This window comes from Magnolia sinica, chromosome 2, assembly GCF_029962835.1.
Source record: "Magnolia sinica isolate HGM2019 chromosome 2, MsV1, whole genome shotgun sequence".
Taxonomy (NCBI): Eukaryota; Viridiplantae; Streptophyta; class Magnoliopsida; order Magnoliales; family Magnoliaceae; genus Magnolia; species Magnolia sinica.
In genome coordinates, this window is record NC_080574.1 from 133,891,776 (window position 1) to 133,949,619 (window position 57,844).

Genomic DNA, 57,844 nt, shown 5'->3' on the forward strand with positions numbered 1-57,844 from the left:
CTGAGTGCCGATTACCAGACGGTTGCGCTTTCCACTGTGTCGTGGTCGGTTGGAAGGGGGTGCGGCCTTACCCGCCCTAGAGTAGGAGGCAATGCTAGGCTGAGTCTGACCAGCTCGAGGAATGGGTCCGCTATTCACTGTGTCGTGGTCAATTGGAAGGGGGTGCGGCCTTACCCGCCCGAGAGTAGGGGGCAATGCTAGGCTGAGTCTGACCAGCTCGAGGAATGGGTCCGGTGATATTCCAGATTTGAGCCGTATTGACATGTGGACTTAGATGAGGATTTGTATGCTTGTGTTGCATTTCGCATTGCATGGCCTTGGTATGGCCGACATCATTCTTGCATCACATGGCCTTGGTACGGCCAATGGTATTTCTGGCATTCATCAGCATATTCCGCATTACTCTGATATTGCTACATTACCATCTTAAGCATACACTTTCACCACCCTCTAAGCTTTCTATAAGCTTATGCACGACCGTTGCGTGCAGGTGACGTTGGATCGCAGCAGCGCTGAGGCTTGGACGCGTGGCTGATCTTTAGGAGCTCTTTTCTTTTGTCTATCATCATTGTATTTTCCTTATGCTCATTGTACTTGTAAAGTTTTTTATTATAGTGGAAATGTGATGGAGTTTTTGGTTGTTGTTTGTGGGTTATGCCTTTGGTTATGCTTATTAACGAATCAAACTGATGTTGAAAATCCTCCTTGTAGCATCCCAGGATCGGAACCTGGCGAATGAGCGCTGGGAGCCGAGAATGGGGTTCTACGGAGGCTGTCGGCGCCAGATTCGGCGATCGGGAATTTTGTGAGCCCGGTTTCCGAGTTTGGGGCGTGACAATCAGTCTGTTTGAAAAAACAAACAAGCGTTTTGAGTAGATGTATAACTGGAATGGTAGACACTATAAGCGTATTAACTATTGATTTGACTACTGCAATATATTACCAAACGACCGGTCACACAGTTAGTGTGTATTACACTTTAAAAGTTTGAAAAAACAAGCGTGGGAAAGCAGAATCCCGGTACTGCTTCAATGATTAGAAATATATGTAAAGAAGTTATTATGATGTCCTTACAGCCAATTACAGTGTAATTCGGAAAACCAAATAGGCCCTAAATATAAGGCACATGAATCAAGTGGGCACCGTAGGCTTCCCTGAAGTTATGTTCTGGCCCACCATGATTTTTGTAAAAATCTCACTCTTTTATTCATTTTGACGACTCATTTAAAAATACATGACTAAAAATGAAGAGAATCCAAAGCTCTAATAAGCTACGCGAGAGGAGAAGGTACGGAAAAGATATACCTATAGTTGAAATCTTCCTAAGGTCCACTTCCGAGTTTATCTTCCATCAAATTGGTTTTTAAAACATCGAAAACTTAGCATGATAACAAACTCTTATGCCTTATGAATGTTTCAATGTTGATGATTTCATATCACTTTTTCCTCTCGTGTGACTAATTTGAGTTTTAGATCCTCTTCAAATTTAGTTGCCCATCTGAGATGAGCTTTCAAAATGGATGACCAGTGTAGATAATGTGGGCGCTACGTAGCTTAGAAGCACAGGAACTTTATGCGATAAACTGTCAAAGGAAATCCGTGTCCGGCCACGTTTCTATTATTCAGATCGTCCATTTGATGGGTCACGTCTTGGATGGACAACTGAGAAATGTCTCTATGACTGAGGGTAGTCTTAACCATTGTTCAGTATCGTGCAAACACGCTGCACAAAGATTAAAAGGCAACATGATGAGATCAACGGTCTTGATCACTCAAGCGTGGGCCCGCTTGGCTTTGAGGCTGAGGACACGACATGCATCATCTGGCGAAGGATCAGAGCAGGAACAGTGGGAGTGTTTGTCCTTGTCAGGACAAGAAAGTAAAGAACAGAAGATAAAAGATAAAATAAAAAAGCCCGTGAAAAAGCTAGTTGCCCAAGTAGGATTTGCAATCCTACTCGCAGCCCGACGTGCCAGCTTGGCTCATGGGTACTAAAACCACACGCTTTGCGTATTGTGCCTCTGCATTAGGTGGACTGTGGACCACTTTGATGCATTTGTTGTATATCCAAACCATCCATCCTTTTTTCAGTTCATTTAAGGGCATGAGCCTAGTGGACCACATCACATAAAACCGCGGTGATTCACCGTTAAAAACATCCCGTGAGAAATGAAAGTTTTGGATCAAGCTGATATTCTTTCCTTTTGTCCAGGTCTGTGTGACCTCGTTGACAGGTTGGATGGAAAATAAATAATATAGTGGTCATTAAAATGACCCCCAGGAAGTTTTAATGGTGGGCTTTCAGTCAACACATTTTCCCATGGTGTAGTTCACATAAGGATTGGAGTTGCTTCATTTTTTTATTCACTCTCTAATATGAGGCAGTAGGATGGATGGACAGCATGAATATAATACAAATATTAAGGTAAGTTCCATAATTAGAACCTCATCATATTCATTCGTGCATTAAATTAGTACAAGATTGGGAGGTCTCTTGTTCAAGACTTCTCATCGAAGATGATTAATGCGGGACATTTTCACATTAAGGTCGAGTGGGGTAACCTTTGAGATACAAGAATACACTTTAGATAGGCAGTCTACGAAACTCATGGATTTAGAGCCCACAAAGAAAATTCAACCAACTAAATAACTCATAAATTTGGAGACTGGGCTATAAAATAAATGAATTAATTCACTATGCTCTATCAATTCAAATTTTTAAATCAAGTAGTTAATTTTCATGCATCAATTCAGTGTTAGGTGACACCAATAGCAAACTTCTTCTACTCAATGCTTTGTGAAGGCCACTATAACATGTGTTTTATACCTATTATTCAATCATTTTCACATCATTCTAAGATACTAGAAAAAATTGATATAAATCCAAATCTCATGTGGTTCACATTGTAGGACATAGTAATGATCAAGCACCCAGCATTAAAATCTTTCTAAGGCTTGCTATAATATTTATTTTTCATCCCACCCATTGACTAGGTCGCACAGTATCAGCTTGACTCAAAATTTATGTAGCCCTGGGGAATTTATTAATGATGAGCATTAAATACTACTATTTGGCTCATCTTAGATTTGGATCTACCTCATTTTTTATTATAACCTAGAATGATGTGGAAAAATGGCTGGACAGTGTGGTTAAAACAGATACATCATGGTGGGGCCCACAGTGCAGGCCCACCATTTACATTCCATGGCCAAAATTTCAGGCCAGTTGCTTCATCAAGGGCATATGTATGAAAATAATAATAATAATAATAATCGGATGGCCAAAAGAGTTCCCCTTTTAGTGGCCTACTTGAATAGCTTGTCTGCTCTGGTTTTTGGCCAGGGCACATATCAAGTGGACGGTCCTGATGAACGGTATGCCCACAGCCCATTACTTGAGAACGGATTGGCTACTCCCCCTGACACCAGCCCGGTGGCTGGTGGTCGGTGCTCTGTGGGCCCCACCATGATGTTTGTGTATCATCCATTCCATTCATACATTTTTAAAAATCATTTTAGGTTTGATACCAAAAATTAGAGGGATATAAATCTCACGTGGACTACACCACAGGAAAACAAGAGTGATTGGATATCCACCATTAAAATCCTCCTAAGGCCCACTGTAGTGTTTATTTGACATCCAATCTTTTGATTAGGTCCTATAGTCCCAGATGAAGGGAAAAAGAAAAAAACAAATATCAGCTTGATCCAAAACTTTTATGGCCCCCAAAAAGTTTTTAATGGTTGACATTCACTCAAAACTTTTTCTTGTAATGTGGTCCACTTGAGATGGGGATATACTTCATTTTTGGTCTCATACCATAAAATGATCTATAAAAAATATATAGACGGCATGGATGAAACACATGCATCATTTCGGGGCCCACAGAGCACCTACCACTAGCCATTGTTTGGTGGCAAGGGGAGTAGCTAATCCGTTTCCCACTACTTAGCTCACTGCTCATACTTATATTTTAATCGTACTCGCGCCAGTAGACTTTTGCAAAGAGAAAAGATTCGATGGGCTAACGTGGAGAAAGGTTTGCTTTAGAACTAGGACCCAAGTCATGCGAGCCTCCTTTCTAGTCATTCTTTCACCATACTGTATCATGTAGTCCATGGACTATTATTTTAATTCTGCTTAATGAAATCACTTTCTATCTTATCTCCACCGTACACGTGGCTAGGGGGAACGGATCTCAACCCACGACTCGATGGATTCCACTATGAAAGAACCTCAGCCTAGAACTATAGGTTGGGATGATTTGTCAAATGGTCAGGATCATCTGACCGGTGCAATTTTGGGGCCGTGGCCTACACTAAGTGGGACCCATAAGATAAACGGTCTGAAAGCATATGACGGTGGAGATGGGATGAAGGATGGTTACTTCCACGCTAAGGCAAAAGTGCTAATTTTCCAATTCACCATATGTAATATTCCAGCTAACAGATGGACACGCGATTATAGCCATCCATTTTGTGGGCTCCACAAACATCAGAAAAGGTTCGAATAATGAGCCATACTTTGAGGCATGGCCCATCCATGATCTGGATTAACAAACGAGCAATCACATGGATGGAGGAGATGGCGCTGATGATAAGAAAATGTAGTTGGAGATTGCTAAGCCCACAGGCGCCACATGGGACAATACAGCTCATGGGTGGAAGATCCAAACCGTCCATCAGGTGAAACCCAACGTGTAGATGGCCCCACTTAAGAAAAAGAAAAGGTAAGGACTAGAAAAATGTAGGCTAATTTTCACAACTTGAAGACAGGAATGGCCTGATTTTTGGGCCAAAACATCCGCAAGGTGGGACTCACCTGAGGACGTGGATTGCGTCCTACCCCCTCCCGTCTCCGGGGGGAACGGGCAGCAGCTTTGACGGCCGCCGTATGTTCAGGTCTTATCCATACTGTCCATCCATTTTTCCGTATTATTTTAGTACATGGGACAAAAAATGAGGCAGATCCAAGGCTCAATTGGACTGCACGAGGGGGATTAAACTCTTGCCGTTGAAAACTTCTCGGGGCCACAGAAGTTTTAGATGGAGCTGATATTTGTGTTTTAACTTTATGGATTGGTTGGATGGAAAATAAAGATAACGGTGGGCCCTGGAAAAGTTTCAACGGTGAGAATCATTATCACCACTTCTTCCTGTGGTGTGGTCCACCTGAGCGTTGGATCTACCTTAGATTTTAAGTCATAATTAAAATGATACGAAAAAATGGATGGACGGTGTGGATAAGACCCACACATCACGGTGGCCACTCAAAGCTGCTGCCCGTTCCCGAGACGGGCGGCGTATAGGACGCAATCCGCGTCCCCGTTAGCTTCATCCTCGAGGCTACTTAGAACTGATCACTGACATGCAGCGGTACCACAACTTTTGGTACCTACCATCCTTCCCAGCAACACGCCACTTGCGTAGCAAATCAGTACTATGAAAACAGGTAGACTGTTCAATTAGATCAACCTACATAAAATCAATACCATCCCTTCATTAGGTGGACCACAACTATATGTTGAGTCAGACTGCCAGTTGTACATTTATAGTATAGGTGTGGCCCAGATGATAGGCAAAACAGGCTGATTTTTCTTTTTAGATAATGTTCTTGGTAGGTACTGCTGTTTTGATGGTACTGATTTCCTAAAACAGTGACACATTGGCAGAAACGATGGTACAGTACCATAAGTTGGTACTTTGCCTGAGTATGGAAGACAGGTTTTAAAGTTAGATTTTCATTCCGAGATATTATCAAAGACAGATATTTCTTTTCCCGCCAACATTGCATTTGTACAGAATATCTGATCCGTGCAAAAGGCGGGCCACTCCAATATGATCATCTAATAAGAAAATCATGCAGAGCCATTCATCAAACCGGCAACACCACCCCACTGATTAATACCGCTAGCCCTTCAATTGATTTTGACATTCTACGATTAGCCTGATTTTCATATCAGACGATCATCACGGTGGGACCCACCTTTTTTGCATGGAACTGGATATTCCACATGCGTGACGTGTTTGCGGATTCCAGATGGCCTGGATTGCAACTAAAGCAGACCAAATAAAAAATCAAAGAATAAGAAGAAAGGAATGCCTTTGGCGTCCAAACCTTTTTTTTGACAATATTTAAAAACGGAAACCGGACTGCGTACTGAGTTGTTACTCAGTACTGAGTAAACCCTGTTGGGCCCACCGTGAGTGTATGTGGTTTATCAACGCCGTTCATCCGTGTTTCTACCACATTTTAAAGGTTGAATCCAAAATTGAAGCATATCTAAATCTCAAGTGGACCATACCACAGGAAACAGTGGGAATGGTGATGTCCACCGTTGAAACCTTCCAAGAGCCCACATTGATGTTTATTTGTCATCCAACCTGTTCATAAGATAACAAGAACATCCAAAACTTATAACCCTAAGAATTTTTCAATGGTAAACATTTAATTCATAATATTTCCTATGGTATGGTCCACTTAAGCATTGGATATGCTTCGGCTTAAGCCCTAAAATTACCTGGTAAAATGGATGGACCAAGTGGATAAAATACATAAATCATGGTGGGCTCCACGGAGTTTACTAGCTTTTCTAACAACCCCCTTAGCCTGTAGGGAGGGAAAACACAAATATCAGTTTGATCCAAAACTTTTGTAACCCCAAATCTCAATAAGGCCACACCACTAGAAATTGTAGTCATTGAACGCCCACCATTAAAAACGTGCTAGGGTCCACCCTAATGTTTATTTGCCATCCAAACGGTTAATAAGGTCACATAGACTTGGATGAAGGAAAAACACAAATATCAATTTGATCCAAAACTTTTGTAGCCTCCAGTAACTTTTTAATGGTCAGTCACCAGTAGTCTGGTCCACCTGTGATTTTAGATCTGCTTAATTTTAGGCTCATGCCCTAAATTGATTTGGGAAAACTGATGGCAACGGGATCTACAACACATACACCAAGGTTCACCCCCGCAATACCTAATCTGCTAAAGTTTGAGAGTGGTTCGGTCCAACTCTTATACATGGGTTGACCAATGAAAGCCCTCCATGTCAGGGCCTCATCTAACCCGGTGTTTCTCAATTCTCAGCCTCAGCGAATCAGGTTCTTTATTTTTGTGGCACCCCACTCTCTTTGGTGGGGCAAGCCTTCTTGACTGGTTGGGATGTGTGTGCCAATAACAGTGGCCGCACAGGGCAGACTTGGAGAATGAGAAAGAGAACCTGTCCTCCTCAGACACGTGATTGGTGGTCCTTCGCACAGGGCCCACCTTTTAAAGAGCCTGGACTCGAAAGTCGAGCAGACTCGATACGGTGGTCATGTTTGGAAGACTGACGTTGTATTTTAAAAAATAATAATAATAAAATAAAATTATATATAGAGTCCCAGCCTACCGTGTGGAAATCCACTCCCACCACTAGATTCGTCGTCCCATTTAAAGCACAGGGCACAAAAATCAGGCTGACCAATGATTCATGTGGTTCACATCAAAGGAAATAATTGGATGAGAGACCTTCACCCTTGATTTTTTTCAGTGCCAGCATAATGAGTATCTGAAATCCACTCCAACTATTAGATGCCACACCAAAAGTTAGCCTTGGGGCCCAAAAATCAGGATGATTTGTTATTCAGGTGGTCCACAACAAGGGAAACAATTCAGAGGGTGAGGTGTCACCTTGTACAATTTTTCAACGTGTGATCCACCTAACTCATTCTTTCATATGATAAGGGAATTTTACTTGAAAAAGAAATATGTGAGTGACTAGTCAAAGAAACTAATCCAAGTCAAGTGGTTTACCCAGTTGCAGAAGGCCCCGCCCGCACACATACAATCGAGTCATACATGCCGGATCTTGACTCTTTACAAGTTCTAAGATCAAGAGATTCTCACAAAGTCATCTAAACGAACTTTCTATGATTTCTTGTATTAAAGGCTTTCCTATGCATGAATATTTTTTCAAGTTAGCTCATAAAGCTAGGATTCAGTTAGAAAGCTGGATTCTCTTGAGTAGGTTTTGAGGATGAAAGAGATTGCAATGAACATGAGGCCACGGGACCCATCATGCCATCCAACCCGTCTATCAGATGCACATGCCCATGTTGGGCCTAGAGCCTAAAATCAGCTTGATCAAAACTCATGTGGGCTATACCGCAGGAAACAATGGGTGGAATTGGGGAGGGGGACGCCCACCATAGAAACTCCCAGATCAAGTGTGGGGCCCAACGTGCTGTGCATATGACATCAAATCCAGTCATCAGATGCACCCCACCAAGATGAAGGGGCATCACAAAAAATAAGGCCATTCCATAACTCAGGTAGGCCACCGTGAATGAATTTAAAAGCCCCGGACATGATTTTACATTTTTCGTCTGGTGCATCTCACACAAGTTTTTGATCAGCCAGATTTTTGGGTTGTACAGTGAACATGAGGTGGTGTATTTGACACACGGTTTGGATTCCATATATACATCACAGTCAAGCTTCTATGGGACCCACCATGTCACCAACTGGAAAATAGAGTAAGGCAAAGAAACAAAACAAGCTCTTATATATAACAGATAACTTGCATCCTTTGGTCATCAGAACATAAATCCACAAAATAGAAACCCTCTCCTCCCTACTTTGGAGCAGCTTGGGCCCTACAACAGAATTGCAGCTATTGATACAACATGTTGAAAATCCACCATTAAAAAATGTCATCCCTTACCCTTGGCAGAAGAAGGCCAAAAGTGGCCAACCCATGTCGGAAGCATCGACCAGAAACATGGCATGTCGTGTGGAATTCACTCTGGGAGCTTCAAACGGTCGAACAACACAAGGAAGCTTTGTTCAGGGACAACATAAAGGAACCCAAGCTCGGCACCTTTGACATGCTGCCGTAGCCCCTGAAAGAAAAAACCACAAAAAATAATAATAATAATAAATAAATAAATAAATCAGGGGCTGTTATGATGCATGTACACAGTCATGTACAGCATATGCCGAGCACAAGTTATGCAAGTCATGAAACGCAAAACAACCTGTAATGTAACATGTTTGTCAAGCACTTGGGACATGGAGCACTGGAAAGTAGGGAGCTTAAGATAGTCAGTAACACATATGTCATTATCGGGCATGTGCATATTAATTGACATGTGGCACATGTGAGGCACTTGAAGATTGATTGTGGCACATCTACCACATGTGGGTGCTGAACATGGATGGTCACACATGTGATGCATGTGTAAGCATTACCATCCTGCTTGTCTCATACAAGACTTTTAGCATATATAGTCTATCCAACCCTTTGAGCAAGGATCACTATTCTCAAGTAACAGCTAGCTATATTACCTGTACATTTTGTCCTTATTTTCCTCTTTTTGCATGCAACAAGGTGCTTGACAAACCACATACATGTCGTCAATGCAGGATAGTATATGAAATAGCCCCTTAGTAGAAGGGCTAAGGTCACCACTAGTTGTACTGGACCGCCCAGCCATGAAGCCAAGATGTGGTAGACCGAACAAGTAGGGTCCCTGTCTTGAGTTCCAGGTATAGGTAAGCCTGTAGTGAACATTATGATTTTCTGAATTCTGCTAAGCCAAAATGCTTGGGATGGTTGGGTATTCACATGAGCGCATCTTGCACGCACGTGTGATCCAGGCCTGTCATCATATGGCCCCCACTGTAGATTTCCTGGTCAATAGTAGACCACACTACAAGAACATAGATGGCCACAAAATAGTTGGCTGACAGTCCAGCTCAAGGTGCACTACTGGCCCTCCTGAGTGGACTGACCTGATGGACGGCCTTGGTCTCACGTGGGTTCCAGCCCATCCACATGCTGCTGGGCCTAGAAAAACTCCAGTAGCATTTTATTTACCTTTCCATTGAGTTGGAGTAGCTCGCCATCAACCCATTGTGGATTCCGGAATCCAGGTTCCGCTATTCTTCCTTGACCCTTGTAACTTGCAACCTGCATGAACAGTTTACAAATTCGTTTCCACATTCCGATGTTAATCGAGAAAATCTGAGGCCCAAATGCAATTCAAGTGAAAGAAACTGAAGAAATTCAATCGACCCCAATGCCCCAATCTTGCAGATAGTTGGGTTTCGATATTTTCTTGGGAAACTAGGTTCAAAATTTCATGAAAATTCATGTGAGTTTCGGTGCTTGCTAAAGTGCTGCAAATTTTATTCGAAAAAACAAAAGCTGCCACATTGATCTTGTGAATCCACTCATATCCAACAAATAGGACATTCAATCCTCAATATGGCAACCCATCCATCTTGCATGTAGACCATTGCTTTCATTCCTCTAAAATGTCTATTTCTTCATGCATATGTGGCCACTTGAACAACAGATAGATTAAGAATATTCAAGTGGGAAATAAGGATTTTATCATTTTTTGGGTCAGGACAAGTCCATTCGGGTTGGGCCCAGGTTCAGACCTGCTGGGCTCAGGCCTCAGGTCTTGTGTCAGTCCGAGCCTGGGCCAAGCATTGCCTGGCCCATTGTGACCCCTAACTACAGCCCATCTGCAGCATTGACAACATGACCACCTTATCCTTTTGCCACACATACAGTGGGAATGCAGTTCATAGAACTTGCAGGATACTTTGGACATAAGATGAATTTGGATGGAGAAGTGTGAGAATCCTTACCACCCCGAGTTCCTCTGGATAGGCCCCCCGATTTGGGAGCCGACTCCCCTTGCCAATTTTCGCACGGAATGTTACCTACACGAAATATTAAGAGAGGAAGTTGAGATATGTAAGTTGTGAGAACCAAGGGTTAACAATAAGTTTTGGTTTACAATATCGGTCACCACCAGAACCAGCTGTATCGCCCAATATCGGGCTGTTTTGGGCCTGCATCAGTGTTGTAATAATACAGCTGTATAATTTATGGAAGAAACCGATTTGTATCGGGCAATAAGGACCAGTTTCTGACGATACTTTAAACCTTGATGAGAACTAATCACCTGTGACCACTCGCATAACCTACGAACCCATGTTTAAAGAGTATTTCACCCCAGACAATACCCAATATTTATAGAAAATAGATCAAACCCTGTGACCGATTTCTCTTTGCATGCAACACCAGAAAATTTCCAACAAAATCAAATAGCTCAAACCTCGCCAGCTGGGACATTCAGATCGCCTGTCAGCTTCACTGCTTCCACATATTCAAAAAACTCCACATCTGTTCCCTTGTCGGTGTCATCCGAACCATGCCAGTGACCAAACTTGCGCCTCAACTGTACCACCTCAGTGCCATAAGGACCAAAAGCACCCACATATAAGCCTGCCCTTCAAATAACATGTTCTATCATCAAAGAATTTCGTACCAAGATTCCTACTTTGTAGAGCCAATAATAAATGAGGACATTGCAGACCAAATCTGGACTGCTCACCCTGCAGGCCCCACCATGAGCAGGCCATGATGCAAAAATACGCTGATTAGGCAATCCCTTCACTCAATTTGAAGGGAGAATAACAACCGACCATTTTTTGGTGCTGATCTGATAGACTAGTTACGATCTTCCAATGTCAGTGATGTTCTATATGTTGCCCATTGATGGGCGGGCTGGCCAGATGAGTGTCCAGATCTTCTAAGCATCTGCCATATTGCACTGTGGAACTGTACATACTAGGAGTGTGTAATAAGCTGTGTGCAATTGGCATTCCTCTAATGAAGATAACCAAAACAAACATACCATCAAATGGATCTAAATCATCAGTGGGAGCGGTGATTCGATTAAAAATCGTAGTTGCAGATAGCCTGCTCCGCCTCTGCGCCTGACTAACAAGCTTGACGACCTCACGTAAATCTCTAGAAACCTAAAAAAGAGTTAGCAACTCCATCAATCTATTCTTATGAATTAGAAAGGCCTGCTTCAACCACAATCCACAATAACATTTGTTGCATAAATCGAAGCCTGCATGGGCAGGCATAATTGCATGATAGGATTAATTCATATAGGATACAAAAACACCCAGAATCTTTAATCCAATCAGTTTCTTTATTATTGGGTGTGTGACATTGACCCAAGGGCCTGCTTGGGATGTCCACCAAATGCAGACGTAAGTATGCATCCACCGCTCCAAATGGGAAATGGATTATAAAGGGGTCATAAGTGTGCATCCACCACATTCTAACATAACGGTGCATGGTGGAAAGGGAAGGAAGAGAGACCATCTTCTTCCTCTAAGATAATTCTTGCATTCGCAAGGTAAAACAAAATTTATTTAATTAAAAATTTAAAAAATTTAAAAAAATAAAAAATAAAAAAAAAAGCACTCCGAAAAAGAAAAAAAAGAAAAAGAAAAAGCAGAAGAACAAATTCTCTAATAATGGATGAACTCTATTGGCAATGCCCTTTATATGACTTGCATATAAGCCCCATGTTCCATCTGTAATGCCCTTTATATGACTTTACATATAAGCACCAAGTTCATAATTTCCCTGAAATGTATAATCCTACCCAAACTTTACTGGAAGACTCAAAACAAAGAATTTAAGTGATTATAGGACTCTTCAACTGTAAAACAACTAAAAATAGCAAAAACCATAACTTGTTAAACATAGTAAATTTTTACTTAAAACTCAAATTTGAACCCTAAAACAATTGAATTTTGAGAAACCGTTCAGGAGCCAATAACCTTTGTCATTATCCAAGATGTAAAGCTTGTCTTTGGCTTCCAATGACATTATACACGTGAAATAGATAACTGGTCACAGAGTCATGGCAGTTGGAGGCTATAGTGCACAAGATCCTAGATCAAACTTTCAGGCCTGATTTCTTTCAATCCTGGCTGTCCATGAGATAGCCCTTAACTTTGTGTTACATCACATTCTCAAATTTGGGGCAAATTCCACACATAGGAGCATGCCCAATCCAGTATCTGTATATCTTACCGAATGGCTTCTTTTCCACAAAATGCAAATGGAATGGCTGTATTTGATCCCATTCTCATTTTGTCCTACATTCAAATAGGCTATAGCCTGTAAGGCTTCAAAAGCAGCATACTATACATAAACCAACAACGGCTTCCTATAGGGGAAAAAACAATTGCAAAAAGACTTACCACCAGACTCCTAATTCGGATTTCTAATAGAAATAGAATGAAGATTCAATTCATCTTAGCCTTACCTTTGAAGGAGCCTTATCCACGCTCCAAAACGCCTTAGCAACATCAAGAGGCATAAGCTCCGAAACTGCCTGGGCTGCAATGGCTGCGACCTTGAGCTTAGCTGATTTACCTTCACCAACTTCTGGATCTCTCTCTCTCCCAGGAATATGTAGCACGAAAGAATTCTTCTCCATATCCTTTATCTCAGCTGGAACCCGTACATATGCCTTCGGTGAGACATCCTCCTTATTATGTAGCAACCCACCAATGAAAAGTTTCATGCCCGTATTCTTTTCTTCCTCCCTCGGATTAGCACTCCCTCCACTCATGGCAACCGTTTCACGTTGAATATCATCTGCATTATCAGCCTCATCTTCGGAATTTTCAGTAGAACTTAATTCCTCACCATCTTCCTGTATTAACTTTTCCAAAGAGCCACTCTCTCCTTCTGTTTCCTCTGATACATCGATGTTGACAACTTGAACATTAACTTTCAATCCCGGAATTCTGTCTTTAAGGAAGTTAATAACACTTTTTATTCCTTCATCACTGGCATCGTCAGTATGTGCATTTTTCTCCTTGCTTTCTTCTTCTCCATTTCCATTCATCGGGATGCCTTTCGCAGAAGAGTTCTCATTGTCAGATGTGGATGGACCATCTGTGGGTTTTGACAGTGGTGATGTGGAAAGTGTCGAACTGCTTTTGACTGGCTGCAAGAATACTACCTGTCCAAAGATAAGGTATCAGAACCCATTGGAAAAGACAGTTGCACCAACGAAACAACTACACGAAGGAATTACATGATCCGGAACCCAATTACCCAACGATATCAATAGTATCCTTGGAAACCTCAGTCTATAAAAGTGGGGCCCATGGTTATGTCATCCAGACCATTGATACAAGCTACACATGGATGAGTGGTGTCCCAAAAAAATCCCCTGACAAGACAATCCTAACCGTTCCAAATCAGTGGCCTGCAAAAAGATGGTTAAGAAAATTAAACGCAGCAACATCCCACATTCAACAGGAAAAGGGCTACTTCCAATCTGGAAGAGATTGGGGCACTCCCCATCCACAATGAGGCTCACCGGACTAACAGCCTGAATTACCAAATCATGGACCCATGCTTGAAACTGAAGGCCTAAGGACACTGTGCATATCATTGGGTTGAGGATATGGATTTAAGAGTTCAACTCGCCTGGGGACTAAAGCCAGTACAAATCACCCCCAACTTGGTCTGACTCAGTCCCATTCTGATGTGATGGCTCATTTTGTTTTGGGACTGAAAAACCGATATAACTCGGACAATACCAAGTCGTATCGGACCTTTTTTTTTTCAAACCACGGTTGAGGATCATATAATTCCTCATATTTTCCAACAGGTAGGTATGGTGATTGGTGAAAAAAGTTCTCACCAAAACCTAAACATCATATTACCTGAATTATGCATGTCTGGTCAGCATCCTTGACGAGAAAAATTTCAAACAATGGGGTGCCAGGAGATGCAGTAATCAGTTGTCTGAAAAAATGAGAAACACCCATCACGAACATTTTATGGTTGGTCCAGAAATTAGCCAGAACTGGTTAAACTTCCTACCTCGGACTGTAAGTCCTAGCCACAAATCTACCCACAGCCGGGGTTATTCGTACTACTCTGCCAATAGAATCGTTTGAATCCTTTGATAATCCCACCCACCAACCAACCTGCAAATCATAATATAAAAGCTTGATGGCCCCATCCAAGATATCCAACGAGAAAGAGAAACATACAATGTACATTCAGCATTTGTGGCCCATTAAACAGTAGAATTTAGATCCGCCAAAAATCTCCCCTGTGAGATTATTTTAACCAACTGATTAGACCCCTTCTATATTTGGATCGTTGGTTCTAGTTTGTGGACTTCTATCGAACTGCTAGGATAATCTGATAGGCACATTGAATTCCTGTATATGCATTGCTTTTATATTTAATTATTTTGAATATGAAATATGAAGGTATGATGGAGATATACCCAACACAAAGTTAACCCAAGGGATTTGAAAGACCTAGGTATCATAGTAGTTCAGAACACCAAATAGAAGACAAAGCAAAGAAAGTAGCATTAGAAACAATTCTCTAACGGACCGAAAATGGGGAAAGTGACACTAAAATATGGAAAAGCATAAATTTCACCACTTTGGACGAAAATAGATAAGGGCGACTTTGGGTAAAATGCATAAATCATTCATGTGGAAATGGTATCAGCCATACAAATGAATTCATGCCTCCTTCGAAATAATTCATGGGGAAAACAGGATTTTTGCCATTTCTACAGGAACTCATTGCAAGCTGGGATTTTTTCCACCTCCCTGAGTGATCCTAACATCCTCAGGTGTGTTACCGTGGCCATCCATGACCCCTAAATCAGGCAGCTCCAACTTCAAGTTGGCCACAATTGTACCTGAATTCTGAACTGTTGGTCATTTTCAGGGTGAAACAGAAAATGGTAAGCACCCATACACCTGACTCATCAGTTTACTTTATAAGCAATATGCCCATATCCAATGATTTGTGTTCGTCACGCAAACAGAAGATTTTGAGAAAGGTAGCATTCATCTTGAGAAATATTACCAGCCCACTTGCAGTAAGCCTACACAGTCTTGATGCATCATGGTAGCGTTCTTCATCTATTGCGGTCTGCCGGAAAACAGAATATAAAATTAGAATGCAAAGTTACTGCAATAACAAAGCAATGATTCAAGCAATGGTCCACCAACCTTCAATTGAGACATAACTTCAGCTATGCTGTCTTTTGAAGCTGCTTCGGCAATAGCGATTTTCAGTTTTGCAGCTTCCTGAAAATCCTCATTCTCAATAGCTTCTTCCAGTTGAAACTGTGAAAGGTCACAAGTTAGAACTAAATAGAATAAACAGACAAGGAAGACTAAGATTTCTCATATGAAAAGAAAGATTGCTAACCATAAAATTTCGAGAAAAAAATTTGTATTATATTCATACACCTGGAGGCATTATACAATACTCAGACTGAGAGTTTGTACAATTGGTTGTATGGGTGGGGCCCCATGGTTCAGCATCCAAACAATGAAATGACCGGAGCCACTTTGGATGCCTTCTCATATGGGAAAGTGCTAACCTGCAATACGTGTCCGGCAAATAGATGATCAAAGAAAACACAGCAAGGATCCACATTCCACCAGAAAAAGGCTAAAGGGTTTTTGGCTGGGACCTTCCAATCTGGGGGATTTTTGGTGTATGGACCATCCAAGGTGCAGCCCGTCATATCAACCGTTTGGATCAATGAGCCATGGGTGCTACTTGAATAAACTGAAAAACCGAGCACACTATAGAAATTCCAAGGTCGAGCATTGTGTAAGACCTCCTATACATATCCATCTTAAAGGAGTATTCTTGACTTTTCACTGCTATCTAAGGACAATCCCAGAAACTCCCTGATAAAGTGAAAAGGCCAAATCACCAATATATTTAGTAAAGATCAAGAATGTACAGAATTCCGCCAAGCAATCATGAGAAAAGCTGACCTGGATAGTTGAGACAAGGCTATGGTGATGGTGGTGGTGACGATGAAGAAGAGGAAGAATGGAAAGTTAAAAATAAAAAATAAAAAAATCAAGTCAGTCAAATGTTTGAGGCATATTCTATTTGGAGGGGGCTCAGGTATTTAAGACAACTGAAACCCAACCTTTGCTTAGCTCTCCTACACTTGTGCCCCCAAGTGAAATTAGTTGCTGCTCTCCAAACTTGGCAACCCTCACACCAACATCCTTCATCCTTAGAGGAACTTGGTCCAAACACCACTCTCCAAACTCGACAGACCTGGTCCTGTCAATGTTGAGGATGGCACTCGCTAGATCCAGCACCTCTTTATGTACCAACATGGCAATACCGTTTTTGAGGATACTTGCTTGATTACCCATGAAGGCTGAAGTCACTTTGATCTTGACCATTTCAGTAAAGGTAGTCCTAATAGGTCACTTCGTTTGTGCAAGGACACTCCCCATTCACCTTCCAGAAGCTTCAGCCATAAGAGAATTTTCTTCAGAGCCTCACCATGTGTACTGGCAGCCTGTCTGCTTGTTTGTTTACTGTGCTTCTTTACTTGTTTTTTTAATTTAATAAATCATCTTCTCGAGGGAACATATATATATATATATATATATATATATATATATATATATATATATATATATATATTAAAGGGAATCCTGTGTTATCCTATTAGCTTTCTGTTTTGGTCACCATTGATGGCAAGTTCCACCTTATCACGACTCTTGACATGGTAGCACCTCATTCACTCGATCTATATATATATATTAAAGGGAATCCTGTGTTATCCTATTAGCTTTCTGTTTTGGTCACCATTGATGGCAAGTTCCACCTTATCATGACTCTTGACATGGTAGCACCTCATTCACTCGATCCATATGGGCTTATGGGCCATGTGACTCGCATTGATTTGTTGAGCACTAACAGATCTCTCCCTCTTTCATCTACATAAGCAGGGGCACTCGTCTTCTTTAGGTAGATGATACATGATAGCTAGATCATCAACTACGGTCAACCTTTGCACCCCACCTGCTAGCCAATTAGAGTTGTGGTCCAAAATTCCATCCAATTGGGTGGTTGAGCCCACAAATCCAATCTTTTTTTTGTTCTTACGGTAACTGTAAAATTATTCAAAAAGCAAAAATAAATCAAGAAATGGGAACCATATTCCTGCAATAAGATTAGGAAGGAGTTATCCTCCTCTAGCAAGACTATCCAAAAACAACTCCACCTCTCTACCTGCAAAGACAAATGAAATGTTCATCCATGAGGGAAGGGAATGAATTTCATCAAATACAAGCATAGGCTTCCAAGGTTCCAGGAGGACACTGGAAGCAAGAAGTCTACTTAAAAGAGTTGCTTCCACAATAATCGGCCCCCCATGCTCCTTGGCAAGAAGTCTTAACCCTTTGTGCAGTGCTCATACATTTGATCTGATTAGACTGTGGGACCCATAGTACCAATTCGAAGTCTTAGAAAGACTTATATAAACCACACGGCTGTATATAGGGATCCATACGGTTGATTTTGGACTTCTAAATGAGTTTCCATATAAAGTTATCCTTTTTATCACAAATTAGGTATAGTTTAGGAAATTTCGGTTAACTGGACGATAGGAATTAAGTATTGGCATATTTGGTTTAAATGATGAATTTATTTTAATTAGGGTATTGTGTCATGGCTTATATAAAGTAAGAAGCCATAGGTATAGAACTTTTGAAGAAGGCTACCAAGGGGTCGTTTGGATGCCTATAGAGGATCATTGGATGCCTGTATGTTTTTAAATTGTGACTTTCACCTGAAAACATGTTGTCTACTTGGAAGTAGGTTGTAGGTCGCTCACAATCACAAGTAGCTTTTTTGTATTGGATAACCTATAAGTCACTTACAATTACAGGTAAGTAGTTGTGTATTCGTACCAAAACAGAGCTTGAAGTAGGGAATCGGTCCAAAATCTTCAAATCACATAAAAAAAATTTGGCATAAGATATGCCATTGGGTTAAGCCCATCTAGATGAATCTTTAGGGTCATTCTTAAACTAAGAGCCTATTTGTTTTCCCAATTATGTCATCATTCTGATTTTACCACTACCAAACCAAATACAGAAATTGTCGGTCAAATGAAGATGTATTCGGGAGGGCTAAAAGAATCTGTAATCATTGCACTTTTCGTGGCATAACCATGAATATCTCAAATCCAAACAGTGACATCGGTATATTTTAGTGATAATTTGACATTAATGTAAGATTGGCATTATTATTATTTTACTGTTGACAAACCAAACACGGGAATTGGTTATCAAATACAAATGTTATCAGGAGATAGGTATAGTCATTTGTAATCATTGCACATTTATTTTACATTACCTAACTTGTAATCATTGCACATTTCTTTTACATTACCTAACTTGTAATCATTGCACATTTCCTTTACATTACCGTGGTAATTGGTGAAACAAACAGGCCATAAACCAATCATCAAGTGGGCCCTCAAATTTAAAATACTTGTAATAGAGAGTAGCTACTTAACATAAGCAACAAGCAAGCCAATAATGATGATGATGATCATGACCATGATCATATTCAAGCATAAACTTTAATTAGCGCAATCAAATACCAACAAAAAATTTACATCAAAATGTTTATTGGGGAATAATCTTCTCTAGCCATGGGCCTACTTAGTTTTTTCTCTAAACAAACTTTCAGCACAAAATCCATTGAATGTGAGCTGTCACTTAGTTTTTCTCTAAGCACCTAGTTGTTGGCCCACACCTGCTAGATTTTTCGAATATGCGCCATCCACAGTAAAGACCACAACATTTATGGATTGGATAAAAGAACCACACCCGACTTGCATAAGTAAAACCTTGAACCTATGTTGTTGTTGTATATGACCTAAGTTGAGACCAAAGATAAAATATTTGAGGCTCATTTCCATTATGCTATAATTGCAATGCTCAACAATATGAATTAGTAGGGAAATAGGCATAATGTGATCTAAATATCAAGATCAGGACCTATCACAAACAAAACTATAATACCCATTTCATGTTTAGCACGGAACCATCAACATTCACTAGAAAATACAACATTTGAACTAATGCAAAAGAAGAAGAAGAAGAAGAAAAGACTACCTATTTTCACAAAACACTGCTAATGCAGAGGCATTTCACACCGGGCTCGAGTGGGGTAGCCCGTGGGATGCGGGGACACACTGGGGGTGGACGGCCCATGTGATTTAGGGCCCACGAGCCCACGAGAGGGGTTCGACCAAGGTTCTAACCCATGAGATGTGGGGCCTGGGCTATGAGATAAAGGAATTAATTCGCCATACTCTAACAGTTCGAGCTTTTAGAGCAACTGGTTAATTGTCCTGCATCAAATTGGTATCAGAGCAGGAGGTCTCGTGTTCGAGACTCCTCACCGGGGGTAATTAATGTGCATTTCACACCGAGCTCGTGTGGGGTAGCCTGTGGGATGCGGGGACACACTCGGGTTGGGCGGCCCGTGTGAAGCGGTACCCATGTGATTTGGGGCCCACGATGGGGGTTCGGCCGAGGTCCTAACCAATGAGATGTAGGGCCTGTGTATGAGATAAAGGGATTAATTCGCCATACTCTAACAGTTCGAGCTTTTAGAGCAAGTGGTTAATTGTCCTGCATCAAGTTGGTATCAGAGCGGAAGGTCTCGTGTTAGAGATTTCTCACCGGGGGTGATTAATGCAGGGGCATTTCACACCAGGCTCGAGTGGGGTAACCCGTGGGATGCGGGGACACACTCGGGGTGGGTGACCCATGTGATTTGGGGCCCACGGGGGAGGTCTCGTGTTCGAGCTTTTAGAGCAACTAGTTAATTGTCCTGCATCAACTTCAAAGTGCAAATTTCAACACTCCTACGCCATTGAAAGCAATCATAACTAAAAAATATTAGCGTACACAACTCAAAAACTCACTTCATGTTTAACAATAAATTATCAGTTTGAACTGTAAATTTTGTGATCAGAACTCGATTTGAATCAAAACTAAGACCACCCATTGTTCAGTTTGTACAAGTGGGGGCCATTTTTCAGTGATCCAAACCATTGATATTATGGGTTCCACTCATGATTTATGCAGCAAAAATCTCCCTTCCGTCCATCCGTTCTACCGGCTTATGTGAGATAATAAAAATTAGGCAAATACAAAGCTCAAATGGGTCACACAACAAGAAATAGAGGGAATTGAACGCCCACAGTTGAAACCTTCTTAAGGCCTACAATTACATGGGCTCAGGGGCTACATTCGTGTCCCTTTTTCAAAAAAAAAAAAAAACCCAAGAAAATCTCATACTCATCAAGCAAATCTCTCTCCCTCTCCACTAACGCTCACGGAGCACAGATTGCAGAGATCCATCTCTTTGAAAATCTACCTTCTTGTTGAGATTTCAGCTTCTCTTCTTCACAATTGAAAAATAAAAAATAAAAAATCATATCAAGTACATTGAGCAACTAGAAGGGGAGACTGTAGAGTTCACGGCAAGGGGTTGGAAGAAACAAAGATAGCCGGAAGCTCGTCAAAAGAAGTTTTTTTTTTGTGGGGGGGGGGGGGGGGGGGTTGAAATTCCATAAGTCACAGGGATGTGAAATCCCACCCTACCCCCATGTAAGTTACATCGGGGTTTTTCCTATAACTGACTTACAGGTTGTATATCAGTTAAGTCACTAGGATGTGAAATCCCACCAGGTTGTAAGTCAGTTAAGTCACTTACAAGGACATGAAATCTCACCCCACCCCCATGTAAGTTGCCTGGGAGTTTTGGTTATAAGTGATTTACAGATTATTAGTCAGTTACAAGTAAGTTTATAAGTTGCTTTCAAGTGAAAGTCACTTACATGTTATCTATTTGGATATTATCCATAAGTCACTCACAAGTAAAAAGTTTTTTGTATTTGGTTAACCTGTAAGGTTGTAAGTCAATTAAGTCGCTTACAGGGAAGTGAAATCCCACCCCACCCCATGTAAGTTGCCTAGGAGTTTTGGCTGTAAATGACTTACAGATTGTTAGTCAGTTACAAGTCCCCCATCCAAACACCCCCTAAGTTTATAAGTTGTTTTCAGGTGAAAGTCATTTACATGCTACCTATTTAGATACGATCTATAAGTCACTTATAGGTAAATAGTTTTTTGTATTTGGGTAACCTGTAAGTCACTTACAGGTAATTAGTTGTGTAATCAAACCAAACAGAGCTTGAAATAGAAAATCGCTCTAAAATCTTCTAATCACGTAAAAAATGGTGGGTCAATTCTTAGGCTAAACCAATCATCAGGTGAGCCGCAAAAAATGGGCCACATATTCAAAAACTCATGCCAATCTTCTCCACTCATCAAGTGGGTCTCACTTTTAACATGATTGTGATTCATTCAATAAATTCCCAACTAACATGGATCATTCAGCAGTAACTGTCCATCCATAAGCATCATTCAATGGTTAGAATCTTCTAATAAAGAACACCTTTGGCCATGGCCCATCTCGTAAAGGAGCCCATCACATTGAACAAATAATAATAATATCTTATTGCATTTGTTGAGTTTGGTCCCCTCACTTTTTAACCTCGAACAATTTGTTTGATAGCCACTAGATCAATGGTTAAACTTGCAAAAATGCATACCCCATTTCTATAATGAAAGATTTAGGCGGGCATCTATATACAAATGGCACATAGATTGTTGATAAGCCATTGAAATATGTTTTGTTTGGCAATAAGCCATTAAAATATGTGTTTTTTTAGCAACCCACTGTTACAACCAAAATGATATCCACCAAAACAATATGGATTATTGAACTGTGGGCCCCACTTCTATAATGGAAATCTGGGCCATTATTTTTTAGTGACACTTGGACCATTGATTAGATATCCAAAACAAGCTCCAACACAAAAAAGCCCAAAATACAAAGATCAAGCCCATTAACTCTTTCCTCAGGCCCACTTGACCCCACTCCTCTCTTTCTTCTCCTTCTCTAGCGTTAAGAAAGCATATCTCCAAAAACAAGCTGCCATTACTCAATCCTGAGGAAAGAGGAAGAGTGATGGTGGGGTTTATGGCACCAGCAGCTACATTGGGCAACAACGGCCATAGTTGTTGCTGGCAATAGGCCTCATTGTGTGTGTCTACCCCTCTAGCATTAAATTTAAAAAAAAAAAAAAAAATTTACATTGCCTATAACTCACATATAGTTAATTGAAATCCCACCTCTCCCCCATGTTTTCAAAACATAAGGGGTTGTTTGGATGCCTATAAGTTGGTTGGGATTGGGTAGTAACTTACCTATAACACATAAGTGGTGTTTGGGTGTGAAATTTCACATGTGAGTCATAACCTGTAAATCACTTACATGCAAATCTTACAGGCAACTTACGTGGGAGAGAGGTGAGATTTCACATACCTATGAGGTACACCCCAACAATCGGATTTTTTGAAATTGTAGTTGCAAGGGGAGACGTACAATGGTTGGATTCTCAAACCCGTCCACCAAAATCATCCATCCTTCCGAACGGCTTCTCATTTCTCCATCTTTCCTGGCCTTTCACAGCATAAGGTACGGTTTCTCCTTTCTCCTCTTTTTTTTTCTTTTTTCTTTTTTATTTTTGCATCAATAAAATGGGAAGCAAAGATCTTTACCTAGAATCTCAACCACGATTTCAAGGGATTGGATTTCTCCCCCTTTTACAATGGAATAGAGCGAGACGAAGACATTTGTGTTTCGACGAAAACAACTCAAGTTTGTGTTTAATACAATGCTCTATCCCAAAGGTTTGTGTATACTACCATTCGGGGTTTTCAGTTTTTGCTCAAATGGGGTCCACCGTTCAACGATCCAAAGCATTGAGTATATTGTCCTCATATGGATAGCTTGCTTACCAAAAATCCCCCGGATTTAATGATCATATTTGGATGGTGTTTGGCCTTTTTTCTTCGATGAGTGTGAACGGTTGCTGTAACCATCTATATTCGACCGCATGTTTAGGGTATGTGAGTCTTCCAACATATGAAGTTTTGGTTCATGGACCATCTTAAGCAGCACCCATAATGTTAAAGGTCTACATCATTGAACTATGGGTCCCACTTGTCTTGTACGGGACTCGGAACAAGAAGAGCACGAAGGAAACTTTTTGGCCCAAGCATTGTATAGTAAGTCTGAAATTCATCCACTCATCTTCTCATCCAACAAAACCATACCCTACACACATGGCAAGATGGCACACTTGGTGCGATCTGACCTTTCCTACAGTCGCATAGGCATGCCTTGGCCACTAAATCTAGCTTGTCCACTAATAGCCAGTATTTTAAATCCATTGGCCCACTTTTGTAGTCCATCGGATGATTGGTTGAGCCTAAGAACCGGCTCAAAGATTCGGCTAGATGGGCTTATCCCAATGGTATATCATGCCAAATTTTTTTATATGATTTGAAGATTTTGGAGTGATTTTCTACTCCAAACTCTATTTGATTTAAATACACAATAACTTACCTATATGTAACTTACAAGTTACCCAAACACAAAAAACTAATTACCTATAAGTGGCTTACAACTTACATCCAAACAAGTAGCATGTCAATGACTTACATCCAAACAAGCAGCATGTCAATGACTTTCACCTAAAAGTGACTTTTACCTTAAAGTGACTTTCAGCTGTAAGTCACTTACAGGAAAGTGACTTCTTACACCCAACCCCATAAAGCTTCCTGGCACTTCTCACCCCCAACCCTATAAAGTGACTTACATATGAATTTCCTCCCCCAAACACCACCTATACGTGACTTACCTATACGTCACTTCCCACTTATAGAACTTACAGCTTTACAAGCATCCAAATGACCCCTAAGATTTGCCTATGACTGAATTAAAGGTTGTAACTCACAGGTGAAATTTCACACCCAAACACCATCTAAAAGTCAGTTACAAGTAAATAACTTCCCACTAATGGAACTTATAGGCATCCAAATGACCCCTAAAGAATTCAGTTGAAAAAACCAAGTCGAATCAATGACTAAACCCATAACCCAAAACCAACAGAAACCCACCCAAAAAAACAAAGAGCGTAAATTATAAGCTCAGTATCCTAATTTAAGACCAAAGAAAGGGGAAAAAAATAAAACAAGTTAGAGCCCATAAACAGAAACATGCATTCAAATCTTAACTTGTAACGCCCGCATTTTTTAAATAAAATTTAAATTTAAAATTTTTAATTTTAATTTTGAGTGAGAGAGAGATCCGCCGATCTCATCTTATCCTTCCTCTTATCTCTCTTTATTCAAACTTTTCATCGTATTCCGTCGTCTCCCAATAAACCCACTCTCTTAAAAAGGGAGCGTGTGAGAGCGAGAATCCTACCAGAACTCAAAGAACCAAAGAAAGAATAGGAAAAAAAAAATGAAAGAGAAAGTGGGAATGAGGCTTTTGGAATTCATCTATTTAGGTTAGCGTAACGTTTTTTTTGCTTTGTTTTCTTTCTGCAGTAGTTAATTTGTCATTGATCTACACATTGGATGGATTGAATCAATCAAACATCTATTGTGTAGGTCTAATTTATCCATGTGGAAAGGTACACTGATGTGCATGGCTTTATGGCTTATGTGCAGAAGGTGGGAATTTTTTCATGATAGAGAGCGATCGATATGATCTGTATAGTTCATGGGTTTTTTTAAGACTCAATTATGTAAAATTTTAAGAATCAAACTAATTCGACACCTCAATGGACCGTACCGATCATAGATCTACCCAGATTCTTCCTTAATCTAATGAAATTGAATTAATACCGGAATAGTAATTCTCTGCGCAAGATACAACTTGGCACAAAGAATTATATGACATAATCTGAAATGTGTGATAAAATCATTGCCATTCATTAGATTCTTAAGAATAAAATAAATTAAAATCATAAATTCCAGCCTGATCAGACCATTGGATGGGCTGCATCGATTTGAAGAAATGGTAGACATTGAATCATATATGGAGGCATTATATGATTGATTCATTATGTGGAACCATTATATGGTTGAGATCTAACTCGATCTGGACTGACTATCAAAATCCGGATATCAGATGATAATGCAATCCAATTTGATGATCGATCTAACCATCTAATGGGCCGCATTGACCAATCAATGTAAGCATTAACAATTATAATTAATTAAGGTATGGATGGTCGGATCAAGATGATCATCGATTGTCCCTTAAAATTGATTAAGTGACAATCAATGATTGGCCTTGATTCATATATCAAAGGTAATTCGAACCTTAAATTATTAAAGTAAATAAATCCCCCAAAATTCATGTAAATTATCAGACTATATAAAAATTTGGAATTTCATGGTTAAAATTGAATTTTTCGCAAAGTCATTGGGTTCTGGCATAATATTTCAAAATATTACAGAATGCCGCCCAAACTTTCAAAAAAATCAACTTTCAAAACTGTTACTGAAAACTGCCCAAATCTACAGAAATTTTAGGGGGCTAATTCTAACAATGCCTTAATGTTTGAAATATTATTTTCTAATTTATGAATTCATTTTAAAAAGACATCTTAAATAGATTTAGATCAATCAAAGGTGGGCCCCACCATGTGAACTACTAAGATTTAAAAAAAAAAAAAAAACATTAATGTGATTTTAGGACATTCTAATCCATCAATTTATTGGTTTACAGAATTATCTCTACCGCATCAAGGTAAGTGATCCCGATGTGTTTCTCATCCATCAAGTTAAAATAGATTAATTGTTTAATATGTTGTATACTTACCCTGATATAGTTGTAATGTACTCTTATTTGATTTGGATGAACATGTGATTTCTATATTAATATAGTAATCATGATATATTTTAATAATCAATTATCTGAGTTACTGTATTGATGCAACCTATATGCTGAATTACTAATTAAACATGAATTGAATGATATACTGATATTACTGGATGGTATGGGACTGTTGATTCAAATATAAAAATCGAAATAATCTATACAATGCATGATTCACGATTACTTGACATGCTTGTGCATCTATCAATTGCATACACAACGCATACTGAATTCCTGGGGGACCTCCCTGAATGATATGCTTAGTAGAATCATTACCAAAAGCCCCCTATACTAGTGGAAACCTACTAGAGGAGTAGATGCGGGCATTGCCTATGCCTACCAAATTATAGAAGCCTGCCAAGGGGCAGATGCGGGTCATCGGGTTTCCAACTCAAGCAAGTGGACGGATTCCCACTTGATACATTGATGCATTCGTGCATTGCAGAATATTTGCATTTTCTTTCTGAAATTATATTTTGTATGATTATTGGTATTATATTCTAATTTGATGTGAAGAACCACGTCGGAACTTCTCACTAAGCCTAGCCAGCTTACCTTGTATTGACGTAAAACCGTACAAACGTGATTGAGAGTGAATCGGTGGCTCAAGAACATGAGTACATGGTCGAGCCGGAAAAGTACTTAAGGAGCACGTGGCCCTACTTGATAGAGGAATAAGTTGCTGCCCTATACCATCCATGATTATCACTTTAATTCTATTCGGTGTTTTTTTTATTAATTATTTCTTTCAAGTTGTTGGACAAAATTTATTTCAATGCATAAGACCCCGAATGGGAGGGTCCTTAACTATTTTAATAACCGACGATTGAAATGAATGGTCGATTTCTTATTCATGAGATGTGACTGTATATGAGTGGAACTTAGATCTATGGTATAACTACTAGCTAGGTAAATTTGTGTAAGCATATTTAATAGTTTAAGTACACTTAGTGTATAAGTTATGACATGGATCTCGGGTCCAGAGTACACGCAAAGTACCCGAAATCTGGGTCGTGAGACAACTGGCTGATGGTTGTAATCAAGTGCAGGAACCCAGAATCCAAACTCAACTAAAATTACGATGTGGGTATTGAAATTTAAGACTCCATAAATCCAATCGAATCCATAATTCAATGACTAAATCCCAGAAGCCGAAATCAACAGAAAACCATTTTTTTTAAAAAAAAAAAAAAAACAGCTTATAAATTACAACCTCAGTATCCTAATTTAAGACCGAATAGAGGAAGAAAAAATCAAACAAGTGAGAAGCCATGAACAGATACTTGCATCCAAATTGCAACTAGCTAATGCATGTAATCGAGTGATGAGAACCCAGAATCCAGAATTAACTAAAAATACAAGAAAACTAACTAAAATTACGATCTGGGTATTGAAAATTATGAGTCCAGAAATGGAAAAGAAAATCCAACGAGAAAAAACACGCATCCAAACATGACAAAACGGAATTCTCTTTGCGAAAGATGAAATGGGTAACCTTAAGAACCGAGGAGAAGCTCTCAGCCTGATCGATTTCCGAGAAATGCCGATTCCATTGATTCCAATCCCAAACAGATGAACTGCTGCTTGTGCTGCTGCTGCTGGTGCAACAGCAAGAGAGGGTCGAAGTCCTGCCGGTTTTTGAAATGGGTTTTTGGAGAATCGAACCCAATGCGTTGGGATTCGTTTCCTTCTTCATAGAGAAATCAAGAAACGAGCGGTTGATGAGAGGGAGTGAGGGTCCCCATGCGTTTGCTACCGCCATCTCTCTCTCTCTCTCTCTCTCTCTCTCACTGGTTTAGAGGATTTTATCCTCGGATTCGGATTTTGCAATGCAGATGACGGATTGACGTGTCCAGGTAAGCGACGATGGCAAAAATACCCCTGTGAATGATTTTGGCACGTGTGCATGAACACACGAACCGTGTATCAGGTGTGGCCTCTTTCCAGCGGACGTGGATTGGGCAGTACCCCTACCATGGACCCCTGTCCGTCTCTAGCCACGAACGGGCAGTTCTTTGGGTGGGCCCACAACGACTTATCTGTTTACCTACGCCGTCCATCCTTCTCTCATATTATTTCAATGTATGAGAAAAAAAGAGGCAGATCCACTGCTCAGGTGGACCACACCGCAGATAACTCTTGCATTTAATGCGACTAGCATTTCATACTTTGTGCATTTAATGCAACAAAGTTTATTATTTGGTGCGGCCCATTTCAGCGTTGGATTTGCCTAATTTTTGTAGACATGATATAAAATGATCTTAGAAAAGGACAGACAGCATAGATAAATAGGTAAATCACGATGGGTCCGCCTACAAAACTGCCCATTCGTGGCTAAGGATGGACTGATGGAGCACGCAATCGGTGCGCCCCACCGGTACCTATCTGAGTACCTAGCTAGAGACGGACGGTCCTGTCAAGGCTCGGTGGCTCACCATGATGTATGAGTTTTATCCATCCGGTATGTCCATTTTGACAAATCATTTCAGGAAAAGGTCACAAAAAATAAGAGGCAGGCAAAAGTCTTAAGTGGACCACATCGAAGCAATGGGGATTGAAAGTATATTGCTGAAAACTTCACCAGTACACAAAAGTTCTATGTGAAGCTGATATTAGGAGTTTAATCCCCACTACTTGTAATTTCGTCTGCTTAAAACCTTTCGTATGCCTAATAGGCTCATGTCCTAAAATGATATGTAAAAATGGATGGATAACATGGATAAAACGTATACATCACGGTGGTCCCAACAGGACCGTCGGTCTTTGGTCTTGCGGGAGTAATACCCAATCCGCGTCCCTTTCCAGCAGCTCGGGCCGGTGGAATATCCGTAATGCCGCGCATGGACGAAATAACGGAGAGTTCTTCATATACCGTCCATTGTTAGATGATGGGCCTGAGATGCACGCAGTGGGTCCCACACGATACACAGATAGCATATCACCCACTAGTATCGATATCGCAAGTGTGGAGGAGGCAGAATGGCGAGCAAACCTCAAGTGGATGATCTGATCTGATCTGATCTGGAAGAAACTTACGTATGAACGTGGACACAAGGACAGGTACAGTGTCCTGGGTCGTCGGTGCAAGTGGACCTCATGTTGGACGATCGAGAACATTGCCCAAGCGTAGATGACGGATCGGTCTCACAAATTCCTTCATGGGACGATACCATTCCTTTGAACGGTGACCTGCAAACGGTTCACACACGAAATAAAGGCAGAGGGGTTCACGTTATCTGGTAAAGGGTCAAACACCAGACAGCTGGGATCTTCCAATCTGAGACTTCTCTTAGAACGTGGTCCATCCCCTTGTTGTTATCGTCTATTCGTGCATGTTATGAAAGAAAACTAATTAAAAACGTGTATAGATAAATAACCTTAAAAAAATGAAAATTTATAGATTCTGATTTTCGTTGTCTTTGTTTGTTCAGGTCCTATTAGGCCATCACTATAGGTTACTTTCGCTAGCCAAGGGTGGCCATGTGGATCATCCATTTTGCCATTGCCCAAAAATTAGCCGGATCCAAGGCTCAAGTGGACCACACTACAAAAAGTAGCAGTGATAATGACACTCACTGTTGAAACCTTCCTAAGGCCCACCATGATGGTTAAGGTTAATTGCCATCTAGCCTGTTGATAAAGCCATGCAGACGAACAAGAAAGAAAAAGAAATAAAATAAAATAAATATCAGCTTGATCCAAAACGTATGTTGCTCTTAGAAAGATTTTAAGCTGTGGATGTTTAATCCCCACGGTGTACTCCACTTGATCTTTGGAACTGTTTCATTTTTAGGCTTACCTTAAAATGATATGGCAAGATGGATGAACGGTGTGCATGAAACCCATACATCAGGATCACCCCTCAAAGCCTTTGTCCGTTCCTTGCTAGAGACAGGTGGGGTAATACCCAATCTACGTCCTCTTATGGGGTAGCCCACCTGAGTGTTAAATCAACCTGATTTTTAGTATCATGGAACGTTGGTATATCCGATAAGGGTAGATTTCTTGCACGTTGAGTCTTTTTCCCACGTTAGATAATATCACTCCAGTAGGCACCTATATGAGGCCACTACACGCCAACGCAGCATGTTGGATCCTAGCCCCTCCTCGGTAGGGTGCTATATGAGGAAGCATGCTGAGTACCCTGCTGAGTAATCTATTGGGCTAACTATGGATGAATGTGTCTTGTCCACACTCTCTATACCTTTTTTTTCAGATCATTATAGGGCATGAGCTCAAAATTAAAGCATATCCAGAGCTCAAGTAGACTAATGTTTATTCATTATCCAACCTATTCACAAGGCCACATAGAAATGAAGGGAAAACACAGATATCAGTTTCTCTAAAACTTATGTGGTCCCCGAGGAGTTTTCAATGCCGTATCATGCTGTAAGATGGACAGGTAAAACACATACATACACCACAGTGGGCCCCACAGTTTACTCGGTCCAATGTAGCATACTAGGGCACAGATTGGGTACTACCCCCACCGGGACCTAGCTAGAGAGGGATTGATGTGTCAGGGGCTCTGTAGGGCTCACCATGATTTGCATTATCTCAAAAAGAAGGCAGATCGAAGGCTCAAGTGGACCGCACCACATGAAGTAGCTGGGATTTAAATCCTACCATTGAAAACTTTCTAGGGCCACAGCATTTTTGGATCAAGCTGATATTTGTCTTTTTCCTTCATAGAGGTCTAGGTGACCTTACGTACAGGTTGGATGGCAAATAAACATCATGGTGGACCCTAGGAAGCTTTCAACCGTGAGAGTTCAATCCATGTGGTGTGGTCCAGTTAAGCCTTTGGCGTACCTCCTTTTTGAGCTCATGCCCCAAAATGATTTGTTAAAATAGATGGACAGCATGGATAAAGCATATATATCACGGTAGACCCTACAAAGCCGATGACATAATGGTCCATCTCTACCTAGGTCCTGGTGGGGTTAGATCCAATCTGAGCCCAGCAAACTGAGTTAGTATATTTCCTTGTGAGGATAATACCCAATCTGCGCCCAGCATACTGAGTGAGTTAGTACGCAACAGGCTTCCACTATATGACAATGCCCTGCCCCACTGAGATTTGGGCTACTCGTTAGGGGTCAGGAGCCATGAACCAAAAACTGAGATTTGGACTGCTCTACTTATCAATTCGTAGCTGCCCACTTCTTTTTCTGTCTTGAATTTGGATTGTTGTACTTCTTAATTTCTAATCGCCCATTTTTCTTTATTTAAGTTTGGCCTGCCTAATTAAAGGATTAACACTACTTTTTTTATCCATGGCATGTTAACAGTTTACCCTACCTGGTGCCAAAAAATATCAGGTTGATCCAAAACTCAGGTGGGCCACGCCAAACAAGACAGCGTAGAATCATGTCTAAAAACATCCAAAATCACATAGGGGAGGCCCACCTGCAACATGGAGACAATCTCTAAAAAAACACATCATGGTGGTGCCCACATTACAACTGGAGTGTAATACATCCATTCAAGGGGGACCCATCCACAAACAAATAGCCTCTCCAATCCCTCAACTTACTGCTCAGACGGACTTGGTATTATAGCCTCCAAGCAATCCTGTACGATGTAAATTGGTAGCTGTAGCTAGGGGTGTACACGAACCGAGCTAGCTTGATTAGCTCGACTCGACTCGAAAAAGCTCGATTCAAAGCTGAGTTCAAGCCAAGTCGAGCTGATTTTTTGAGCTCGAAAATGAGTTCAAATCGAACTCGGATGGAACCAGTTTGGTGACTCGGTTACTTTGATATTGATGTTGCTCGGATGGAACCAGTTTGGTGACTCGGTTACTTTGATATTGATGTTGCTCACCAAGTGTTTGATGAAATGACTCAAAGAAGTGTGCCTGGTGGCAAGGAAGGTATGTATATGAAATCAACACCCTTTTTTTCTTGATTTTTATGTTGCTTAGAAGGTGTTTGATAAAATACCTGTAAAACCATTATGCTATCTCAAATATAGTGAGATTTTGAAGGTGCAGTCCAGGTGTTTGTAAAAATGCCTCAATGACGAACTCGGCGATCTTGGCTCAAACTCAGCCCGAGCTGCTGACCAAACTGAGCCGACCTGGCCAGTCAGGCTCGAGGACCGAGCCAAGCTGAGTTCGAGCTGAGGTCAGCCACTGGCCAAGCCGAGTCGAGCTGAGGCCAGCTCAACTCGGTTCGACTCGATGTACACCCATAGCTGTAGCATCCGTATAGGTTCATCTTCCAGCACAAAACCTATTGGATTAAAAGCACGGCCAATCGTATCAACGAGCTGGATTGCCAAACTGTGGGCCCTACTTGCACAGAATCCTGCACATCCGACAAACTCTGATGCCTCCAATGGGGAATCTATTGAGAAAAACACACCTCTTTTGCATAACAGAAAATAGAGGGACGGAGGGAGAAACATAGCCCTCTCAATGGCAAGAAAGATGACGGAATGATGAAACACCATGCAATCTCTCTTTGAGCGCATGCATTTAAAATGGAAAAAAGAAAAAAGAAAAAGAAACATCCATACAGAGTTACAGTTAAGAGCGTTAATGATGGGGTGGCAAAGACCGATCCATGGTCATGCCCGTCATCACCGGTGCCGTTGTGCTCGGCAGACCCTGAGATAAAACTGCCCGTCCATCTTCTGCTGCTTCCAGGCCAGCGTCATCATTGCCTCCACCAGCATTCTCCATTCGGATCGTGCGTAGCAGGCCCTGCAACCTCAACAGGTAGCTCTGGCCTGCCGGCTGCGTGTGCACGTAGCGTGTGGCCGTCAAAACACTAGCAGAGGGCCGCCCAGAGTCAGCGTGAAGGTTGGAGAGGGCGCTGAGGTCGAGGTTGGGGAAGACGGAGCAGCGGCAACGGGGGCACTTCACGTTCAGCCGGAGCCACTCGTCAATGCACTCCACATGGAAATTGTGGGCACAAGGGAGCCCCCGAACCTGCACATGCTCAAACAGGACCCATTCTCAATTTTCTAAAATAAACAAATCTCAAAGTTGTCAGGATTCATGATAAAAACATCAGCCCAAGTTTGATGCTGGCTGATTTTAAAATGATAGGAGGGATGTTCTTGTGTTTTGATTGTAGACAACTTTACTATCCAATCAGTGCATATGCATGCTGCTCCACATCATCCGATTGGTGGGTGACTTCTTCGGTGGGCCATGGCAGATGACACATTGTTCCTACAAGACATGCCTTACTGCCCAGCTAACAATAACCTGTGTGCTGACAGCACAGTGTGCCATAAAGGCCATCATGTAAAGGTAATGGTAGCAACCATTACACGTTATGGGGCTGTAATGGCCGTATCAGCCGTTATGGAAACAAAAATTACCCGTAACCGTCATTAATAGCCCATTACATTCCTTGTAAAGGCCATAACAGTCTCGTAATGGTCTATTACAGGGCAGATATAAGTTTTTTGAGTTTTTTTTTTTTTTCAACGTTACAGGGAAAATTCCTTGTAAAGGCCATAACAGTCTCGTAATGGTCTATTACGGGGCAGATATAAGTTTTTTGAGTTTTTTTTTTTTTTCAACGTTACAGGGAAAATACGGGTTTTATAATTATTTTTTTTCTCAATAAAAAAAGAGACCGTAATGGCCATTACGGGGGCCCTAACAGCCATTATAACCCGTATCGTAAAGGTAATGATGGTGGCCATTACAGCCACCATTACCGTTATAGAATACCTCAGCTGACAATGAACAGAAGTGATGGACATCAACCCAAATAAAAAGTCCGCTGAGTGGACGCTTAAGATTGGTCTAACCACTTTCAATATATTCCCGTTACTTTATAATTATAAAAAAAAAAAAAAGAAGATTGGTCTAACCACTGCAATTTTGGTATATCCATCCCAGGGGTGGCACGTCAATCAGGAGGTCTGGATCAATTGCAAGTGCACCAATCAGAACAGCAGAGACTGGTTTATACAGCAAGTTCATTGAATTGTTCATACGCTTGACTCAAAACTCAGCTGAGTCAACTCGACGAGATTCCAAGACGAGTCACCAAGAAACTCGCTGGCGAGCTTGACTCAGTTATGAATCAGCACAACTCAAGTCAATCGCTGAGCAATTGCTTGTTGGTGTAAAAGTAAGTTGCAGATGGTGAAATTTGAATCCACCACCTCAGCTTCACAAGCCGAGAGCTCTTGCCATCACATGCTTCTTTCATTTGCGAAGAAACATGCCTTCTTTTTTTCTTTTTTCTTTTATTGAAAGGAAGAAACATGCCAATTATTGTACTCGTAAACATCTAACATTACTCAAATCTACTTATAAATTTATTTATTAGATATCAAGTTGAGTCAAGTCTTTGAGTCAACCCAACCCAGCTTGACATCAAGTCAAGTCCTTTTTGAGTTTTCGAACTATGGTTCTTACGCAGGATCAATCCTATATGGTTTATGCACAGGATCAATCCTTGTGCATAGTCAAGACTCCTTTTTATCAATTCTGTTTGGCTAATGTTATTGTTTTTAAGGATCGGTTTGGCTAATGTTACGATCTCCTGACACCCAAAATGGGTCCAACATCTGTGACAAGTTTATGATTATCATGATCAGGGAAATGCATGCTCCACCAGTTACAACTATAAAACTGGTCCATGTATACCCATTGGCTGAAGCAATGTGGGCTCTCCAACTGAAAACTGTGGACCCAGAGTTCAGCACTCCATCTAAGGGAATCATTGGACTGAGTGACTAACCAAACCTCATAAAAGGCCAAACCCAGGCTGTATCTAGCTATCATTGAATAAAATCTAGTCCATCTAAATCGTACCTCGTTCCCAACGCGGAACTCTTCAAGACAGATGGGGCACTCGCTACAATCAGTCGGGACAGCCTTTAATCTGAACTTGGGTAGTTCTTGAATGAGTGCCTCCACAGCTTCTCTCTGCATGAACAGGATACCTCAAAACCATCAAGCAGCAAAAGAGCAAAGGGATGGGAAAGAAATAAGTAAAAGACACGCACATGCACACGCATTGCCTCCTATTTCAGTGAATCCCAGATGTTTCTGTGATTCTTTCCTTTTGTGAGAAAATGCTTATAATGATCAGTGCTTCATGCCAGGGAAGTTCCATGAATCGCAGCACCCACCATACACGACAAAAGTGTATGGTTATGCGGACCATTGACCCAGTCCTCGTGGGCTAGCACATGAACAGGCCATTGCCTAAATTTCAAGGCAAATGATCCTGGCCGTCCATTTTTTGCGGTTGTCCATTTTTCTGGTTGAACATAGACCATTGCTCTTCTTTTCTTTTTCTTTTTCCTCAACTTTGAGATAACATTGATTTTTAGATGTGATGAGTCATCCATGCAGTTGTATATATACTGTTACATAATCATCAACTCATGCCCACATATAATTCACAAAACATATCTAGATAAAACAGCATTTACATTATACCTTCCTTTTTTTAAAAGACGCACATCAATGCCATATAAAGAGTATGCAAAAAACAAGTAGACAACGAAAAGATATATTGCTGGTTCAGCCTTAGGGCTGTCATTCTGTCAATGGGCAGGGCCTAGGGTTGTCTTAGGCCTGGAACTGTTTGAGCCTGGCAGTCAGGCAGGGCCTATTCAAGATTCTGTATTTTCTAGGTCGACGCCCAGCCCATTGACAGCCCTAAACAGCCCTGTAGATGTGCCATTATTAAAAGACGTGGAGTCCCCTTGTAACCCAAATTGAAATAACAATAAAAGATAGCAACAGAACACCTTTTCTACCCAATAAGAATTACCTGTGTCGCAGTTAAGTAAAGCCCCGGATGGTATGCACCAGCATCTTGACCCATCCCTCTCAGCTCCTGACCAGCAGCTTCAAATGCCCAATCTGGTACTCGGACTATGTCAACCAGAACCTAGGTTGAGTAGGATCAGCATTTTAAAGAAAACCATTTTCAGTAATAAAATTTTAAGTAGATGCAAAGGGATTACATCCTAAGATCATTCAACACCAAAAAAACTTTAATATGATTCACACGTGGAGATTTGCAAAGAACAGATGACGGCAAAGTAGAGAAAACTGCTCACAAACTCAAACTTTGATGATAGCATGATTCATAATCTAGGACATAAAGAAACATTTTGAGAAGACAAGGTGAGAGCATAATTGGAAGGAATATAGGACTCGGTCTATCTCTTTCTGGTTGCTTTGATGGTTCACATCCCTTAGACAAGTTAGCAACCTCTAATAGTCAGTAATATGCACTCATGTACTATCAATTCAAAAGAAAGAACCAGCACTTCAGAAAACCAACCAGAGAAATTATAACACTTACTCCATATTCCGATATTGGAATTCCTTGCTGAGCACGTAGTAAATGCGCTTGCCTCCGTGTTAACCACTACAGAGTTTATGGCAGAAATCAGGACCGCAAGGAAGAATATATTTGATATGTAAACAAATAAAGAGATAACCAATTATGAAGAGTACATCCACAAGAGGACAATGAGGCATATAAAAACTTTAAATTCAAGATGAGAAAGAAAGGCTTTAAAATTAAGAACAAAATTGCGCTCAATCATCCATACCGAATAAATGATTGATTAAATAAAAAGACCATTGAGATGACAGGAATCTAATTCTAGAAAAGCTCTGCCTTTGAATATGGTTTGCAGGTTAATGGTTGTATTCATAAATGACAATGAGGACAGTTCAAGCCGGTAGCTCAATGGTAGACAGGGTGCGTTTCAACATTGAGTTCTCAAATCTCAGGTTCGATCCAGCAAGCTATCATCAATTATTTATTGGAGTTTGTCCTTTGTAACTTCTAAATTGTCCCCAGCAAGCTTGTCAAGCATCACATGCTAGAGACAATAACTGTTTGCAAACCTCTCTTTCTGGATAAATGTGCAATAGTTACATAAAGTGTAGTGTTAACCATGACCTGTGTTGGCATGTGAGTGGTGTTTGCAAAACATATATCTGTTGGCTACTGTTATTCCATGCGACCAACTACTTGAGCATGCCCTTTCCAGTTGTAGTGCGATGGTGGTACATCTACGTGCTTCACGGCAACAACTCAGGCCCATCTTCATTACATGGTATAAGGGAACTCATCTGCTTTTAGTGAATTTTCCTTCGCAGGTAGCAAGCAGGCTACGGCTGCCCTAAGGTATAGCCTGGAGACTGACCAAGTTGGCATGTGAGTTGTGTTGTCAATCATGTACTGCTGAGTTCCCTGAAATTTCAAGCAGTCAACTACTTTCCCATGCCCCATCATGTCTGGGGGTGTTTTGTGCTTTGCAGTTTTCCTAGCAACTAACCATCCATGACCCTACATTGCTTGCACATCCTTTGGGGCATTAAAGTAATAGTTGGGCTAGGGATCAATACTCTGGTTGGAACTGTGATGGCGTGTGAGTGGTGTCAATGTGAGACTGTCACGGTCAGCTCCAGGAGCTCAGGTAAAAGAGGAAGTTTGATGTCCAGTGGGTAGCCAATGATAAGAATTTGCCAATCAACTATTTCAAGACCAATGCCAAACTGTTGAGAGAAAGGCTACGATGATGATGGGTTCAAGCCTGTAGTTCAAATGCTAGACGAGGTGCATTGCAACATTGAGGTCTGATTCGAACCCAGCTTAACTATTTAAAAAGAAAAGTCTAGGATGATAATGATGACGATGAAACACACATGCATGTGCATGCATGCATGTATGACCACCTGAACAACCTCGAGAAACTGGCTACAACTCATAGGTAGAATACCACCAACCCAGTCTCAAAAATGAAAGTCAGTTGATATCTTATGGGTATAAAGCCTCAAATAACTTGCACTTTAGACTTTTTATGGTCTCATTGTTATATGAATGTTTCCTACTCATTCTAGTGACTATTGATCTTTTCTTTTTCCTTAATTTAAAATCTGCACATGTATCAGTATCTACATGTATTTTGCTTATTATATAATTACTTGATATAAGTACGCAACATCATAGAGCAAATTTGCAGTTTAGTTGGGATATTTTGGGCATTCCACATCCTCATGCATGCTTCCATGAAAATGTTAAAGACCGCATAAATAGTCATGCATATCTGTTTCGTGAAAGTTAAGGTTATATCAGCCATCTATACATGTTTCTGTTGAGACAACAGATGCACCCTATCGATTATTTCCCATTAATAGAATGAATTCGATATTCTTTCCCAATTTTCACCCACAAAAGTTGTCTTTATTGGTGATTACTAGAAAACATTGAAAGGATACATGATGCTTTCCAACTAACATTAATAACCATTTCTCCTCACATTACTGAGCATCAGATAAAACATCGTTTTGAAGTTCAATTTATTAAGATGTGACTTCCTTCACAAAAAAGAACTACAAACCTTGCGGATTGACATACAAGCAATGCATATGAGTCCACAATAGCTGAAAAGCAACCAAATAAGGAAACCCCATTTTTGACCTTCCTCGGGCAACTGCAAAAATTTAAACATAATGCATTCGTTAGATGAAGTTTGTTTGTAAATTATAATGTCTATTAAACGAAACTTATCCTCAAAGAACCAAAGACCAAAAAAAAAGTAAGAAAGAAAGATAAAAGAAACTTACACAGCTTCTTGCACTTGTGAACCATAGTGTACCAATCACAGTCCAAGCCCATAAGAATGGATAAAGCAGCAGAGAAAGAATTGAAAGAACCACAATTCTTCCACAGAAACGAGCATAACGTTGCTGCCACCCCAGATCCCTAGAAGAACATAAAATAAATAATGAAAGAAAAAGAAAATTAATTGTGTTTTTGAGGCATAACAGCCTACAACTGTAGAAAAGTACCCAAAAAAAAAAAACTGTCCATTTCTATGGAAAGGAGAGTTAGTCATAAGCACCATCTAAACACCCTTGCAGCCACTGAATCATTTTAGAAGAAGCTTATGATAAGAATATTAATATCTGTCCACTTCTATTTCACTGGTAATCAACAAGACACCCATTGAGGCCAAAGACTGTTTTGTCTCAACTGATCGATCAAAGAGGAAATGCCTGATTGTGAAATATTCAATATAGAATTTTCCTCAGACAATTTAACCAGAATTCAAGGAACTTTCTGTCAACTTGACACGTGGTCACCTAAAAGTAGTGTTTTAAAACCTGGACCAGATGGTCAGACCAGTAGGACAATCAGCCACTGCAACCGTTAAAAACCTCGCTAAATTAAGGTGGTCATTTGTTTACACGCAAGCGCATGCACATGCATGCAGTTCACACCAGGTAGAATTCAAAGTCAAAACCTCTGCTTTAAAACAGACACCACAACTACTATGGAAGATGGGTAGTCTTTGTTAATTCGTTTATTTTAGTTAATTAACTGAACTTGATTTACGGTTTGAAACAGATTGGAACAGGTCTGACCAATTTGACTGGAGGTTGGGACGAACTGCCTAAAAAATCAGATCGAGGTCCGGTCCAAGGTTTTAAAACGCTTGCAAAAGGAAACCTGAAAACATGCACAAACTCAAATTGTGTCAATAAGGGGGGGATTCAACAAATAGATTGGCAAAATAGAAATGGTAAATCCCATACTTACCTACCCCCAAAAAAATTGGTAAAGCTAACCCAAAAAATCCGGTCATGGCTATGGTGATGGTGGTCGTGGTCGTGGTTGTGGGTTTCAACACCCTCCATAACAATCATCTCCATGCCACTTTCAAAGGATTTCATACTTCAGAAGGGATGAACAGTCCCTACTCCCTAGGATTAGAGCTAGAGATGTTTCATGGCTGAACAATTAATATCCCAAAATTATAGCATAAACAAATCTTGCACATGGAACCAACCACTAGAGAAGTGAGTATAATCTAACATCATCAAAAAAACAAGAACTTTGCGCCTCTCTCAATGAGTTTGAAAACATAATCCACCTACTCACACTCTAAAGACAAACTAGAGCAATAAAGGAACTTTAACAGTCTCAAAAATAATTTGATTGGTTTAGATTCTTTTAGAGTAACCATTGACCAATTAAGAGCTATGAACATCGACTTTCAGACAAGACAGATACAAGCATCCTTGGCAATCTTGGCCATGAATAGATGTTATTCACAATGGGTTTTCCCCATGTTACAGCAAAGTTGATTGTTTCATACGCTTCATCAACATAAGCCGCACTTCCACTGAACTCACAAATTGTATACCAACTAATATGTGGATCTTCCTGCACACTCCAATCACGAATGAAGCTGTGGATGATCCTTTCAACAACTAGACAAGTGCAGTATAGCTTAACTCAAATTGACACCAAACAAAAGCATAAAGCTTCAAACATCATTGGCAAGGAATGGTCCCAAACCATTGCTGAGAAAACATTGAAAGATGTACCCAAGAAAAATCAGACAGTTTCCACCATTGTCATTTTTTTTATTTTTATGGTTTCTTGATGGTTTGATTGGGCTTGTTGTTTCCACCATTGTCATAGATTTATTCAATTGTCTAGAAACTACCAAGTCAAGGAGCACCCTCAAGGTTGGACCAAAATGAAATAACACAGTTTGGCTAGTTTATAAGCACTGAGTCAACTAAATTTGTGGAAACATAATAGATCAACCATTTCAGCTAAATGAAGATTTGACTCGGCCTATGATTTGTCAGTTCACTTGATGGGTCAAAGTTCAACAGAATTTGAACACAAATTTGCAAGCTTGTCTTAATCAACATGTAAAAGTTTCCATTCTTTAAAAGTATGTGATGAAGAAAGAGACTTTTTGTCATACTCATAAATTGCACTAAAATTCATTACAACATTACAATGATGCAAAATCCCTGTACAAACAACATATTCAGAGTCCTTACAAGCCCATTCCTGCAGCCAGGCCATTGTCTATGAACATCAGTAGCCGAAAAACAAAGACAGTTGTATAGTCAACCTAACACAAGATGAAGACACAACAATAGGTCATGATTAAGCTCCCTTTCAAGAAATCCAGGCAAAGAATGTACTTGAAGTTTATCAACTATGTGAGACTCACCACGATCCATATATGCAAAGGATATGTACAAAGATGATACCGCTTCCAATTGATTGAAACAATGATTCTGAGAATCAAACCGTCAAAGAAACCCAAAGACATAACCTTCAAACTCGAAAGAATCACTTGATACTCTGATGAGGAATGAAATGCATGCACAGAGACAATGAACACATTGCTTACATATACCTAAGTAAAACCAAATCGCCCTATATTGCTGGCCCAGTGTAGTTGCAACCCAAAAAATTGCACCAAACGGATGATCCTAACAACCAGTTGGGTGACCATCACATGGACAGTCATTAAAAAAAAAAAAAAAACAAGAAATCCAAATTTGATAATCATCCACTAATCAACCAAATATTAGGAGAATGTCTGGAATCCAATTTTTGGATACCTCGTGTGGACCCAATGTTTTGAAAAACTATGGATCGAGGTATATGTGTGGCTGTGTGCATGCCATGTACAGTGGCCATGTTCATGCATATGGATTGCCATGCTCTGCCAGAGTATGCAATAACTTCTCTGAAAGTTAACAACCTGCCATCAGGTAGTCTGACCCAGAATGGAGAAAAATCAACAATTTCCATAGCATTAAAATTTTTTAAAAAAAAAAGAGTAAAAACTCAGATATTGGAATCTTGAAAGTAGCAAAATCACAATCCCTATCCAGAGCCGAAGTCACTCAATTTGAAAACTGCCTGTTCGGCAGACACCTGACAATGAGTTCATCTCATTTTAGTTAATTGTAATTATGTATGAGGGATAATATTTCTTTTTGGCAAAATAATCTTGATAAATGATAACTAACCATCATAATCTCTTACAATTAACTTAAATGTGTCTGCGAAACAGGTCCTAAGGAAATTGCACTTCATATGAGTCTTCACGCATTTTCTTCTCAGCTAATGGTGTGTTTGGGTGCTTTGAAAATGTGGTGGTCGGGCAGAACTGATCCCCGCCCAAAACTAATGCCCCATTCATCTCACATCCAGCATGAAATGAGCCGCGCATCAATTTCAGGCAGAAAAAAAAAAAAAAAACGGAAAGACGATCCCACTTTCAATGCCGCCCAAAAGACCGTGCGATTTCAATCGTTCCACTGGAAACGTCATTTATACAGACGTCCAAACGCACCCAAAACTACTCTTTAAAAAAATCAATTCATTGAATATAAACAAAGAAAATCCAGTGGGGAAAAAAAGATCCAAACGCGCCCCCACAAAAAAAAAAAAAACTAATGCATGACAAAAAGGATACACGCTCGTCGCAAGCATCGACAGAAAGAATCCGTCATACCTGCAAAAACAAAAAATTCAAAAAAGAATAAACAAATAAAACCACGGTTCTCAGAAAAAACTCCAGACAGATAATTTCTTGCAACAGTTTTCGATTCCAGCAAAAGATTTCAAAAGACAGACCAACAGAGAGAGAGAGAGAGAGAGAGATCGAAGTCCGACCACTTGAAATCGACGCCTCTGATTGCCATTACAGAAGAACTTCTTCATCTAAAACCCTAGAAATCTCTTCAAGAAAACGTCACCCCTACTTTCACCAGCGATTGGACAAAAAGCTCACAGAAAAAAGGAATGCGAATGTTAAAAGATTGCATCGAAAAAGAGGGAAAAGATCCGAAGTAAAATGCTGGGGAACTGTCTTCTGCTGATAGAGACGGCGACGGAAAAGCAAACGGCCGTTTTTGGGCTATTTACAATATGTTTAAATGGTGGAGCAAAGAGCAGCGATCAGATACAGCGGTTGTATCGTAACCTTTAATACATCCAGACATTTCCACAAAGTTGTTATATATTTATGATATCCAATCCGTTCAATACATGGAAAATACACTATTATCATGTACTAAAGAATAAATCCGATATACAGATATATCCGACATAACACCAATATAAATGCATAGGTGAAATCTGTGACTTGATTTTTTTTGTGGCCCACTTATTAAGTGGATCAGATATTTTTTCATCCATATAATTATAATAATATTTATAATCATTTTTTACAGATGTGATATTCTTTATATTCTTTATGTCAGCAGAAATATATGGATGCATCGTAACTTATGGTACATCCGCTGTATTTGATCATTTCCCTGGAAAGAATGCGGAGAGAAATACTTTGATACTGTGGCAGGGTGAAATCGGTGATACACAGGCACAAAGAAATTGCACAATGAGAACACTTTTAACTCAATCTAAGCCGTCCATACAATGGGATATACTTTAGATGATTTATTTAAAGCAATTATATGCTTATCGAATTGTTGGTATCTAGTGAATGGTCAGATTAAAATTTAAGGAATGAATCAAATTCAGTAATTCAAATTTCATAAATCAGATACTTAAATTCAGCAAATTAATATAATTTTAGTTGCATTACTTACAGAATGTTGATCCATGATTTGTACGGCTTATTTTAATTTACGTACAGCCACCTGTACAAACACAAGTGCCTGTTTATCAATCATCACACTCTGAGGCAGAGTATTATTAAATAACTTCCCAAATGCAAAAGCTCCGATGCTTACATGCCTTGTTCGTGTTACAGCGTGTCGCGAGTGTGGGTAATCCGGGCCATTCATGGTACGGTCCCGGCAGTGCGTTTCTCCCAAATCCAGAATGGTTTGCTCAAAAGCGGACCGTAACATACTTTTAATTGGACATTTTGTTTGTCATTTTTCCGATGAACGGTCAGGATCTGGCCGTAACCACTGCATCTCGCACGTGTACACACGCGTATATGATTTAATCCTACGTTCGCCCCCGCGCAAGTGATTTCAAGAGCGGATCGATCCGAGTGGTTGGGGTGTATATCGAGCCGAACCGGGTCGAGCTGACCTCAACTCGACTTGGATCGGACACTCGCTGACCTCAAGTCAAGCTCAGCTCAGCTCGGTTTGGTCAACCGCTTAAGTCAGCTCATGCAAGTTTGAGCCAAATTTATCATTGAGGCATTTACACAAATACCTGAACTGTAACTTTACAATCTCAATGTTTGTAAGACAGGCAATGGTTTTATAAGTGTTTTATCAAACACCTTCTATATAACACAAAAACAAAAAATAAAAAATAAAATTATTTGTTTAATGCATATATCTTATTTGCCACCGGCCAAACCTTCCTTACCACTAGCCAAACCTTCCTTGTCACCAGTCACGTTTCGTTAAGTCATTTTATCAAAATGTTAGTGAGCAATATCAATAGCAAAGTTATCAAGTCACCAAACTGGTTCGATCCGAGTTGAGCTGAATTCGATCCGAGGTGAGTCGAGTTAGGGACTGCTCAAACTTGGCTTGAATGCAATTTCACGCTCAATAAATCAGCTCAACCCAGCTTGAACTCTGCTTCGAATCAAGCTGAACTGGGCTTTTTTAAGTTGAGTCGAGCGAGTTAACTACGCTAGCCCAGTTCGTGTACACCTCTCCTGAGTGGACTGAGGTTCGGCTCAGGTGCCGTTTTAGTAGTAGAGTGTTACCTTGCGACGGAAGCATACAAAGCTTGATACGCAGGCACCCATGAATTACACACGTGGCGCACGTTATTTCAAGTTAAACCAATCAAAGTATGGAACCCATCGTTTCTGACTCGTGATCCCAAAATCAGATTAGTTGAATAATCTTAGACTCTGCTTCGTGGACACCTGTTGGTGAGAATAGAGGCATTAAATTTTATTTTTTATTTTTTCAACCGTTGAATAAATGTTTACCCAATTGAGAGGCAGATAATCAAACAAGCGTAATCTTTGGTTCATGACACATCTAAGCTGGGGATAATAATCTGAACATTTTAGTTTTAGTTGTATGCCACGTGTGCAATTTAGAGGTATTTTCTAAGTGGCTGCGTATCATCCACCGCACTGCCGAGTATCAAAGTCACCCTAGTGGTTTGAAGTAGCTGGAATTGGTCACCTATCTTTACAGAGCGTCCAGTGGATATGTGGGACAACAAGGATGGACCGTCCCCTAGTTTGAGTGGTTGGGATCATGCGGCAGGTGTATTTTTGGTGGAAGCTGATTGGCTGGTGTTCCTCACACCAGCTATATAGCTGGTGTGTATTTACGTAAGCAAGTTCTGTTGGTCTGGTCATGAGATATGTGTTATATCCAAACCGTTCATCTATTTGGTGAGCTCGTCTTAAGGCTTGAGACAAAAAAAATAAGATAGCTATAACTATTAAGTGGACCACAATGCAAAAAGAAGAGCGTATACCATTGAAACGCTTTTTAGGGTCACAAAAGTTTTGGATCAATATGAAATTTAATTTTCCTCTTAATTCAGGCCTTTTGTGACCTTATGAACAGACTGGATAGAAAATAAATGTTATAGTGGGCCTATGAATTGTTTAACATTGAAAGTCATTATCTCCGCTGCTATTTGTGAACTATTGGGGCATGTAACTTTGATCTCCTTTGAAACGTCTTTATAACCTGAAGCTCGAGGAGCGTCAGTGTTCGGCTTCACGGAAGCGGATTGGCTGGTGTACCATACACCATCTATATAGCTGGTGCATTGATGTCAGCAAGTTCTGTGAGTCTATCATGATATATGTGTTATATCTAAATTACCCATCTATTTTGTGAATTGGTCTTAAGGCTTGAGACCAAAAATAAGATAGATCTAAATATCAAGTGGACCACACTATAAATAGCAATGGGGAATTGAACGTCTACCATTGAAACCCTTTTAGGGGTTATAGAAGTTTTGGATCAATATGAAATTTATTTTTCCTCTTCATCCAGATCTTTGTGACCTTATGAATAAATTGGAAGTAAAATAAACGTTATGGTGGGCCCTACAAATTGTTTAACTGTGAAAATCATTATTTCTACTGCTATTTATGGTGTGGTCCAGATAATTAATCTTTGGATATCATTCGTCTTTTGGATAATGCTCTAAAAAGAGACGAACGGTGTAGATATAATAAATACATCACTGTGGGGCCATGTGACTTTAATCTCCTTTGAACTGTTGGTACAACTCGGAGCTCAAGGAGCGTCAGTACTCATCTTCGAGCAACACGTACCTACAACAGCTATATAAGTAGTGTGAGGTACTCCATCCAATCTACTTCATCTTTGCATGACACGTGCCTACAGTAGCTATATATCTGGTGCGTGGTACACCAATCAATCCACTTCCATTTTTTGTTTGCAGTGGGCCACTTTATGTACGGAATATGAACATACTGGGATAACAGGGTAAAGGAGAAACGGATTGACTACTCGCCTGCCACCAATCCCGTGGCTAGTGGCCGGTGCCCTGTGGGCCCTTTCATGATGTATGCGTTTCATCCATTTTTAAAAATCATTTTAGGCCTTTATCCCATAAAGTAGAGGTATATAAATCTCAGGTGGTCCATGCCATATGAAAACAATAGTGATTGGATGTCCACCATTAAAATCCTCTTAAGGCCCACTATACTGTTTATTTGATATCCAATCTGTTGATTAGGTCATACAGGCCCAGATGAATGGAAAAAACAAAAATCAGCTTGATTCAAAGCTTTTATGGCCTCCAAAATTTTTTTGATGGTCTACACTTACTCAGCACTGTTTCCTGTAATGTGGTCCACTTAAGATTGGGATATACCTCATTTTTTGTCTCTTTCTTTAAAATGATTTGTAAAAATAGATGGACAACATGGATGAAACATATACATCATGGTGGGGCCCACAGAGCACCGACCATCAACATTGGCGGGTGTCCGGGGGAGTAGCCAATCCATTCCCGGGTGAAGGACGGGAATTTCTTTACGTGAGGGAAACGGATTGGCTAAATTTTCTTACGTGAGGGAAACGGATTGGCTAATCCCTGCCACCAGCCCGGTGGCTGATGATCGGTGCTCCGTGGGTGGCACCATGATGTATGTATTTCATCCAGTTTTATAGATCATTTTAGAGCTTTAACCCAAAAATGAGAGGGACATAAATCTCAGGTGGACCACACCACAGGAAAACAATACTTATTGGATATCCACAGTCAAAATCCTCCTAAGGCTCAATGTACTTTTATTTGACATCTAATCTGTTGATTAGGTCATACAGACCCAGATGAAGGGAGAAAACAAAGATAATCTTAATCCAAAACTTTTATGCCCCCAAAAAGTTTTTAATGGTCGAGGTTCATTCAACACGGTTCTAGTAATGTGGTCCACTTGATATTGTTATATACTCATTTTGGTCTCATGCCTTAAAATGATCTATAAAAATAGATAGACTGCATGGATGAAACACATAAATCGTGGTGGGGCCACAAAGCACCGACCACCGTCAAATGCCGGGGCGTGCCAAACAGACCCAGTGAACTTGTCCCCGGATATAGCAATCTCATGGATCTTTTTCCAATCCACTAGCACCTGTTGCAAAAATATTGATTTTGATAAAAATATTTTAATAATAAAATATAATATAATATAAAAAATTATTTTTGAGAAACACTTTTCTACGGGTTTTGTGAGGCAAAGTCCCACGTGGAAAAGAGAAGAGAAAAAATTGTGGTTTATATGAAGGATGTGGAGTATTATAATATTTACCTACCTAGTCCATGGACTATGGACCTTGCGTGTTCCAGCGTACTGGAACACCCGCGCGCGAGCTCGGGCACGGGCACGGTGCGAGGGCGTGGGCATGTGAGGCAGTGTGGTTGTAGAGGCGTTAGTGGCGCACTTTGCACCACGACGTGTGCGAGTCGCGGTGCAACTAAGTGACTATGGCAGGTGGCTGGTTAGCAGAGAGACTAAAGGACTGTGAGAGAAATCTCTTAGTATAAATAGAGGGACTGAAAAGAACTGTTGCAGCAAATCTGTAGTTGTTGCATTAGAAACTGTAACAGCTGAGCCTGCATGGCTAGCCCAACACTGGAAACGGCTAGTTGTTGTCTCACAACGATCAACATACAACGACTTGATGGTCCATGCACTGTGATCAGAAAACGGCCATAAAACGGCTAGTTTTCCAACAACCAGAAATGGCTTAATGGAATTTAAGTCTCTGGACCATAAGCCCTAGCCATCATAGCATATAAAAGGAGGACCTGGATGGGTTTCCAATTCATCTCAACTCACTCCATCAAACCCATACGAACTGAGACAGCCAGCCCCTCTTCACTCATATATTCTAGTGTTTCCAGCAACATAGCAAGGCTTAAACTTTAGCTTAAAGAACAGACCAGCGGTGTGGTCTAGAACGGTTCAACTGAACTAGTAGCTGAAGATTTAAACTGACCAGTGCAAAAGTTTTTCTCTTCTTTTCTTATTCTTTTGGAATTTTTTCCTTTATATTGTAATACTGCCAGAAAGCGTGTAATTGAGTTCCATTTGGTGGGCCTTCGTGTTTGCTGAACGCAGACCCACACCAGGCTCGTCGTATCCTAAAAGCTATTTGCCTGTAACCTACTAGCATATTCAATTCACTTGAGTAGAGGCAAATAACGCTTTAAGGACAGCGTTTCAGACGTGCTTCAGCCTGTCCTGATTTCTGATTATTTTGCACTTTTCGGTTTCCATATTATACAGAAATACATTAATCTGTATAATTTCCAACAATCTTAAAGCGTTATTTGTTTGATGGAAGCCGACAGTGTTTCATCCATCAAGTTGATAAATTAGGACTTGATACGTCTTGATCGGTTCGATGGAACCAATTTTACCAGATGACAAGATAAGCTGAAATTTCTCCTGACGGCACTGAAGATCTATTATATATTAGATCCAAATTTGCAAGCACTACCTGAAGCATCTGACAAAGACTCACCTGAACAAGTAGCTGCCCGCACAAAAAGAGCCGAAGATGAACTCTTATATCGAGGACACATTCTGAACGCTCTCTCCGACCGCCTGTACGATTTGTACCAACAGGCGTCATCAGCAAAGGAGATCTGGGCCACTCTGAAATTCAAATACAAGGCTGAAGAAGAAAGTATCAACAAGTTTCTCATCGCCAGGTATTTTGACTTCAACATGGTAGATAACAAACTGCTCCTACCCCAAATCTAAGAACTACAGCTAATAGTAAACAAAATCAAAGCAATCAAAATCGATCTTCCTGAATCATTCCAAGTCAGGGCTATAATCGCCAAATTACCACCGATGTGGAAAGACTATAGAAAGAAGTTGCTGCATAAAACTGAGGACTACACACTGGAACAAATCCAGAAACACCTCAGAATTGAGGAAGAATCCCGTAACCGCGACAGAAAGAATGATAACGGGAATGCCTCGTCCAAGGTACATGCAGTAGAGAATACTAGTAAGAAGAATCCCGAGAAGGACGATTCCTTGAAACCCAATAAAGGAAAATTTAAGAAAAACGCCCAAAAGAAGAACGAAAAGTTCAAAGGCCCATGCCATGTCTGTGGGAAAATCGAGCACTATGCTCGAGTATGCCGATATCGCAAATCTAAAAAAGAGGCAAGTGCAGTAGAAGAAGGCGATATTGTGGCTATGATCACTGAGGTGAATACCATCCAAGGCAAAGTTCCAGGTTGGTGGTATGATACTGCCGCTACAGTACATGTGTGCTACGACAAATCAGCCTTCAAAACCTATGAGGAATTGACCGATGGTCAAGAAGTCCAAATGGGTAATGAAGTCGGATCGAAGGTCGTCGGCAAAGGAACTATCGAACTTATATTCACTTTTGGAAAGAAAGTGATTTTGACAAATATACTGCACGTCCCAAACATGAGGCGAAACTTAGTTTCTGGGAATCTTCTAGGTAAACCACGCATAAGGGTGGTATACGAGTCAGGTAAACTGATTCTGTCATAGAATAAGAATTTTGTCAGAAAGGGATATGCTCGTAACGAAATGGTTAAGTTTTCTCTAAATGAAAGTAGCACTTCTGCGTATATGGTTGAATTTGTTGGATTGTGGCATGATAGACTAGCCCATATAGGGTATAGTACATTGAAGTTCATGGCTAAGAATGGTTTAATCTCATACACAGATAATGAAACCGATAAATGTGAAGTCTACATACAATCCAAAATGACAAAAAAACCTTTTCCAAGTGTTAAAAGATCGTCTCAGGTATTGGATCTTGTGCACAATGATATTTGTGAGTTAAACGACATTCTTACTCATGAAGGTAAATGATACTTTATAACTTTTATTGATGATTACTCTAGATATGTGTATTTTTATCTGTTAAAGAGTAAAGATGAAGCATTGAACATGTTTAAAATATATAAAGCAGAAGTAGAGAATCAACTGTATAAAAAATATAAAATATCTCCATATGAAACATGGAGAGGTAGAAAACCTAACCTAGGATATCTAAAAGTGTGGGGGTGTCTTATATATTGTAGAACTCCTGATCTAAAAAGAACTAAGTTAGGACCAAGAGCTATTAAGTGCGCCTTCATAGGGTATGCACAAAATAGTAAAGCTTATAGACTTCTAGACATAGAGTCTAATACAATAATAGAATCAAGAGATGTTGAGTTCTTTGAGAACTCACTATCCTTGGAGTCAAAGGATAATGAAATCCAAACTCCTAATAGAGAACCAGATAGCACAGCTCCACAGATAGTGGAAGCTCCTATTGAGCCTCGTAGGAGTCAAAGAACAAGAATAGAGAAGAGTCTAGGAGATGACTATATAGACTCACAATCGCATATTTTTCCATCTTGTAGAAGGAGATAGAAAATGTTATAAGAAAAATACCTATAGTAATGACTATAGAAGATGATCCTAAAACATATAAAGAGGCCATATCCTCTAGAGACTCAGCTTTCTGGAAAGAAGCTATAAACGATGAAATGGAATCTATACTATCAAATCAAACATGGGAACTAGTTAACTTACCTCCAGGTTCTAGACCCATAGGTTGTAAGTGGGTATTTAGAAAGAAATATCACACTGATGGGACTATCCAAACCTTTAAAGCTCGACTAGTAGCTAAGGGTTTTAGACAAAAAGAAAGGATAGATTACTTTGACACATACTCTCCTGTAGCTAGGATAACATTTATTAGGATATTATTTATGCTAGCTTCAATACATCATCTTCACATCCACCAAATGGATGTAAAGACTACATTCCTGTATGGTGACCTCAACGAGGAGGTATACATGGAACAACCTAAAGGATTCATTCTACCAGGAAATGAAAACAAAGTATGTAGATTAGTCAAATCATTGTATGGATTAAAACAAGCACCAAAACAGTGGCATGAGAAGTTTGATTCCAAAATACTTTCTCATGGTTTCATGCATAATGTAGCTGACAAATGCATATATTCTAAAGTAGATGGTAGTTACATCGTTATTATTTGTCTGTATGTTGATGACATGTTAATAATAAGTAATAAAATAGAAGGTGTAACTGAAATAAAAAAGTTTCTATATTCCGTATTTAAAATGAAGGATCTTGGACAAGTTGATACCATTCTTGGTATCAAAGTTAAAAAATATTGTGGGGGTTATGCTTTGTGTCAATCTCATTATATTGAGAAGATACTAAATAAGTTTAACCATCTAAATATAAAAGAAGCAAAAACCCCATTTGATCCAAGTATCAAGCTAAAAGAGAATAACGGAAGAACAGTTGCACAATTAGAATATGCGAGTGCTATAGGGAGTCTTATGTATGCTATGCAATGCACTAGACCTGATATCGCATATGTTGTGAGTAAACTTAGTAGGTTTACTAGTAACCCCAGTACTGAACACTGGAATGCAATCAGTAGAGTCCTTGGTTACTTAAAAGCAACCAAAGACTTAGGACTATTTTATTCAGAGTTTCCTGCCGTATTGGAAGGATATACCGATGCGAGCTGGATATCGAGTGTAGGGGACAACAAGTCTACTACAGGGTGGGTATTCACCCTAGGAGGTGCAGCTGTATCTTGGGGATCCAAGAAACAGACTTGCATAATGCACTCGACTATGGAGTCTGAATTCATAGCCCTGACTGCAACAGACAAAGAGGCTGAGTGGCTAAGGGATCTTCTATTAGAAATTCCTTTCTGTGTAAAGCCTATATCGGTTGTGTCACTACATTGTGATAGTGAAGCCACATTAGCTAGAGCCTATAACGGCACTTATAATGGTAAGTCTAGACATATTAGTCTTCGACATGATTATGTCAGACAATTGATTCGAGATGGAATCATTGCTATTTCTTATGTGAAATCAAGCAATAACCTGACAGATCCTTTCACTAAACCTCTACCGAGAGAGGTAGTAAAGGCTACATCTAGAGGGATGAGGTTGAAACTCTTCAACCAAAGTTCCACCAGTGATGGTAACCCAACCTAAAGTCAGAAAATCTCTAATTTTAGGTTTAATGGGTAAGAACAAGTCACTGATATGTGAAAAGTTTTCAGCACTAAATTATAAAACCTCATCCATAATAGATAAGTGTTGAGCATTACGATAGAGGGTTGAGTCTTAGAACTCTTAATGAAATCCAGTCTATAAGGACAAATATCTTATAGTAACGGAGATACTGGAAGGATTTCACCTATATGAACGTAGAGATGGTGCCGTCTCTCATGAGAGTTAGGAGTTTTCTCTCGGGATCGTTCACGAATTAGGATAAGCACATGACCATTAATTGTGCTGAGCAAGATTGTGGGAACTCTAACAAACATATAGCGAATATGTGTGTGGTATTTTCAATTCTGTTATCTAGGAATAACTGGTTCAAAGTTACAGCTACCAGTCATTTCGACAAAGTTTTGAAATACTTACACCAAGGAAAGATTAAAATCGAAAGATATCTTTCTTTATGCATATAAGCAAATTATTCTTGCAGTATTGTTTAACTGAGAAAATATTTTTATAAAAATCAAGTAGGGGATTGTTGCAAAAATATTGATTTTAATAAAAAATATATTTTAATAATAAAATATAATATAATATAAAAAATTATTTTTGAAAAACACTTTTCTCCGGGTTTTGGAATAGTCCCACATGGAAAAGAGAAGAGAAAACCTGTGGTTTATATAAAGGAAGTGGAGTATTATAATATTTACTTACCTAGTCGTGGACTATGGACCTTGCGTGTTCCAGTGCTACACCTGCGCTCTCCGCTCGGCACGGCACGGCACGGCTCGGTTCGACTTAGACTCGGACTCGGACTCGGACTCGGACTCGGTCTCGGTCTCGGTCTCGGTCACGGTCACGGGCTCGGGCTCGGTCACGGTCACGGGCTCGGGCTCGAGCTCGGGCGTGGGCATGTGAGGCGGTGTGGCTGTGGGTGTAGAGGCGCTAGTGGCGCACTTTGCACTTCGCACGTCCGCATCGTGTCGCAGAGTCGCTCCTTCGCGACTTTGAGCGAACCGGAGCGAGACGTGTGCGAGTCGCAGCAACTAAGTGGCTATGGCGGGTGGTTGGTTAGTAAAACCAAGGAGAGAGAGAAATCTCTCGAGTATAAATAGAGGGATCGAAAAGAGTCATTACAGTGAAACTATAAAATGAGCTATTAGTGCAGGTCATGTAATTCTTTGCATGGCTAGCCAATGACTAGAAAACGGCTATTGTTGTCTCACAATCGACATGCGGCGACTTGATGGTCCATGCACATGATCGAAAATGGCTAGTTTTCCAACAGACAGAAATGACTTAATGGAATTTAAGTCTCTGGACCATAACCCCCTAGCCACCATAGCCTATAAAAGGAGGACCTGGATGGGTTTCCAAACCATCTCAACTCACTCCAACAAACCCATATGAACTGAGACAGCTAGCCCCTCTCCACTCATATATTCTAGTGTTTCTAGCAACATAGCAAGGCTTAAACCTTAGCTTGAAAAACAGACCAGCGGTGTAGTCTAGAACGGTTCAACTGAACCAGTAGCTGAAGATTTGAACTGGCCTGTGCAGAAGTTTTTCTCTTCTTTTCTTCTTCTTTTGGGATTTTTTCTTTTATACTGTAATACTGCCAGAAAGTGTGTAATTGAGTTCCATTTGGTGGGCCTTCGTGTTTGCTGAACGCAGACCCACACCAGGCTCGTCGTATCCTAGAAGCTATTTGCTGGGAACCTATCAGGATACTCAATTCACTTGAGTAGGGGCAAATAACGCTTTAAGAAGAGTGTTCTCATACGTGCTGTCCTGATTTCTGATTATTTTGCACTTTTCGGTTTCCATATTATACATAAATACATTAATCTGTATAATTTCCAACAGAAAATGGTCCATTATTTTGGCCCAGTCGTGATAGGACGTCCAAAACTAAAGTGGGCCACACTATTCTATGGTAGGGATGGGGACACCCATCACTAAAACATTCTTGGTGCCTGCCATGATGTTTAGATGCCCTCTAACACGTTCACGATGTAAGTCCCACCAAGACGAAGGAAAAACTTTGGTGAGCCCCTGGAAGGTTCAAGGCTAAGCATCTCATTCCCATTTTCCGTGTGGTGTGGCCGGTTTAAGTTTTGATTCGACCATACATTTGAAATCATGCTTTAACATGGACTTGCAAAAGTGGTGGACGGCGTAGATGTCACAAAATGATCATGATGGCCCCACATAGCTTTTCCTATTGCAAGGTCCGTTCCAGTCATAAGACGTACCATCCGAAAAAAACTTTTTTTAAAAAAGACCTGTTTAAAAGCGCAAATTCAATATGCCATTGTATCCCGCCTGATGAGTGGACCAGTCAGATTTTTGTACCAACCTGTTCTTCGGGTGGGCCCAGCCCATTGCACCATTTCAAAGTCTTACATACATGCAACCAGGACATCAGTAGTCGCAGTTCGTCCTAATCGCACGTGGGACTACTTTGCAGTCATGTAGATCATCTTCATTTTCCTCTTTTTATTTCTTTCAATTCTAACCATCTAGTAGGTGGGCCACGAGTGAAGGCCATGGCAAATGAACATTTATGGCCAAGTGGTCCATGCTCGATGGAGACAAGATCCATGAAAGATGATCATGACGGTTAATCCCAAGTGGAGCCCTCAGACGAGAGAATAGTAGCTCGGCCCCAACATCATCTACCACGTAGTATTTATGGAACGAGTCCTAGAATAGAGTAGATCCAGATCTCAAGTAGACCACATGATGGGAAAACACGTGAAAGAGCGTTGATTGAACCCTGATCATTAAAAACATTTTGGGCACAAAAGTTTGATTTTTTACTTTCATCAATGTCCGCGCGATGTAATCAACCGGTTGAATGTCAAATAAGCATTATGGTGGACTTTAAGAGGGTTTTAACTGTGGACATTCCTATAGTCCAACTAAAATTTAAATGTCTCGTTTTTTTTTTTTTTGGATCAAGAACTAAATGATATGAAAAAATGGGTGGACAGAGAAAATAAAACACTCACATTAGCAAAACCGCATCCCATCCCATCCCACTCGATGAAACTAGTATCTTGGGGTCAATGCCTGGCGGGCTAGGTTCGGCGGTGTCCCTTGAAGATGGACATTTAGGTATTTGTTTTATCCATATCAGTCATCCATTTTTTCCTTAGCATTTTAGGACATGAGCCCAAAAATAAGATAGATCCAAAGTTTAAACGGACCACACAGCAGGATATGGTTGGAATGATAACCCACCATTGAAACCTTCCTTGGCCCCACGCATGTCTATTTTGCATATATCATGCTAAAGTTAAAATACCTGGCGATGAGAAACTTGTTGGTACCTTCTTGTTCAGCCTTGTATTTGAATTCCAAAGCGGCCTATATCTCCTTTGCTGATGACGTTTATTGGTACAGATCGTGCAGGTGGTCGGAGAGAGCGTTTTGAATGTATCCTCGACACAAGACTTCGTCTTCGGCTCTTTTGGTGCGGGCAGCTACTTGTTCAGGTGTGTCTTTGTCAGATGCTTCAGGTAGTGCTTGCAAATTTGGATCTAATATATAATAGATCTTCAGCGCCGTCAAAAGAAATTTCAGCTTGTCTTGCCATCCTGTAAAATTGGTTTCATCGAACCGATCAAGACGTATCAAGTCCTGATTCATCAACTTAATGGATGAAACACTGTCGGCTTCCATCAAATAAATAACGCTTTAAGTTTGTTGTAAATTATACAGATTAATATATTTCTGTATAATGTGGAAACCGAAAATTACAAAATAATCTGAAATCAGGACAGGCTGAAGCACGTCTGAAACGCTGTCCTTAAAGCGTTATTTGCCCCTACTCAAGTGAATTGAGTATGCTGGTAGGTTACAGGCAAACAGCTTCTAGGATATGACGAGCCTGGTGTGGGTCTGCGTTCAGCAAACATGAAGGCCCACCAAATGGAACTCAATTACACACTTTCTTGCGGTTTACAGTATAAAAGAAAAATCTCAAAAGAAGAAGAAAAGAAGAGAAAAAGTAGTTTCGATTTCTGCACAGGTCAGTTCAAATCTTCAGCCACTGGTTCAGTTGAACCGTTCTAGACCACACCGCTGGTCTGTTCTTCAAGCTAAGGTTTAAGCCTTACTATGTTACTGGAAGCACTAGAATATATGAGTGGAGAGGGCTGGCTGTCTTAGTTCGTATGGGTTTGCTGGAGTGAGTTGAGATGGTTTGGAAATCCATCCAGGCCCTCCTTTTATAGGCTATGGTGGCTAGGGGGTTATGGTCCAGAGACTTAAATTTTATTAAGTCATTTCTGGTTGTTGGAAAACTACCCGTTTTATGGTCGTTTTCTGACTATTGTGTATGGGCCATTAATCTGCTGCATGCTGACTGTTGTGAGACAACAGCTAGCCATTTTCTAGCTGTTAGGCTAGCCATGTAACAGTTACAGCTGGACCATGCACTAATGGCTCAGCTGTTACAGTTTCTACTGCAACAGCTCTTTTCAGTCCCTCTATTTATACTGAGAGATTTCTCTCCCAGTCCTTTAGTCTCTCGGCTAACCAGCCACCTGCCATAGCCACTTAGTCGTACCGTGACTCGCACACGTCTCTGCGACACGATGCGGATGTGCGAAGTGCAAAGTGCGCCACTAGCGCCTCTACAGCCACACTGCCTCACATGCTCACGCCCTCGCACCAAGCCCGTGACAGAGTCCGAGTCCGAGACCAAGCTCGTGCCCATGCCCGAGCGCAAGCGTGAGCGCACAGGTCCATAGTCCACGGACTAGGTAGGTAAATATTATAATACTCCACATCCTTCATATAAACCATAGATTTTTTTCTTCCCTTTTCCATGCAGGACTATTCCCAAAAACTCACAGAAAAGTATTTTTCAAAACAACTTTTTTATATATTATATATTATTTTATTATTGAAATATATTTTATTAAAATCAGTATTTTTTGCAACATTTAATGGTGTGCATTTAATCTATATTATATATGTGGTCTACTCGAGCTCTGCATTTGCATTTTTTTAGGCCCATGTACTATAATGATTCGAA

At 40.4% G+C, this 57,844-nt stretch overlaps 2 protein-coding genes across 3 annotated transcripts; both read right to left on the reverse strand.

Moving 5' to 3' along the window:
* Positions 1-8,526: 8,526 nt before the first annotated feature.
* Positions 8,527-28,362, reverse strand: LOC131237734 (protein EXECUTER 2, chloroplastic-like). Of its 2 annotated transcripts, XR_009167383.1 has the most exons (12): positions 28,020-28,362; positions 15,880-15,996; positions 15,734-15,799; positions 14,720-14,826; positions 14,560-14,641; positions 13,143-13,847; positions 11,706-11,829; positions 11,124-11,293; positions 10,651-10,725; positions 9,869-9,961; positions 8,714-8,891; positions 8,527-8,645 (listed from the first exon to the last, which is right to left on the reverse strand). XR_009167383.1 is itself a non-coding variant. In XM_058235679.1 (11 exons), the coding sequence occupies exons 1-11, from the start codon at positions 28,284-28,286 to the stop codon at positions 8,790-8,792; spliced, it is 1,908 nt and encodes a 635-aa protein (XP_058091662.1). In that variant the 5' UTR covers positions 28,287-28,362; the 3' UTR covers positions 8,527-8,789. The 2 variants fall into 2 exon arrangements, 1 of the variants encoding a protein (XP_058091662.1); XM_058235679.1 differs by having other exon boundaries at positions 8,527-8,891.
* Positions 28,363-32,966: 4,604 nt separating this feature from the next.
* On the reverse strand, positions 32,967-43,205 carry LOC131237735 (E3 ubiquitin-protein ligase SIS3-like). Its single transcript, XM_058235681.1, has 10 exons — positions 42,976-43,205; positions 42,776-42,814; positions 41,516-41,582; positions 41,340-41,413; positions 39,102-39,240; positions 38,876-38,968; positions 36,823-36,888; positions 36,283-36,402; positions 35,313-35,426; positions 32,967-33,461 (listed from the first exon to the last, which is right to left on the reverse strand). Exons 1-10 carry the CDS (start codon positions 43,002-43,004, stop codon positions 33,066-33,068), a joined length of 1,137 nt encoding a protein of 378 aa, XP_058091664.1. The 5' UTR covers positions 43,005-43,205; the 3' UTR covers positions 32,967-33,065.
* Between the last annotated feature and the right edge of the window lie 14,639 nt (positions 43,206-57,844).

Bases quoted from the DNA above. Each gene is read 5' to 3' on its own strand.
- LOC131237734 (XM_058235679.1), bottom strand. From the start codon at position 28,286: ATGGCGGTAGCAAACGCATGGGGACCCTCACTCCCTCTCATCAACCGC. The intron at 14,827-15,733 runs GTAATATTTCTC...TATGATTTGCAG, and splicing joins GGCTTACTGCAAGTGGGCTG to GTTGGTTGGTGGGTGGGATT. The intron at 10,726-11,123 runs GTTTGAGCTATT...TATTTCGTGTAG, and splicing joins TGAATGTCCCAGCTGGCGAG to GTAACATTCCGTGCGAAAAT.
- LOC131237735 (XM_058235681.1), bottom strand. From the start codon at position 43,004: ATGGCAATCAGAGGCGTCGATTTCAAGTG. The intron at 42,815-42,975 runs GTCGGACTTCGA...TTGTTTTTGCAG, and splicing joins AGAGGCGTCGATTTCAAGTG to GTATGACGGATTCTTTCTGT. The intron at 38,969-39,101 runs GTAAGTTTCTTT...AAATTTTTGCAG, and splicing joins TCACAAGTGCAAGAAGCTGT to TTGCCCGAGGAAGGTCAAAA.